Genomic DNA, 72,089 nt, shown 5'->3' with positions numbered 1-72,089 from the left:
ATGTTCCATACACACCCCATGCACAACTCCACCGGAGAAGGTTCCAGAAAGGAGTTCTGTTGGTAGTTCTTACACTACCCCGAAAGGCAGCTGAAGGACACCACAAAACTTGTTCTACCTGCTTTCTGCGCTGAGATGGGGAAGCGCTGAATTTTGGACTCGGGTGGTGACAAAATGTTCCAAACACACCCCATGCACAACTCCACCGGGGAAGGTGTCAGAAAGGACGTCTGTTGGTAGTTTTTACATTGCTCCGGTAGGCAGTTGAAAGTCACCACAAAACTTGTTCTACCTGCTTTCTGGGCTGAGATGGGGAAGCGCTGAATTTTGGACTCGGCTGGTGACAAAATGTTCCAAACACACCCCATGCACAACTCCACCGGGGAAGGTGCCAGAAAGGACGTCTGTTGGTAGTTTTTAAATTGCTCGGGTAGGATGCTCAATGGCCCCACAAAATTTGTTCTACCTGCTTTCTGGGCTGAGATGGGGAAGCGCTGAATTTTGGACTCGGCTGGTGACAAAATGTTCCAAACACACCCCATGCACAACTCCACCGGGGAAGGTGCCAGAAAGGACGTCTGTTGGTAGTTTTTACATTGCTCCGGTAGGCAGTTGAAGGACACCACAAAAGTTGTTCTACCTGCTTTCTGGGCTGAGATGGGGAAGTGCTGAATTTTGGAGTCGGCTGGTGACAAAATGTTCCAAACACACCCCATGCACAACTCCACCGGGGAAGGGGCCAGAAAGGAGTTCTGTTGCTAGTTCTTACACTACCCCGGTAGGAAGCTGAAGGACACCACAAAACTTGTTCTACCTGCTTTCTGGGCTGAGATGGGGAAGCGCTGAATTTTGGACTCGGCTGGTGACAAAATGTTCCACACCCCCGCCCCTTGCACAACTCCACCGGGGAAGGTGCTAGAAAGGAGTTCTGTTGGTAGTTCTTACACTACCCCGGTAGGCAGCTGAAGGACACCACAAAATTTGTTCTACCTGCTTTCTGGGCTGAGATGGGGAAGCGCTGAATTTTGGACTCGGCTGGTAACAAAACGTTCCATACACACCCCATGCACAATTCCACCGGAGAAGGTGCTAGAAAGGATGTCTGTTGGTAGTTTTTACATTGCTCCGGTAGGCAGTTGAAAAACACCACAAAACTTGTTCTACCTGCTTTCTGGGCTCGAGATGGGGAAGCACTGAATTTTGGACTCGGCTGGTGACAAAATGTTCCAAACACACCCCATGCACAACTCCACCGGGGAAGGTGCCAGAAAGGACGTCTGTTGGTACTTTTTACATTGCTCCGGTAGGCAGTTGAACGTCACCACGACAGTTCTTCTACCTGCTTTCTGGGCTGAGATGGGGAAGCGCTGAATTTTGGACTCGGCTGGTGACAAAATGTTCCAAACACACCCCATGCACAACTCCACCGGGGAAGGTGCCAGAAAGGACTACTCTTGGTACTTTTTACATTGCTCGGGAAGGAATCTGAATGGCCCCACAAAACCTGTTCTACCTGCTTTCTGGGCTGAGATGGGGAAGCGCTGAATTTTGGACTCGGCTGGTGACAAAATGTTCCATACACACCCCATGCACAACTCCACCGGAGAAGGTTCCAGAAAGGAGTTCTGTTGGTAGTTCTTACACTACCCCGAAAGGCAGCTGAAGGACACCACAAAACTTGTTCTACCTGCTTTCTGCGCTGAGATGGGGAAGCGCTGAATTTTGGACTCGGGTGGTGACAAAATGTTCCAAACACACCCCATGCACAACTCCACCGGGGAAGGTGTCAGAAAGGACGTCTGTTGGTAGTTTTTACATTGCTCCGGTAGGCAGTTGAAAGTCACCACAAAACTTGTTCTACCTGCTTTCTGGGCTGAGATGGGGAAGCGCTGAATTTTGGACTCGGCTGGTGACAAAATGTTCCAAACACACCCCATGCACAACTCCACCGGGGAAGGTGCCAGAAAGGACGTCTGTTGGTAGTTTTTAAATTGCTCGGGTAGGATGCTCAATGGCCCCACAAAATTTGTTCTACCTGCTTTCTGGGCTGAGATGGGGAAGCGCTGAATTTTGGACTCGGCTGGTGACAAAATGTTCCAAACACACCCCATGCACAACTCCACCGGGGAAGGTGCCAGAAAGGACGTCTGTTGGTAGTTTTTACATTGCTCCGGTAGGCAGTTGAAGGACACCACAAAAGTTGTTCTACCTGCTTTCTGGGCTGAGATGGGGAAGTGCTGAATTTTGGAGTCGGCTGGTGACAAAATGTTCCAAACACACCCCATGCACAACTCCACCGGGGAAGGGGCCAGAAAGGAGTTCTGTTGCTAGTTCTTACACTACCCCGGTAGGAAGCTGAAGGACACCACAAAACTTGTTCTACCTGCTTTCTGGGCTGAGATGGGGAAGCGCTGAATTTTGGACTCGGCTGGTGACAAAATGTTCCACACCCCCGCCCCTTGCACAACTCCACCGGGGAAGGTGCTAGAAAGGAGTTCTGTTGGTAGTTCTTACACTACCCCGGTAGGCAGCTGAAGGACACCACAAAATTTGTTCTACCTGCTTTCTGGGCTGAGATGGGGAAGCGCTGAATTTTGGACTCGGCTGGTAACAAAACGTTCCATACACACCCCATGCACAATTCCACCGGAGAAGGTGCTAGAAAGGATGTCTGTTGGTAGTTTTTACATTGCTCCGGTAGGCAGTTGAAAAACACCACAAAACTTGTTCTACCTGCTTTCTGGGCTCGAGATGGGGAAGCACTGAATTTTGGACTCGGCTGGTGACAAAATGTTCCAAACACACCCCATGCACAACTCCACCGGGGAAGGTGCCAGAAAGGACGTCTGTTGGTACTTTTTACATTGCTCCGGTAGGCAGTTGAAAGTCACCACAAAACTTGTTCTACCTGCTTTCTGGGCTGAGATGGGGAAGCGCTGAATTTTGGACTCGGCTGGTGACAAAATTTTCCAACCACACCCCATGCACAACTCCACCGGGGAAGGGGCCAGAAAGGACGTCTGTTGGTACTTTTTACATTGCTCCGTTAGGCAGTTGAAGGACACCACAAAACTTGTTCTACCTGCTTTCTGGGCTGAGATGGGGAAGCGCTGAATTTTGGACTCGGCTGGTGACAAAATGTTCCAAACACACCCCATGCACAACTCCACCGGGGAAGGTGCCAGAAAGGACGTCTGTTGGTAGTTTTTTCATTGCTCCGGTAGGCAGTTGAAGGACACCACAAAACTTGTTCTACCTGCTTTCTGGGCTGAGATGGGGAAGCGCTGAATTTTGGACTCGGCTGGTGACAAAATGTTCCAAACACACCCCATGCACAACTCCACTGGGGAAGGGGCCAGAAAGGACGTCTGTTAGTAGTTTTTACATTGCTCCGGTAGGCAGTTGAAAGTCACCACAAAACTTGTTCTACCTGCTTTCTGGGCTGAGATGGGGAAGCGCTGAATTTTGGACTCGGCTGGTGACAAAATGTTCCACACACACCCCATGCACAACTCCACCAAGGAAGGGGCCAGAAAGGACGTCTGTTAGTAGTTTTTACATTGCTCCGGTAGGCAGTTGAAAGTCACCACAAAACTTGTTCTACCTGCTTTCTGGGCTGAGATGGGGAAGCGCTGAATTTTGGACTCGGCTGGTGACAAAATGTTCCAAACACACCCCATGCACAACTCCACCGGGGAAGGGGCCAGAAAGGACGTCTGTTGTTAGTTTTTACATTGCTCGGGAAGGAATCTGAATGGCCCCACAAAACCTGTTCTACCTGCTTTCTGGGCTGAGATGGGGAAGCGCTGAATTTTGGACTCGGCTGGTGACAAAATGTTCCATACACACCCCATGCACAACTCCACCGGAGAAGGTTCCAGAAAGGAGTTCTGTTGGTAGTTCTTACACTACCCCGAAAGGCAGCTGAAGGACACCACAAAACTTGTTCTACCTCCTTTCTGCGCTGAGATGGGGAAGCGCTGAATTTTGGACTCGGGTGGTGACAAAATGTTCCAAACACACCCCATGCACAACTCCACCGGGGAAGGGGCCAGAAAGGACGTCTGTTGGTAGTTTTTACATTGCTCCGGTAGGCAGTTGAAAGTCACCACAAAACTTGTTCTACCTGCTTTCTGGGCTGAGATGGGGAAGCGCTGAATTTTGGACTCGGCTGGTGACAAAATGTTCCAAACACACCCCATGCACAACTCCACCGGGGAAGGTGCCAGAAAGGACGTCTGTTGGTAGTTTTTAAATTGCTCGGGTAGGATGCTCAATGGCCCCACAAAATTTGTTCTACCTGCTTTCTGGGCTGAGATGGGGAAGCGCTGAATTTTGGATTTGGCTGGCGACAAAATGTTCCAAACACACCCCATGCACAACTCCACCGGGAAAGGTGCCAGAAAGGACTTCTGTTGGTACTTTTTATACTACGTCGGTAGGCACCTGAATGGCCCCACAAAACTTGTTCTACCTGCTTTCTGGGCTGAGATGGGGAAGCGCTGACTTTTGGAGTCGGCTGGTGACAAAATGTTCCAAACACACCCCATGCACAACTCCACCGGATAAGGTGCCAGAAAGGACGTCTGTTGGAAGTTTTTACATTTCTCCGGTAGGCAGTTTAAGGACACCACAAAACTTGTTCTACCTGCTTTCTGGGCTGAGATGGGGAAGCGCTGAATTTTGGACTTGGGTGGTGACAAAATGTTCCAAACACACCCCATGCACAACTCCACCGGGGAAGGGGCCAGAAAGGACGTCTGTTGGTACTTTTTGCATTGCTCCGGTAGGCAGTTGAAAGTCACCACAAAACTTGTTCTACCTGCTTTCTGGGCTGAGATGGGGAAGCGCTGAATTTTGGACTCGGCTGGTGACAAAATGTTCCATACACACCCCATGCACAACTCCTCCGGGAAAGGTGCCAGAAAGGACTTCTGTTGGTACTTTTTATACTACATCGGTAGGCACCTGAATGGCCCCACAAAACTTGTTCTACCTGCTTTCTGGGTTGAGATGGGGAACAGCTGAATTTTGGATTCGGCTGGTGACAAAATGTTCCACACACACCCCATGCACAACCCCACCAGGGAAGGTGCCAGAAAGGACGTCTGTTGGTAGTTTTTTCATTGCTCCGGTAGGCAGTTGAAGGACACCACAAAACTTGTTCTACCTGCTTTCTGGGCTGAGATGGGGAAGCGCTGAATTTTGGACTCGGCTGGTGACAAAATGTTCCAAACACACCCCATGCACAACTCCACCGGGGAAGGTGCCAGAAAGGACGTCTGTTGTTAGTTTTTACATTGCTCGGGAAGGAATCTGAATGGCCCCACAAAACCTGTTCTACCTGCTTTCTGGGCTGAGATGGGGAAGCGCTGAATTTTGGACTCGGCTGGTGACAAAATGTTCCATACACACCCCATGCACAACTCCACCGGAGAAGGTTCCAGAAAGGAGTTCTGTTGGTAGTACTTACACTACCCCGAAAGGCAGCTGAAGGACACCACAAAACTTGTTCTACCTGCTTTCTGGGCTGAGATGGGGAAGCGCTGAATTTTGGACTCGGCTGGTGACAAAATGTTCCAAACACACCCCATGCACAACTCCACCGGAGAAGGTGCCAGAAAGGACGTCTGTTGGTAGTTTTTTCATTGCTCCGGTAGGCAGTTGAAAGTCACCACAAAACTTGTTCTACCTTCTTTCTGGGCTGAGATGGGGAAGCGCTGAATTTTGGAGTCGGCTGGTGACAAAATGTTCCAAACACACCCCATGCACAACTCCACCGGGGAAGGGGCCAGAAAGGACGTCTGTTAGTAGTTTTTACATTGCTCCGGTAGGCAGTTGAAAGTCACCACAAAACTTGTTCTACCTGCTTTCTGGGCTGAGATGGGGAAGCGCTGAATTTTGGACTCGGCTGGTGACAAAATGTTCCACACCCCCGCCCCTTGCACAACCCCACCGGGGAAGGTGCTAGAAAGGAGTTCTGTTGGTAGTTCTTACACTACCCCGGTAGGCAGCTGAAGGACACCACAAAATTTGTTCTACCTGCTTTCTGGGCTGAGATGGGGAAGCGCTGAATTTTGGACTCGGCTGGTAACAAAACGTTCCATACACACCCCATGCACAATTCCACCGGAGAAGGTGCTAGAAAGGATGTCTGTTGGTAGTTTTTACATTGCTCCGGTAGGCAGTTGAAAAACACCTCAAAACTTGTTCTACCTGCTTTCTGGGCTCGAGATGGGGAAGCACTGAATTTTGGACTCGGCTGGTGACAAAATGTTCCAAACACACCCCATGCACAACTCCACCGGGGAAGGTGCCAGAAAGGACGTCTGTTGGTACTTTTTACATTGCTCCGGTAGGCAGTTGAAAGTCACCACAAAACTTGTTCTACCTGCTTTCTGGGCTGAGATGGGGAAGCGCTGAATTTTGGACTCGGCTGGTGACAAAATTTTCCAACCACACCCCATGCACAACTCCACCGGGGAAGGGGCCAGAAAGGACGTCTGTTGGTACTTTTTACATTGCTCCGGTAGGCAGTTGAAGGACACCACAAAACTTGTTCTACCTGCTTTCTGGGCTGAGATGGGGAAGCGCTGAATTTTGGACTCGGCTGGTGACAAAATGTTCCAAACACACCCCATGCACAACTCCACCGGGGAAGGTGCCAGAAAGGACGTCTGTTGGTAGTTTTTTCATTGCTCCGGTAGGCAGTTGAAGGACACCACAAAACTTGTTCTACCTGCTTTCTGGGCTGAGATGGGGAAGCGCTGAATTTTGGACTCGGCTGGTGACAAAATGTTCCAAACACACCCCATGCACAACTCCACCGGGGAAGGGGCCAGAAAGGACGTCTGTTAGTAGTTTTTACATTGCTCCGGTAGGCAGTTGAAAGTCACCACAAAACTTGTTCTACCTGCTTTCTGGGCTGAGATGGGGAAGCGCTGAATTTTGGACTCGGCTGGTGACAAAATGTTCCAAACACACCCCATGCACAACTCCACCGGGAAAGGTGCCAGAAAGGAGTTCTGTTGGTAGTTCTTACACTACCCCGGTAGGAATCTGAAGGACACCACAAAATTTGTTCTACCTGCTTTCTGGGCTGAGATGGGGAAGCGCTGAATTTTGGACTCGGCTGGTGACAAAATGTTCCAAACACACCCCATGCACAACTCCACCGGAGAAGGTGCCAGAAAGGACGTCTGTTGGTAGTTTTTTCATTGCTCCGGTAGGCAGTTGAAAGTCACCACAAAACTTGTTCTACCTGCTTTCTGGGCTGAGATGGGGAAGCGCTGAATTTTGGACTCGGCTGGTGACAAAATGTTCCAAACACACCCCATGCACAACTCCACCGGGGAAGGTGCCAGAAAGGACGTCTGTTGGTATTTTTTACATTGCTCCGGTAGGCAGTTGAAGGACACCACAAAAGTTGTTCTACCTGCTTTCTGGGCTGAGATGGGGAAGTGCTGAATTTTGGAGTCGGCTGGTGACAAAATGTTCCAAACACACCCCATGCACAACTCCACCGGGGAAGGGGCCAGAAAGGAGTTCCGTTGCTAGTTCTTACACTACCCCGGTAGGAAGCTGAAGGACACCACAAAACTTGTTCTACCTGCTTTCTGGGCTGAGATGGGGAAGCGCTGAATTTTGGACTCGGCTGGTGACAAAACGTTCCAAACACACCCCATGCACAACTCCACCGGGGAAGGGGCCAGAAAGGACGTCTGTTGGTACTTTCTATACTACATCGGTAGGCACCTGAATGGCCCCACAGAACTTGTTCTACCTGCTTTCTGGGCTGAGATGGGGAAGCGCTGAATTTTGGACTCGGCTGGTGACAAAATAATCCACACACCCCCCATGCACAACTCCACCGGGGAAGGTGCCAGAAAGGAGTTCTCTTGGTACTTTTTACATTGCTCGGGTAGGAATCTGAATGGCCCCACAAAACCTGTTCTACCTGCTTTCTGGGCTGAGATGGGGAAGCGCTGAATTTTGGACTTGGCTGGTGACAAAATGTTCCAAACACACCCCATGCACAACTCCACCGGGGAAGGTGCCAGAAAGGACTTCTGTTGGTACTTTTTACAATACCCTGGTAGGCAGCTGAAAGGCACCACGACAGTTCTTCTACCTGCTTTCTGGGCTGAGATGGGGAAGCGCTGAATTTTGGACTCGGCTGGTGACAAAATGTTCCAAACACACCCCATGCACAACTCCACCGGGGAAGGTGCCAGAAAGGACTACTCTTGGTACTTTTTACATTGCTCGGGAAGGAATCTGAATGGCCCCACAAAACCTGTTCTACCTGCTTTCTGGGCTGAGATGGGGAAGCGCTGAATTTTGGACTCGGCTGGTGACAAAATGTTCCATACACACCCCATGCACAACTCCACCGGAGAAGGTTCCAGAAAGGAGTTCTGTTGGTAGTTCTTACACTACCCCGAAAGGCAGCTGAAGGACACCACAAAACTTGTTCTACCTGCTTTCTGCGCTGAGATGGGGAAGCGCTGAATTTTGGACTCGGGTGGTGACAAAATGTTCCAAACACACCCCATGCACAACTCCACCGGGGAAGGTGTCAGAAAGGACGTCTGTTGGTAGTTTTTACATTGCTCCGGTAGGCAGTTGAAAGTCACCACAAAACTTGTTCTACCTGCTTTCTGGGCTGAGATGGGGAAGCGCTGAATTTTGGACTCGGCTGGTGACAAAATGTTCCAAACACACCCCATGCACAACTCCACCGGGGAAGGTGCCAGAAAGGACGTCTGTTGGTAGTTTTTAAATTGCTCGGGTAGGATGCTCAATGGCCCCACAAAATTTGTTCTACCTGCTTTCTGGGCTGAGATGGGGAAGCGCTGAATTTTGGACTCGGCTGGTGACAAAATGTTCCAAACACACCCCATGCACAACTCCACCGGGGAAGGTGCCAGAAAGGACGTCTGTTGGTAGTTTTTACATTGCTCCGGTAGGCAGTTGAAGGACACCACAAAAGTTGTTCTACCTGCTTTCTGGGCTGAGATGGGGAAGTGCTGAATTTTGGAGTCGGCTGGTGACAAAATGTTCCAAACACACCCCATGCACAACTCCACCGGGGAAGGGGCCAGAAAGGAGTTCTGTTGCTAGTTCTTACACTACCCCGGTAGGAAGCTGAAGGACACCACAAAACTTGTTCTACCTGCTTTCTGGGCTGAGATGGGGAAGCGCTGAATTTTGGACTCGGCTGGTGACAAAATGTTCCACACCCCCGCCCCTTGCACAACTCCACCGGGGAAGGTGCTAGAAAGGAGTTCTGTTGGTAGTTCTTACACTACCCCGGTAGGCAGCTGAAGGACACCACAAAATTTGTTCTACCTGCTTTCTGGGCTGAGATGGGGAAGCGCTGAATTTTGGACTCGGCTGGTAACAAAACGTTCCATACACACCCCATGCACAATTCCACCGGAGAAGGTGCTAGAAAGGATGTCTGTTGGTAGTTTTTACATTGCTCCGGTAGGCAGTTGAAAAACACCACAAAACTTGTTCTACCTGCTTTCTGGGCTCGAGATGGGGAAGCACTGAATTTTGGACTCGGCTGGTGACAAAATGTTCCAAACACACCCCATGCACAACTCCACCGGGGAAGGTGCCAGAAAGGACGTCTGTTGGTACTTTTTACATTGCTCCGGTAGGCAGTTGAAAGTCACCACAAAACTTGTTCTACCTGCTTTCTGGGCTGAGATGGGGAAGCGCTGAATTTTGGACTCGGCTGGTGACAAAATTTTCCAACCACACCCCATGCACAACTCCACCGGGGAAGGGGCCAGAAAGGACGTCTGTTGGTACTTTTTACATTGCTCCGTTAGGCAGTTGAAGGACACCACAAAACTTGTTCTACCTGCTTTCTGGGCTGAGATGGGGAAGCGCTGAATTTTGGACTCGGCTGGTGACAAAATGTTCCAAACACACCCCATGCACAACTCCACCGGGGAAGGTGCCAGAAAGGACGTCTGTTGGTAGTTTTTTCATTGCTCCGGTAGGCAGTTGAAGGACACCACAAAACTTGTTCTACCTGCTTTCTGGGCTGAGATGGGGAAGCGCTGAATTTTGGACTCGGCTGGTGACAAAATGTTCCAAACACACCCCATGCACAACTCCACTGGGGAAGGGGCCAGAAAGGACGTCTGTTAGTAGTTTTTACATTGCTCCGGTAGGCAGTTGAAAGTCACCACAAAACTTGTTCTACCTGCTTTCTGGGCTGAGATGGGGAAGCGCTGAATTTTGGACTCGGCTGGTGACAAAATGTTCCAAACACACCCCATGCACAACTCCACCGGGAAAGGTGCCAGAAAGGAGTTCTGTTGGTAGTTCTTACACTACCCCGGTAGGAATCTGAAGGACACCACAAAATTTGTTCTACCTGCTTTCTGGGCTGAGATGGGGAAGCGCTGAATTTTGGACTCGGCTGGTGACAAAATGTTCCAAACACACCCCATGCACAACTCCACCGAGGAAGGTGCCAGAAAGGAGTTCTGTTGGTACTTTTTACAATACCCTGGTAGGCAGCTGAAAGGCACCACGACAGTTCTTCTACCTGCTTTCTGGGCTGAGATGGGGAAGCGCTGAATTTTGGACTCGGCTGGTGACAAAATGTTCCAAACACACCCCATGCACAACTCCACCGGGGAAGGTGCCAGAAAGGACGTCTGTTGGTAGTTTTTACATTGCTCCGGTAGGCACCTGAATGGCCCCACAAAACTTGTTCTACCTGCTTTCTGGGCTGAGATGGGGAAGCGCTGAATTTTGGACTCGGCTGGTGACAAAATGTTCCAAACACACCCCATGCACAACTCCACCGGGGAAGGTGCCAGAAAGGAGGTCTGTTGGTACTTTTTATACTACATCGGTAGGCACCTGAATGGCCCCACAGAACTTGTTCTACCTGCTTTCTGGGCTGAGATGGGGAAGCGCTGAATTTTGGACTCGGCTGGTGACAAAATAATCCACACACCCCCCATGCACAACTCCACCGGGGAAGGGGCCAGAAAGGAGTTCTCTTGGTACTTTTTACATTGCTCGGGTAGGAATCTGAATGGCCCCACAAAACCTGTTCTACCTGCTTTCTGGGCTGAGATGGGGAAGCGCTGAATTTTGGACTTGGCTGGTGACAAAATGTTCCAAACACACCCCATGCACAACTCCACCGGGGAAGGTGCCAGAAAGGAGTTCTGTTGGTACTTTTTACAATACCCTGGTAGGCAGCTGAAAGGCACCACGACAGTTCTTCTACCTGCTTTCTGGGCTGAGATGGGGAAGCGCTGAATTTTGGACTCGGCTGGTGACAAAATGTTCCAAACACACCCCATGCACAACTCCACCGGGAAAGGTGCCAGAAAGGACGTCTGTTGGTAGTTTTTACATTGCTCCGGTAGGCAGTTGAAAGTCACCACAAAACTTGTTCTGCCTGCTTTCTGGGCTGAGATGGGGAAGCGCTGAATTTTGGACTCGGCTGGTGACAAAATAATCCACACACCCCCCATGCACAACTCCACCGGGGAAGGTGCCAGAAAGGACGTCTGTTGGTACTTTTTATACTACATCGGTAGGCACCTGAATGGCCCCACAAAACCTGTTCTACCTGCTTTCTGGGTTGAGATGGGGAAGCGCTGAATTTTGGACTCGGCTGGTGACAAAATGTTCCACACACACCCCATGCACAACCCCACCGGGGAAGGTGCCAGAAAGGACGTCTGTTGGTAGTTTTTTCATTGCTCCGGTAGGCAGTTGAAGGACACCACAAAACTTGTTCTACCTGCTTTCTGGGCTGAGATGGGGAAGCGCTGAATTTTGGACTCTGCTGGTGACAAAATGTTCCAAACACACTCCATGCACAACTCCACCGGGGAAGGTGCCAGAAAGGACTACTCTTGGTACTTTTTACATTGCTCGGGAAGGAATCTGAATGGCCCCACAAAACCTGTTCTACCTGCTTTCTGGGCTGAGATGGGGAAGCGCTGAATTTTGGACTCGGCTGGTGACAAAATGTTCCATACACACCCCATGCACAACTCCACCGGAGAAGGTTCCAGAAAGGAGTTCTGTTGGTAGTTCTTACACTACCCCGAAAGGCAGCTGAAGGACACCACAAAACTTGTTCTACCTGCTTTCTGCGCTGAGATGGGGAAGCGCTGAATTTTGGACTCGGGTGGTGACAAAATGTTCCAAACACACCCCATGCACAACTCCACCGGGGAAGGTGTCAGAAAGGACGTCTGTTGGTAGTTTTTACATTGCTCCGGTAGGCAGTTGAAAGTCACCACAAAACTTGTTCTACCTGCTTTCTGGGCTAGAGATGGGGAAGCGCTGAAGTTTGGACTCGGCTGGTGACAAAATGTTCCAAACACACCCCATGCACAACTCCACCGGGGAAGGTGCCAGAAAGGACGTCTGTTGGTAGTTTTTAAATTGCTCGGGTAGGATGCTCAATGGCCCCACAAAATTTGTTCTACCTGCTTTCTGGGCTGAGATGGGGAAGCGCTGAATTTTGGATTCGGCTGGCGACAAAATGTTCCAAACACACCCCATGCACAACTCCACCGGGAAAGGTGCCAGAAAGGACTTCTGTTGGTACTTTTTATACTACGTCGGTAGGCACCTGAATGGCCCCACAAAACTTGTTCTACCTGCTTTCTGGGCTGAGATGGGGAAGCGCTGACTTTTGGAGTCGGCTGGTGACAAAATGTTCCAAACACACCCCATGCACAACTCCACCGGATAGGGTGCCAGAAAGGACGTCTGTTGGTAGTTTTTACGTTTCTCCGGTAGGATGCTCAATGGCCACACAAAACTTGTTCTACCTGCTTTCTGGGCTGAGATGGGGGAGCGCTGAATTTTGGACTTGGGTGGTGACAAAATGTTCCAAACACACCCCATGCACAACTCCACCGGGGAAGGGGCCAGAAAGGAGTTCTGTTGGTACTTTTTACAATACCCTGGTAGGCAGCTGAAAGGCACCACGACAGTTCTTCTACCTGCTTTCTGGGCTGAGATGGGGAAGCGCTGAATTTTGGACTCGGCTGGTGACAAAATGTTCCATACACACCCCATGCACAACTCCACCGGGAAAGGTGCCAGAAAGGACTTCTGTTGGTACTTTTTATACTACATCGGTAGGCACCTGAATGGCCCCACAAAACTTGTTCTACCTGCTTTCTGGGCTGAGATGGGGAAGCACTGAATTTTGGACTCGGCTGGTGACAAAATGTTCCACACACACCCCATGCACAACCCCACCGGGGAAGGTGCCAGAAAGGACTACTCTTGGTACTTTTTACATTGCTCGGGTAGGAAGCTGAATGGCCCCACAAAACCTGTTCTACCTGCTTTCTGGGCTGAGATGGGGAACAGCTGAATTTTGGACTCGGCTGGTGACAAAATGTTCCACACACACCCCATGCACAACTCCACCGGGGAAGGGGCCAGAAAGGAGTTCTGTTGGTAGTTTTTACATTGCTCCGGTAGGCACGTGAAAGACACCACAAAACTTGTTCTACCTGCTTTCTGGGCTGAGATGGGGAAGCGCTGAATTTTGGACTCGGCTGGCGACAAAATGTTCCAAACACACCCCATGCACAACTCCACCGGGGAAGGGGCCAGAAAGGACGTCTGTTGGTAGTTTTTACATTGCTCCGGTAGGCAGTTGAAAGTCACCACAAAACTTGTTCTACCTGCTTTCTGGGCTGAGATGGGGAAGCGCTGAATTTTGGACTCGGCTGGTGACACAATGTTCCACACCCCCGCCCCTTGCACAACTCCAACGGGGAAGGTGCCAGAAAGGACTTCTGTTGGTAGTTCTTACACTACCCCGGTAGGCAGCTGAAGGACACCACAAAATTTGTTCTACCTGCTTTCTGGGCTGAGATGGGGAAGCGCTGAATTTTGGACTCGGCTGGTAACAAAACGTTCCATACACACCCCATGCACAATTCCACCGGAGAAGGTGCTAGAAAGGATGTCTGTTGGTAGTTTTTACATTGCTCCGGTAGGCAGTTGAAAAACACCACAAAACTTGTTCTACCTGCTTTCTGGGCTGAGATGGGGAAGCGCTGAATTTTGGACTCGGCTGGTGACAAAATGTTCCACACACCCCCAATGCACAACTCCACCGGGGAAGGTGCCAGAAAGGACGTCTGTTGGTAGTTTTTACATTGCTCCGGTAGGCAGTTGAAAGTCACCACAAAACTTGTTCTACCTGCTTTCTGGGCTGAGATGGGGAAGTGCTGAATTTTGGACTCGGCTGGTGACAAAATTTTCCAACCACACCCCATGCACAACTCCACCGGGGAAGGGGCCAGAAAGGACGTCTGTTGGTAGTTTTTACACTACCCCAGTAGGCAGTTGAAGGACACCACAAAACTTGTTCTACCTGCTTTCTGGGCTGAGATGGGGAAGCGCTGAATTTTGGACTCAGCTGGTGACAAAATGTTCCAAAAACACCCCATGCACAACTCCACCGGGGAAGGTGCCAGAAAGGACGTCTGTTGGTATTTTTTACATTGCTCCGGTAGGCAGTTGAAGGACACCACAAAAGTTGTTCTACCTGCTTTCTGGGCTGAGATGGGGAAGCGCTGAATTTTGGGCTCGGCTGGTGACAAAACGTTCCAAACACACCCCATGCACAACTCCACCGGGGAAGGGGCCAGAAAGGAGTTCTGTTGGTAGTTTTTACAATACCCTGGTAGGCAGCTGAAAGGCACCACGACAGTCCTTCTACCTGCTTTCTGGGCTGAGATGGGGAAGCGCTGAATTTTGGACTCGGCTGGCGACAAAATGTTCCAAACACACCCCATGCACAACTCCACCGGGGAAGGTGCCAGAAAGGACTTCTGTTGGTACTTTTTACATTGCTCGGGTAGGATGCTGAATGGCCCCACAAAATTTGTTCTACCTGCTTTCTGGGCTGAGATGGGGAAGCGCTGAATTTTGGAATCGGCTGGTGACAAAATGTTCCAAACACACCCCATGCACAACTCCACCGGGGAAGGGGCCAGAAAGGACGTCTGTTGGTACTTTTTACAATACCCTCGTAGGCAGCTGAAAGGCACCACAAAACTTGTTCTACCTGCTTTCTGGGCTGAGATGGGGAAGCGCTGAATTTTGGATTCGGCTGGCGACAAAATGTTCCAAACACACCCCATGCACAACTCCACCGGGGAAGGTGCCAGAAAGGACTTCTGTTGGTACTTTTTACATTGCTCGGGTAGGATGCTGAATGGCCCCACAAAATTTGTTCTACCTGCTTTCTGGGCTGAGATGGGGAAGCGCTGAATTTTGGACTCGGCTGGTGACAAAATGTTCCAAACACACCCCATGCACAACTCCACCGGGGAAGGGGCCAGAAAGGACTTCTGTTGGTACTTTTTACATTGCTCGGGTAGGATGCTCAATGGCCCCACAAAATTTGTTCTACCTGCTTTCTGGGCTGAGATGGGGAAGCGCTGAATTTTGGATTCGGCTGGCGACAAAATGTTCCAAACACACCCCATGCACAACTCCATCGGGAAAGGTGCCAGAAAGGACTTCTGTTGGTACTTTTTATACTACGTCGGTAGGCACCTGAGTGGCCCCACAAAACTTGTTCTACCTGCTTTCTGGGCTGAGATGGGGAAGCGCTGAATTTTGGACTCGGCTGGTGACAAAATGTTCCAAACACACCCCATGCACAACTCCACCGGGGAAGGGGCCAGAAAGGACGTCTGTTGGTACTTTCTATACTACATCGGTAGGCACCTGAATGGCCCCACAGAACTTGTTCTACCTGCTTTCTGGGCTGAGATGGGGAAGCGCTGAATTTTGGACTCGGCTGGTGACAAAATAATCCACACACCCCCCATGCACAACTCCACCGGGGAAGGTGCCAGAAAGGAGTTGTCTTGGTACTTTTTACATTGCTCGGGTAGGAATCTGAATGGCCCCACAAAACCTGTTCTACCTGCTTTCTGGGCTGAGATGGGGAAGCGCTGAATTTTGGACTTGGCTGGTGACAAAATGTTCCAAACACACCCCATGCACAACTCCACCGGGGAAGGTGCCAGAAAGGAGTTCTGTTGGTACTTTTTACAATACCCTGGTAGGCAGTTGAAAGGCACCACGACAGTTCTTCTACCTGCTTTCTGGGCTGAGATGGGGAAGCGCTGAATTTTGGACTCGGCTGGTGACAAAATGTTCCAAACACACCCCATGCACAACCCCACCGGGGAAGGTGCCAGAAAGGAGTTCTCTTGGTAGTTTTTACATTGCTCCGGTAGGCACCTGAATGGCCCCACAAAACTTGTTCTACCTGCTTTCTGGGCTGAGATGGGGAAGCGCTGAATTTTGGACTCGGCTGGTGACAAAATGTTCCAAACACACCCCATGCACAACTCCACCGGGGAAGGTGCCAGAAAGGACGTCTGTTGCTACTTTTTATACTACATCGGTAGGCACCTGAATGGCCCCACAAAACTTGTTCTACCTGCTTTCTGGGTTGAGATGGGGAACAGCTGAATTTTGGACTCGGCTGGTGACAAAATGTTCCATACACACCCCATGCACAACTCCACCGGAGAAGGTGCCAGAAAGGAGTACTGTTGGTAGTTCTTACACTACACCGAAAGGCAGCTGAAGGACACCACAAAACTTGTTCTACCTGCTTTCTGGGCTGAGATGGGGAAGCGCTGAATTTTGGACTCGGCTGGTGACAAAATGTTCCAAACACACCCCATGCACAACTCCACCGGATAAGGTGCCAGAAAGGACGTCTGTTGGTAGTTTTTACATTGCTCCGGTAGGCAGTTGAAAGTCACCACAAAACTTTTTCTACCTGCTTTCTGGGCTGAGATGGGGAAGCGCTGAATTTTGGACTCGGCTGGCGACAAAATGTTCCAAACACACCCCATGCACAACTCCACCGGGGAAGGTGCCAGAAAGGACGTCTGTTGGTAGTTTTTACATTGCTCCGGTAGGCAGTTGAAGGACACCACAAAACTTGTTCTACCTGCTTTCTGGGCTGAGATGGGGAAGCGCTGAATTTTGGACTCGGCTGGTGACAAAATGTTCCAAACACACCCCATGCACAACTCCACCGGGGAAGGTGCCAGATAGGACGTCTGTTGGTACTTTTTACATTGCTCCAGTAGGGAGTTGAAGGACACCACAGAACTTGTTCTACCTGCTTTCTGGGCTGAGATGGGGAAGCGCTGAATTTTGGACTCGGCTGGTGACAAAATGTTCCAAACACACCCCATGCACAACTCCACCGGGGAAGGGGCCAGAAAGGACGTCTGTTAGTAGTTTTTACATTGCTCCGGTAGGCAGTTGAAAGTCACCACAAAACTTGTTCTACCTGCTTTCTGGGCTGAGATGGGGAAGCACTGAATTTTGGACTCGGCTGGTGACAATATGTTCCAAACACACCCCATGCACAACTCCACCGGGAAAGGTGCCAGAAAGGACTTCTGTTGGTACTTTCTATACTACATCGGTAGGCACCTGAATGGCCCCACAAATCTTGTTCTACCTGCTTTGTGGGCTGAGATGGGGAAGCGCTGACTTTTGGACTCGGCTGGTGACAAACTGTTCCACACCCCCCCCCATGCACAACTCCACCGGGGAAGGTGCTAGAAAGGAGTTCTGTTGGTAGTTCTTACACTACCCCGGTAGGAATCTGAAGGACACCACAAAATTTGTTCTACCTGCTTTCTGGGCTGAGATTGGGAAGCGCTGAATTTTGGACTCTGCTGGTGACAAAATGTTCCATACACACCCCATGCACAACTCCACCGGGGAAGGGGCCAGAAAGGACGTCTGTTGGTACTTTTTACATTGCTCCGGTAGGCAGTTGAAAGTCACCACAAAACTTGTTCTACCTGCTTTCTGGGCTGAGATGGGGAAGCGCTGAATTTTGGACTCGGCTGGTGACAAAATGTTCCATACACACCCCATGCACAACTCCACCGGAGAAGGTGCCAGAAAGGACGTCTGTTGGTAGTTTTTTCATTGCTCCGGTAGGCAGTTGAAAGTCACCACAAAACTTGTTCTACCTGCTTTCTGGGCTGAGATGGGGAAGCGCTGAATTTTGGACTCAGCTGGTGACAAAATGTTCCAAACACACCCCATGCACAACTCCACCGGGGAAGGGGCCAGAAAGGAGTTCTGTTGGTTGTTTTTACATTGCTCCGGTAGGCAGTTGAAGGACACCACAAAAGTTGTTCTACCTTCTTTCTGGGCTGATATGGGGAAGCGCTGAATTTTGGAGTCGGCTGGTGACAAAATGTTCCAAACACACCCCATGCACAACTCCACCGGGGAAGGGGCCAGAAAGGACGTCTGTTAGTAGTTTTTACATTGCTCCGGTAGGCAGTTGAAAGTCACCACAAAACTTGTTCTACCTGCTTTCTGGGCTGAGATGGGGAAGCGCTGAATTTTGGACTCGGCTGGTGACAATATGTTCCAAACACACCCCATGCACAACTCCACCGGGAAAGGTGCCAGAAAGGAGTTCTGTTGGTACTTTCTATACTACATCGGTAGGCACCTGAATGGCCCCAGAGAACTTGTTCTACCTGCTTTCTGGGCTGAGATGGGGAAGCGCTGAATTTTGGACTCGGCTGGTGACAAAATGTTCCATACGCACCCCATGCACAACTCCACCGGAGAAGGTTCCAGAAAGGAGTTCTGTTGGTAGTTCTTACACTACCCCGAAAGGCAGCTGAAGGACACCACAAAACTTGTTCTACCTGCTTTCTGCGCTGAGATGGGGAAGCGCTGAATTTTAGACTCGGGTGGTGACAAAATGTTCCAAACACACCCCATGCACAACTCCACCGGATAAGGTGCCAGAAAGGACGTCTGTTGGTAGTTTTTACATTACCCAGGTAGGCAGCTGAAAGGCACCACGACAGTCCTTCTACCTGCTTTCTGGGCTGAGATGGGGAAGCGCTGAATTTTGGACTCGGCTGGTGACAAAATGTTCCATACACCCCCCATTTACAACCCCACCGGGGAAGGTGCCAGAAAGGACGTCTGTTGGTAGTTTTTACATTGCTCCGGTAGGCAGTTGAAAGTCACCACAAAACGTGTTCTACCTGCTTTCTGGGCTGAGATGGGGAAGCGCTGACTTTTGGACTCGGCTGGTGACAAAATGTTCCACACCCCCGCCCCTTGCACAACTCCACCGGGGAAGGTGCTAGAAAGGAGTTCTGTTGGTAGTTCTTACACTACCCCGGTAGGCAGCTGAAGGACACCACAAAATTTGTTCTACCTGCTTTCTGGGCTGAGATGGGGAAGCGCTGAATTTTGGACTCGGCTGGTGACAAAATGTTCCAAACACACCCCATGCACAACTCCACCGGGGAAGGGGCCAGAAAGGACGTCTGTTGGTAGTTTTTACATTGCTCGGGTAGGATGCTCAATGGCCCCACAAAACTTGTTCTACCTGCTTTCTGGGCTGAGATGGGGAAGCGCTGAATTTTGGATTCGGCTGGCGACAAAATGTTCCAAACACACCCCATGCACAACTCCACCGGGAAAGGTGCCAGAAAGGAGTTCTTTTGGTACTTTTTATACTACGTCGGTAGGCACCTGAATGGCCCCACAAAACTTGTTCTACCTGCTTTCTGGGCTGAGATGGGGGAGCGCTGAATTTTGGACTTGGGTGGTGACAAAATGTTCCAAACACACCCCATGCACAACTCCACCGGGGAAGGGGCCAGAAAGGAGTTCTGTTGGTACTTTTTACAATACCCTGGTAGGCAGCTGAAAGGCACCACGACAGTTCTTCTACCTGCTTTCTGGGCTGAGATGGGGAAGCGCTGAATTTTGGACTCGGCTGGTGACAAAATGTTCCATACACACCCCATGCACAACTCCACCGGGAAAGGTGCCAGAAAGGACTTCTGTTGGTACTTTTTATACTACATCGGTAGGCACCTGAATGGCCCCACAAAACTTGTTCTACCTGCTTTCTGGGCTGAGATGGGGAAGCACTGAATTTTGGACTCGGCTGGTGACAAAATGTTCCACACACACCCCATGCACAACCCCACCGGGGAAGGTGCCAGAAAGGACTACTCTTGGTACTTTTTACATTGCTCGGGTAGGAAGCTGAATGGCCCCACAAAACCTGTTCTACCTGCTTTCTGGGCTGAGATGGGGAACAGCTGAATTTTGGACTCGGCTGGTGACAAAATGTTCCACACACACCCCATGCACAACTCCACCGGGGAAGGGGCCAGAAAGGAGTTCTGTTGGTAGTTTTTACATTGCTCCGGTAGGCACGTGAAAGACACCACAAAACTTGTTCTACCTGCTTTCTGGGCTGATATCGGGAAGCGCTGAATTTTGGACTCGGCTGGCGACAAAATGTTCCAAACACACCCCATGCACAACTCCACCGGGGAAGGGGCCAGAAAGGACGTCTGTTGGTAGTTTTTACATTGCTCCGGTAGGCAGTTGAAAGTCACCACAAAACTTGTTCTACCTGCTTTCTGGGCTGAGATGGGGAAGCGCTGAATTTTGGACTCGGCTGGTGACACAATGTTCCACACCCCCGCCCCTTGCACAACTCCAACGGGGAAGGTGCCAGAAAGGACTTCTGTTGGTAGTTCTTACACTACCCCGGTAGGCAGCTGAAGGACACCACAAAATTTGTTCTACCTGCTTTCTGGGCTGAGATGGGGAAGCGCTGAATTTTGGACTCGGCTGGTAACAAAACGTTCCATACACACCCCATGCACAATTCCACCGGAGAAGGTGCTAGAAAGGATGTCTGTTGGTAGTTTTTACATTGCTCCGGTAGGCAGTTGAAAAACACCACAAAACTTGTTCTACCTGCTTTCTGGGCTGAGATGGGGAAGCGCTGAATTTTGGACTCGGCTGGTGACAAAATGTTCCACACACCCCCAATGCACAACTCCACCGGGGAAGGTGCCAGAAAGGACGTCTGTTGGTAGTTTTTACATTGCTCCGGTAGGCAGTTGAAAGTCACCACAAAACTTGTTCTACCTGCTTTCTGGGCTGAGATGGGGAAGTGCTGAATTTTGGACTCGGCTGGTGACAAAATTTTCCAACCACACCCCATGCACAACTCCACCGGGGAAGGGGCCAGAAAGGACGTCTGTTGGTAGTTTTTACACTACCCCAGTAGGCAGTTGAAGGACACCACAAAACTTGTTCTACCTGCTTTCTGGGCTGAGATGGGGAAGCGCTGAATTTTGGACTCAGCTGGTGACAAAATGTTCCAAAAACACCCCATGCACAACTCCACCGGGGAAGGTGCCAGAAAGGACGTCTGTTGGTATTTTTTACATTGCTCCGGTAGGCAGTTGAAGGACACCACAAAAGTTGTTCTACCTGCTTTCTGGGCTGAGATGGGGAAGCGCTGAATTTTGGGCTCGGCTGGTGACAAAACGTTCCAAACACACCCCATGCACAACTCCACCGGGGAAGGGGCCAGAAAGGAGTTCTGTTGGTAGTTTTTACAATACCCTGGTAGGCAGCTGAAAGGCACCACGACAGTCCTTCTACCTGCTTTCTGGGCTGAGATGGGGAAGCGCTGAATTTTGGACTCGGCTGGCGACAAAATGTTCCAAACACACCCCATGCACAACTCCACCGGGGAAGGTGCCAGAAAGGGCTTCTGTTGGTACTTTTTACATTGCTCGGGTAGGAATCTGAATGGCCCCACAAAACCTGTTCTACCTGCTTTCTGGGCTGAGATGGGGAAGCGCTGAATTTTGGAATCGGCTGGTGACAAAATGTTCCAAACACACCCCATGCACAACTCCACCGGGGAAGGTGCCAGAAAGGACGTCTGTTGGTACTTTTTACAATACCCTCGTAGGCAGCTGAAAGGCACCACAAAACTTGTTCTACCTGCTTTCTGGGCTGAGATGGGGAAGCGCTGAATTTTGGATTCGGCTGGCGACAAAATGTTCCAAACACACCCCATGCACAACTCCACCGGGGAAGGTGCCAGAAAGGACTTCTGTTGGTACTTTTTACATTGCTCGGGTAGGATGCTGAATGGCCCCACAAAATTTGTTCTACCTGCTTTCTGGGCTGAGATGGGGAAGCGCTGAATTTTGGACTTGGCTGGTGACAAAATGTTCCAAACACACCCCATGCACAACTCCACCGGGGAAGGGGCCAGAAAGGACTTCTGTTGGTACTTTTTACATTGCTCGGGTAGGATGCTCAATGGCCCCACAAAATTTGTTCTACCTGCTTTCTGGGCTGAGATGGGGAAGCGCTGAATTTTGGATTCGGCTGGCGACAAAATGTTCCAAACACACCCCATGCACAACTCCATCGGGAAAGGTGCCAGAAAGGACTTCTGTTGGTACTTTTTATACTACGTCGGTAGGCACCTGAGTGGCCCCACAAAACTTGTTCTACCTGCTTTCTGGGCTGAGATGGGGAAGCGCTGAATTTTGGACTCGGCTGGTGACAAAATGTTCCAAACACACCCCATGCACAACTCCACCGGGGAAGGGGCCAGAAAGGACGTCTGTTGGTACTTTCTATACTACATCGGTAGGCACCTGAATGGCCCCACAGAACTTGTTCTACCTGCTTTCTGGGCTGAGATGGGGAAGCGCTGAATTTTGGACTCGGCTGGTGACAAAATAATCCACACACCCCCCATGCACAACTCCACCGGGGAAGGTGCCAGAAAGGAGTTGTCTTGGTACTTTTTACATTGCTCGGGTAGGAATCTGAATGGCCCCACAAAACCTGTTCTACCTGCTTTCTGGGCTGAGATGGGGAAGCGCTGAATTTTGGACTTGGCTGGTGACAAAATGTTCCAAACACACCCCATGCACAACTCCACCGGGGAAGGTGCCAGAAAGGAGTTCTGTTGGTACTTTTTACAATACCCTGGTAGGCAGTTGAAAGGCACCACGACAGTTCTTCTACCTGCTTTCTGGGCTGAGATGGGGAAGCGCTGAATTTTGGACTCGGCTGGTGACAAAATGTTCCAAACACACCCCATGCACAACTCCACCGGGGAAGGTGCCAGAAAGGACGTCTGTTGGTAGTTTTTACATTGCTCCGGTAGGCACCTGAATGGCCCCACAAAACTTGTTCTACCTGCTTTCTGGGCTGAGATGGGGAAGCGCTGAATTTTGGACTCGGCTGGTGACAAAATGTTCCAAACACACCCCATGCACAACTCCACCGGGGAAGGTGCCAGAAAGGACGTCTGTTGCTACTTTTTATACTACATCGGTAGGCACCTGAATGGCCCCACAAAACTTGTTCTACCTGCTTTCTGGGTTGAGATGGGGAACAGCTGAATTTTGGACTCGGCTGGTGACAAAATGTTCCATACACACCCCATGCACAACTCCACCGGAGAAGGTGCCAGAAAGGAGTACTGTTGGTAGTTCTTACACTACCCCGAAAGGCACCTGAATGGCCCCAGATAACTTGTTCTACCTGCTTTCTGGGCTGAGATGGGGAAGCGCTGAATTTTGGACTCGGCTGGTGACAAAATGTTCCAAACACACCCCATGCACAACTCCACCGGATAAGGTGCCAGAAAGGACGTCTGTTGGTAGTTTTTACATTGCTCCGGTAGGCAGTTGAAAGTCACCACAAAACTTTTTCTACCTGCTTTCTGGGCTGAGATGGGGAAGCGCTGAATTTTGGACTCGGCTGGCGACAAAATGTTCCAAACACACCCCATGCACAACTCCACCGGGGAAGGTGCCAGAAAGGACGTCTGTTGGTAGTTTTTACATTGCTCCGGTAGGCAGTTGAAGGACACCACAAAACTTGTTCTACCTGCTTTCTGGGCTGAGATGGGGAAGCGCTGAATTTTGGACTCGGCTGGTGACAAAATGTTCCAAACACACCCCATGCACAACTCCACCGGGGAAGGTGCCAGATAGGACGTCTGTTGGTAGTTTTTACATTGCTCCGGTAGGCAGTTGAAGGACACCACAAAACTTGTTCTACCTGCTTTCTGGGCTGAGATGGGGAAGCGCTGAATTTTGGACTCGGCTGGTGACAAAATGTTCCAAACACACCCCATGCACAACTCCACCGGGGAAGGGGCCAGAAAGGACGTCTGTTAGTAGTTTTTACATTGCTCCGGTAGGCAGTTGAAAGTCACCACAAAACTTGTTCTACCTGCTTTCTGGGCTGAGATGGGGAAGCACTGAATTTTGGACTCGGCTGGTGACAATATGTTCCAAACACACCCCATGCACAACTCCACCGGGAAAGGTGCCAGAAAGGACTTCTGTTGGTACTTTCTATACTACATCGGTAGGCACCTGAATGGCCCCACAAATCTTGTTCTACCTGCTTTGTGGGCTGTGATGGGGAAGCGCTGACTTTTGGACTCGGCTGGTGACAAACTGTTCCACACCCCCCCCCATGCACAACTCCACCGGGGAAGGTGCTAGAAAGGAGTTCTGTTGGTAGTTCTTACACTACCCCGGTAGGAATCTGAAGGACACCACAAAATTTGTTCTACCTGCTTTCTGGGCTGAGATTGGGAAGCGCTGAATTTTGGAGTCGGCTGGTGACAAAATGTTCCAAACACACCCCATGCACAACTCCACCGGATAAGGTGCCAGAAAGGACGTCTGTTGGTACTTTTTACATTGCTCCGGTAGGCAGTTGAAAGTCACCACAAAACTTGTTCTACCTGCTTTCTGGGCTGAGATGGGGAAGCGCTGAATTTTGGACTCGGCTGGTGACAAAATGTTCCATACACACCCCATGCACAACTCCACCGGAGAAGGTGCCAGAAAGGACGTCTGTTGGTAGTTTTTTCATTGCTCCGGTAGGCAGTTGAAAGTCACCACAAAACTTGTTCTACCTGCTTTCTGGGCTGAGATGGGGAAGCGCTGAATTTTGGACTCAGCTGGTGACAAAATGTTCCAAACACACCCCATGCACAACTCCACCGGGGAAGGGGCCAGAAAGGAGTTCTGTTGGTTGTTTTTACATTGCTCCGGTAGGCAGTTGAAGGACACCACAAAAGTTGTTCTACCTTCTTTCTGGGCTGATATGGGGAAGCGCTGAATTTTGGAGTCGGCTGGTGACAAAATGTTCCAAACACACCCCATGCACAACTCCACCGGGGAAGGGGCCAGAAAGGACGTCTGTTAGTAGTTTTTACATTGCTCCGGTAGGCAGTTGAAAGTCACCACAAAACTTGTTCTACCTGCTTTCTGGGCTGAGATGGGGAAGCGCTGAATTTTGGACTCGGCTGGTGACAATATGTTCCAAACACACCCCATGCACAACTCCACCGGGAAAGGTGCCAGAAAGGACTTCTGTTGGTACTTTCTATACTACATCGGTAGGCACCTGAATGGCCCCAGAGAACTTGTTCTACCTGCTTTCTGGGCTGAGATGGGGAAGCGCTGAATTTTGGACTCGGCTGGTGACAAAATGTTCCATACGCACCCCATGCACAACTCCACCGGAGAAGGTTCCAGAAAGGAGTTCTGTTGGTAGTTCTTACACTACCCCGAAAGGCAGCTGAAGGACACCACAAAACTTGTTCTACCTGCTTTCTGCGCTGAGATGGGGAAGCGCTGAATTTTGGACTCGGGTGGTGACAAAATGTTCCAAACACACCCCATGCACAACTCCACCGGGGAAGGGGCCAGAAAGGACGTCTGTTGGTAGTTTTTACATTACCCAGGTAGGCAGCTGAAAGGCACCACGACAGTCCTTCTACCTGCTTTCTGGGCTGAGATGGGGAAGCGCTGAATTTTGGACTCGGCTGGTGACAAAATGTTCCATACACCCCCCATTTACAACCCCACCGGGGAAGGTGCCAGAAAGGACGTCTGTTGGTAGTTTTTACATTGCTCCGGTAGGCAGTTGAAAGTCACCACAAAACTTGTTCTACCTGCTTTCTGGGCTGAGATGGGGAAGCGCTGACTTTTGGACTCGGCTGGTGACAAAATGTTCCACACCCCCGCCCCTTGCACAACTCCACCGGGGAAGGTGCTAGAAAGGAGTTCTGTTGGTAGTTCTTACACTACCCCGGTAGGCAGCTGAAGGACACCACAAAATTTGTTCTACCTGCTTTCTGGGCTGAGATGGGGAAGCGCTGAATTTTGGACTCGGCTGGTGACAAAATGTTCCAAACACACCCCATGCACAACTCCACCGGGGAAGGGGCCAGAAAGGACGTCTGTTGGTAGTTTTTACATTGCTCGGGTAGGATGCTCAATGGCCCCACAAAATTTGTTCTACCTGCTTTCTGGGCTGAGATGGGGAAGCGCTGAATTTTGGATTCGGCTGGCGACAAAATGTTCCAAACACACCCCATGCACAACTCCACCGGGAAAGGTGCCAGAAAGGAGTTCTTTTGGTACTTTTTATACTACGTCGGTAGGCACCTGAATGGCCCCACAAAACTTGTTCTACCTGCTTTCTGGGCTGAGATGGGGAAGCGCTGAATTTTGGACTCGGCTGGTGACAAAATGTTCCAAACACACCCCATGCACAACTCCACCGGATAAGGTGCCAGAAAGGACGTCTGTTGGTACTTTTTACATTGCTCCGGTAGGCAGTTGAAAGTCACCACAAAACTTGTTCTACCTGCTTACTGGGCTGAGATGGGGAAGCGCTGAATTTTGGACTCGGCTGGTGACAAAATGTTCCATACACACCCCATGTACAACTCCACCGGGAAAGGTGCCAGAAAGGACTTCTGTTGGTACTTTTTATACTACATCGGTAGGCACCTGAATGGCCCCACAAAACATGTTCTACCTGCTTTCTGGGCTGAGATGGGGAAGCGCTGAATTTTGGACTCGGCTGGTGACAAAATGTTCCACACACACCCCATGCACAACCCCACCGGGGAAGGTGCCAGAAAGGACGTCTGTTGGTAGTTTTTACATTGCTCCGGTAGGCAGTTGAAAAACACCACAAAACTTGTTCTACCTGCTTTCTGGGCTGAGATGGGGAAGCGCTGAATTTTGGACTCGGCTGGTGACAAAATGTTCCAAACACACCCCATGCACAACTCCACCGGGGAAGGGGCCAGAAAGGACGTCTGTTGGTAGTTTTTACATTGCTCCGGTAGGCAGTTGAAAGTCACCACAAAACTTGTTCTACCTGCTTTCTGGGCTGAGATCGGGAAGCGCTGAATTTTGGACTCGGCTGGCGACAAAATGTTCCAAACACACCCCTTGCACAACTCCACCGGGGAAGGTGCTAGAAAGGAGTTCTGTTGGTAGTTCTTACACTACCCCGGTAGGCAGCTGAAGGACACCACAAAATTTGTTCTACCTGCTTTCTGGGCTGAGATGGGGAAGCGCTGAATTTTGGACTCGGCTGGTAACAAAACGTTCCATACACACCCCATGCACAATTCCACCGGAGAAGGTGCTAGAAAGGATGTCTGTTGGTAGTTTTTACATTGCTCCGGTAGGCAGTTGAAAAACACCACAAAACTTGTTCTACCTGCTTTCTGGGCTGAGATGGGGAAGCGCTGAATTTTGGACTCGGCTGGTGACAAAATGTTCCAAACACACCCCATGCGCAACTCCACCGGGGAAGGGGCCAGAAAGGAGTTCTGTTGGTAGTTTTTACAATACCCTGGTAGGCAGCTGAAAGGCACCACGACAGTCCTTCTACCTGCTTTCTGGGCTGAGATGGGGAAGCGCTGAATTTTGGACTCGGCTGGCGACAAAATGTTCCAAACACACCCCATGCACAACTCCACCGGGGAAGGGGCCAGAAAGGACTTCTGTTGGTACTTTTTACATTGCTCGGGTAGGATGCTGAATGGCCCCACAAAATTTGTTCTACCTGCTTTCTGGGCTGAGATGGGGAAGCGCTGAATTTTGGAATCGGCTGGTGACAAAATGTTCCAAACACACCCCATGCACAACTCCACCGGGGAAGGGGCCAGAAAGGACGTCTGTTGGTACTTTTTACAATACCCTCGTAGGCAGCTGAAAGGCACCACAAAACTTGTTCTACCTGCTTTCTGGGCTGAGATGGGGAAGCGCTGAATTTTGGATTCGTCTGGCGACAAAATGTTCCAAACACACCCCATGCACAACTCCATCGGGAAAGGTGCCAGAAAGGACTTCTGTTGGTACTTTTTATACTACGTCGGTAGGCACCTGAATGGCCCCACAAAACTTGTTCTACCTGCTTTCTGGGCTGAGATGGGGAAGCGCTGAATTTTGGACTCGGCTGGTGACAAAATGTTCCAAACACACCCCATGCACAACTCCACCGGGGAAGGTGCCAGAAAGGACGTCTGTTGGTACTTTCTATACTACATCGGTAGGCACCTGAATGGCCCCACAGAACTTGTTCTACCTGCTTTCTGGGCTGAGATGGGGAAGCGCTGAATTTTGGACTCGGCTGGTGACAAAATAATCCACACACCCCCCATGCACAACTCCACCGGGGAAGGTGCCAGAAAGGAGTTCTCTTGGTACTTTTTACATTGCTCGGGTAGGAATCTGAATGGCCCCACAAAACCTGTTCTACCTGCTTTCTGGGCTGAGATGGGGAAGCGCTGAATTTTGGACTTGGCTGGTGACAAAATGTTCCAAACACACCCCATGCACAACTCCACCGAGGAAGGTGCCAGAAAGGAGTTCTGTTGGTACTTTTATACAATACCCTGGTAGGCAGCTGAAAGGCACCACGACAGTTCTTCTACCTGCTTTCTGGGCTGAGATGGGGAAGCGCTGAATTTTGGACTCGGCTGGTGACAAAATGTTCCAAACACACCCCATGCACAACTCCACCGGGGAAGGGGCCAGAAAGGACGTCTGTTGGTACTTTTTACATTGCTCCGGTAGGCACCTGAATGGCCCCACAAAACTTGTTCTACCTGCTTTCTGGGCTGAGATGGGGAAGCGCTGAATTTTGGACTCGGCTGGTGACAAAATGTTCCAAACACACCCCATGCACAACTCCACCGGGGAAGGTGCCAGAAAGGACGTCTGTTGGTACTTTTTATACTACATCGGTAGGCACCTGAATGGCCCCACAAAACTTGTTCTACCTGCTTTCTGGGCTGAGATGGGGAACAGCTGAATTTTGGACTCGGCTGGTGACAAAATGTTCCACACACACCCCATGCACAACCCCACCAGGGAAGGTGCCAGAAAGGACGTCTGTTGGTAGTTTTTTCATTGCTCCGGTAGGCAGTTGAAGGACACCACAAAACTTGTTCTACCTGCTTTCTGGGCTGAGATGGGGAAGCGCTGAATTTTGGACTCGGCTGGTGACAAAATGTTCCAAACACACCCCATGCACAACTCCACCGGGGAAGGTGCCAGAAAGGACGTCTGTTGTTAGTTTTTACATTGCTCGGGAAGGAATCTGAATGGCCCCACAAAACCTGTTCTACCTGCTTTCTGGGCTGAGATGGGGAAGCGCTGAATTTTGGACTCGGCTGGTGACAAAATGTTCCATACACACCCCATGCACAACTCCACCGGAGAAGGTTCCAGAAAGGAGTTCTGTTGGTAGTTCTTACACTACCCCGAAAGGCAGCTGAAGGACACCACAAAACTTGTTCTACCTCCTTTCTGCGCTGAGATGGGGAAGCGCTGAATTTTGGACTCGGCTGGTGACAAAATGTTCCAAACACACCCCATGCACAACTCCACCGGGGAAGGGGCCAGAAAGGACGTCTGTTGGTAGTTTTTACATTGCTCCGGTAGGCAGTTGAAAGTCACCACAAAACTTGTTCTACCTGCTTTCTGGGCTGAGATGGGGAAGCGCTGAATTTTGGACTCGGCTGGTGACAAAATGTTCCAAACACACCCCATGCACAACTCCACCGGGGAAGGGGCCAGAAAGGACGTCTGTTGGTAGTTTTTAAATTGCTCGGGTAGGATGCTCAATGGCCCCACAAAATTTGTTCTACCTGCTTTCTGGGCTGAGATGGGGAAGCGCTGAATTTTGGATTTGGCTGGTGACAAAATGTTCCAAACACACCCCATGCACAACTCCACCGGGAAAGGTGCCAGAAAGGACTTCTGTTGGTACTTTTTATACTACGTCGGTAGGCACCTGAATGGCCCCACAAAACTTGTTCTACCTGCTTTCTGGGCTGAGATGGGGAAGCGCTGACTTTTGGAGTCGGCTGGTGACAAAATGTTCCAAACACACCCCATGCACAACTCCACCGGATAAGGTGCCAGAAAGGACGTCTGTTGGAAGTTTTTACATTTCTCCGGTAGGCAGTTTAAGGACACCACAAAATTTGTTCTACCTGCTTTCTGGGCTGAGATGGGGAAGCGCTGAATTTTGGACTCGGCTGGTAACAAAACGTTCCATACACACCCCATGCACAATTCCACCGGAGAAGGTGCTAGAAAGGATGTCTGTTGGTAGTTTTTACATTGCTCCGGTAGGCAGTTGAAAAACACCTCAAAACTTGTTCTACCTGCTTTCTGGGCTCGAGATGGGGAAGCACTGAATTTTGGACTCGGCTGGTGACAAAATGTTCCAAACACACCCCATGCACAACTCCACCGGGGAAGGTGCCAGAAAGGACGTCTGTTGGTACTTTTTACATTGCTCCGGTAGGCAGTTGAAAGTCACCACAAAACTTGTTCTACCTGCTTTCTGGGCTGAGATGGGGAAGCGCTGAATTTTGGACTCGGCTGGTGACAAAATTTTCCAACCACACCCCATGCACAACTCCACCGGGGAAGGGGCCAGAAAGGACGTCTGTTGGTACTTTTTACATTGCTCCGGTAGGCACCTGAATGGCCCCACAAAACTTGTTCTACCTGCTTTCTGGGCTGAGATGGGGAAGCGCTGAATTTTGGACTCGGCTGGTGACAAAATGTTCCAAACACACCCCATGCACAACTCCACCGGGGAAGGTGCCAGAAAGGACGTCTGTTGGTAGTTTTTTCATTGCTCCGGTAGGCAGTTGAAGGACACCACAAAACTTGTTCTACCTGCTTTCTGGGCTGAGATGGGGAAGCGCTGAATTTTGGACTCGGCTGGTGACAAAATGTTCCAAACACACCCCATGCACAACTCCACCGGGGAAGGGGCCAGAAAGGACGTCTGTTAGTAGTTTTTACATTGCTCCGGTAGGCAGTTGAAAGTCACCACAAAACTTGTTCTACCTGCTTTCTGGGCTGAGATGGGGAAGCGCTGAATTTTGGACTCGGCTGGTGACAAAATGTTCCAAACACACCCCATGCACAACTCCACCGGGAAAGGTGCCAGAAAGGAGTTCTGTTGGTAGTTCTTACACTACCCCGGTAGGAATCTGAAGGACACCACAAAATTTGTTCTACCTGCTTTCTGGGCTGAGATGGGGAAGCGCTGAATTTTGGACTCGGCTGGTGACAAAATGTTCCAAACACACCCCATGCACAACTCCACCGGAGAAGGTGCCAGAAAGGACGTCTGTTGGTAGTTTTTTCATTGCTCCGGTAGGCAGTTGAAAGTCACCACAAAACTTGTTCTACCTGCTTTCTGGGCTGAGATGGGGAAGCGCTGAATTTTGGACTCGGCTGGTGACAAAATGTTCCAAACACACCCCATGCACAACTCCACCGGGGAAGGTGCCAGAAAGGACGTCTGTTGGTATTTTTTACATTGCTCCGGTAGGCAGTTGAAGGACACCACAAAAGTTGTTCTACCTGCTTTCTGGGCTGAGATGGGGAAGTGCTGAATTTTGGAGTCGGCTGGTGACAAAATGTTCCAAACACACCCCATGCACAACTCCACCGGGGAAGGGGCCAGAAAGGACGTCTGTTGGTACTTTCTATACTACATCGGTAGGCACCTGAATGGCCCCACAGAACTTGTTCTACCTGCTTTATGGGCTGAGATGGGGAAGCGCTGAATTTTGGACTCGGCTGGTGACAAAATAATCCACACACCCCCCATGCACAACTCCACCGGGGAAGGTGCCAGAAAGGAGTTCTCTTGGTACTTTTTACATTGCTCGGGTAGGAATCTGAATGGCCCCACAAAACCTGTTCTACCTGCTTTCTGGGCTGAGATGGGGAAGCGCTGAATTTTGGACTTGGCTGGTGACAAAATGTTCCAAACACACCCCATGCACAACTCCACCGGGGAAGGTGCCAGAAAGGACTTCTGTTGGTACTTTTTACAATACCCTGGTAGGCAGCTGAAAGGCACCACGACAGTTCTTCTACCTGCTTTCTGGGCTGAGATGGGGAAGCGCTGAATTTTGGACTCGGCTGGTGACAAAATGTTCCAAACACACCCCATGCACAACTCCACCGGGGAAGGTGCCAGAAAGGACTACTCTTGGTACTTTTTACATTGCTCGGGAAGGAATCTGAATGGCCCCACAAAACCTGTTCTACCTGCTTTCTGGGCTGAGATGGGGAAGCGCTGAATTTTGGACTCGGCTGGTGACAAAATGTTCCATACACACCCCATGCACAACTCCACCGGAGAAGGTTCCAGAAAGGAGTTCTGTTGGTAGTTCTTACACTACCCCGAAAGGCAGCTGAAGGACACCACAAAACTTGTTCTACCTGCTTTCTGCGCTGAGATGGGGAAGCGCTGAATTTTGGACTCGGGTGGTGACAAAATGTTCCAAACACACCCCATGCACAACTCCACCGGGGAAGGTGTCAGAAAGGACGTCTGTTGGTAGTTTTTACATTGCTCCGGTAGGCAGTTGAAAGTCACCACAAAACTTGTTCTACCTGCTTTCTGGGCTGAGATGGGGAAGCGCTGAATTTTGGACTCGGCTGGTGACAAAATGTTCCAAACACACCCCATGCACAACTCCACCGGGGAAGGTGCCAGAAAGGACGTCTGTTGGTAGTTTTTAAATTGCTCGGGTAGGATGCTCAATGGCCCCACAAAATTTGTTCTACCTGCTTTCTGGGCTGAGATGGGGAAGCGCTGAATTTTGGACTCGGCTGGTGACAAAATGTTCCAAACACACCCCATGCACAACTCCACCGGGGAAGGTGCCAGAAAGGACGTCTGTTGGTAGTTTTTACATTGCTCCGGTAGGCAGTTGAAGGACACCACAAAAGTTGTTCTACCTGCTTTCTGGGCTGAGATGGGGAAGTGCTGAATTTTGGAGTCGGCTGGTGACAAAATGTTCCAAACACACCCCATGCACAACTCCACCGGGGAAGGGGCCAGAAAGGAGTTCTGTTGCTAGTTCTTACACTACCCCGGTAGGAAGCTGAAGGACACCACAAAACTTGTTCTACCTGCTTTCTGGGCTGAGATGGGGAAGCGCTGAATTTTGGACTCGGCTGGTGACAAAATGTTCCACACCCCCGCCCCTTGCACAACTCCACCGGGGAAGGTGCTAGAAAGGAGTTCTGTTGGTAGTTCTTACACTACCCCGGTAGGCAGCTGAAGGACACCACAAAATTTGTTCTACCTGCTTTCTGGGCTGAGATGGGGAAGCGCTGAATTTTGGACTCGGCTGGTGACAAAATGTTCCAAACACACCCCATGCACAACTCCACCGGAGAAGGTGCCAGAAAGGACGTCTGTTGGTAGTTTTTTCATTGCTCCGGTAGGCAGTTGAAAGTCACCACAAAACTTGTTCTACCTGCTTTCTGGGCTGAGATGGGGAAGCGCTGACTTTTGGACTCGGCTGGTGACAAAATGTTCCAAACACACCCCATGCACAACTCCACCGGGGAAGGTGCCAGAAAGGACGTCTGTTGGTATTTTTTACATTGCTCCGGTAGGCAGTTGAAGGACACCACAAAAGTTGTTCTACCTGCTTTCTGGGCTGAGATGGGGAAGTGCTGAATTTTGGAGTCGGCTGGTGACAAAATGTTCCAAACACACCCCATGCACAACTCCACCGGGGAAGGGGCCAGAAAGGAGTTCCGTTGCTAGTTCTTACACTACCCCGGTAGGAAGCTGAAGGACACCACAAAACTTGTTCTACCTGCTTTCTGGGCTGAGATGGGGAAGCGCTGAATTTTGGACTCGGCTGGTGACAAAACGTTCCAAACACACCCCATGCACAACTCCACCGGGGAAGGGGCCAGAAAGGACGTCTGTTGGTACTTTCTATACTACATCGGTAGGCACCTGAATGGCCCCACAGAACTTGTTCTACCTGCTTTCTGGGCTGAGATGGGGAAGCGCTGAATTTTGGACTCGGCTGGTGACAAAATAATCCACACACCCCCCATGCACAACTCCACCGGGGAAGGTGCCAGAAAGGAGTTCTCTTGGTACTTTTTACATTGCTCGGGTAGGAATCTGAATGGCCCCACAAAACCTGTTCTACCTGCTTTCTGGGCTGAGATGGGGAAGCGCTGAATTTTGGACTTGGCTGGTGACAAAATGTTCCAAACACACCCCATGCACAACTCCACCGGGGAAGGTGCCAGAAAGGAGTTCTGTTGGTACTTTTTACAATACCCTGGTAGGCAGCTGAAAGGCACCACGACAGTTCTTCTACCTGCTTTCTGGGCTGAGATGGGGAAGCGCTGAATTTTGGACTCGGCTGGTGACAAAATGTTCCAAACACACCCCATGCACAACTCCACCGGGAAAGGTGCCAGAAAGGACGTCTGTTGGTAGTTTTTACATTGCTCCGGTAGGCAGTTGAAAGTCACCACAAAACCTGTTCTACCTGCTTTCTGGGTTGAGATGGGGAAGCGCTGAATTTTGGACTCGGCTGGTGACAAAATGTTCCACACACACCCCATGCACAACCCCACCGGGGAAGGTGCCAGAAAGGACGTCTGTTGGTAGTTTTTTCATTGCTCCGGTAGGCAGTTGAAGGACACCACAAAACTTGTTCTACCTGCTTTCTGGGCTGAGATGGGGAAGCGCTGAATTTTGGACTCTGCTGGTGACAAAATGTTCCAAACACACTCCATGCACAACTCCACCGGGGAAGGTGCCAGAAAGGACTACTCTTGGTACTTTTTACATTGCTCGGGAAGGAATCTGAATGGCCCCACAAAACCTGTTCTACCTGCTTTCTGGGCTGAGATGGGGAAGCGCTGAATTTTGGACTCGGCTGGTGACAAAATGTTCCATACACACCCCATGCACAACTCCACCGGAGAAGGTTCCAGAAAGGAGTTCTGTTGGTAGTTCTTACACTACCCCGAAAGGCAGCTGAAGGACACCACAAAACTTGTTCTACCTGCTTTCTGCGCTGAGATGGGGAAGCGCTGAATTTTGGACTCGGGTGGTGACAAAATGTTCCAAACACACCCCATGCACAACTCCACCGGGGAAGGTGTCAGAAAGGACGTCTGTTGGTAGTTTTTACATTGCTCCGGTAGGCAGTTGAAAGTCACCACAAAACTTGTTCTACCTGCTTTCTGGGCTAGAGATGGGGAAGCGCTGAAGTTTGGACTCGGCTGGTGACAAAATGTTCCAAACACACCCCATGCACAACTCCACCGGGGAAGGTGCCAGAAAGGACGTCTGTTGGTAGTTTTTAAATTGCTCGGGTAGGATGCTCAATGGCCCCACAAAATTTGTTCTACCTGCTTTCTGGGCTGAGATGGGGAAGCGCTGAATTTTGGATTCGGCTGGCGACAAAATGTTCCAAACACACCCCATGCACAACTCCACCGGGAAAGGTGCCAGAAAGGACTTCTGTTGGTACTTTTTATACTACGTCGGTAGGCACCTGAATGGCCCCACAAAACTTGTTCTACCTGCTTTCTGGGCTGAGATGGGGAAGCGCTGACTTTTGGAGTCGGCTGGTGACAAAATGTTCCAAACACACCCCATGCACAACTCCACCGGATAGGGTGCCAGAAAGGACGTCTGTTGGTAGTTTTTACATTTCTCCGGTAGGATGCTCAATGGCCACACAAAACTTGTTCTACCTGCTTTCTGGGCTGAGATGGGGGAGCGCTGAATTTTGGACTTGGCTGGTGACAAAATGTTCCAAACACACCCCATGCACAACTCCACCGGGGAAGGGGCCAGAAAGGAGTTCTGTTGGTACTTTTTACAATACCCTGGTAGGCAGCTGAAAGGCACCACGACAGTTCTTCTACCTGCTTTCTGGGCTGAGATGGGGAAGCGCTGAATTTTGGACTCGGCTGGTGACAAAATGTTCCATACACACCCCATGCACAACTCCACCGGGAAAGGTGCCAGAAAGGACTTCTGTTGGTACTTTTTATACTACATCGGTAGGCACCTGAATGGCCCCACAAAACTTGTTCTACCTGCTTTCTGGGCTGAGATGGGGAAGCACTGAATTTTGGACTCGGCTGGTGACAAAATGTTCCACACACACCCCATGCACAACCCCACCGGGGAAGGTGCCAGAAAGGACTACTCTTGGTACTTTTTACATTGCTCGGGTAGGAAGCTGAATGGCCCCACAAAACCTGTTCTACCTGCTTTCTGGGCTGAGATGGGGAACAGCTGAATTTTGGACTCGGCTGGTGACAAAATGTTCCACACACACCCCATGCACAACTCCACCGGGGAAGGGGCCAGAAAGGAGTTCTGTTGGTAGTTTTTACATTGCTCCGGTAGGCACGTGAAAGACACCACAAAACTTGTTCTACCTGCTTTCTGGGCTGATATCGGGAAGCGCTGAATTTTGGACTCGGCTGGCGACAAAATGTTCCAAACACACCCCATGCACAACTCCACCGGGGAAGGGGCCAGAAAGGACGTCTGTTGGTAGTTTTTACATTGCTCCGGTAGGCAGTTGAAAGTCACCACAAAACTTGTTCTACCTGCTTTCTGGGCTGAGATGGGGAAGCGCTGAATTTTGGACTCGGCTGGTGACACAATGTTCCACACCCCCGCCCCTTGCACAACTCCAACGGGGAAGGTGCCAGAAAGGACTTCTGTTGGTGGTTCTTACACTACCCCGGTAGGCAGCTGAAGGACACCACAAAATTTGTTCTACCTGCTTTCTGGGCTGAGATGGGGAAGCGCTGAATTTTGGACTCGGCTGGTAACAAAACGTTCCATACACACCCCATGCACAATTCCACCGGAGAAGGTGCTAGAAAGGATGTCTGTTGGTAGTTTTTACATTGCTCCGGTAGGCAGTTGAAAAACACCACAAAACTTGTTCTACCTGCTTTCTGGGCTGAGATGGGGAAGCGCTGAATTTTGGACTCGGCTGGTGACAAAATGTTCCACACACCCCCAATGCACAACTCCACCGGGGAAGGTGCCAGAAAGGACGTCTGTTGGTAGTTTTTACATTGCTCCGGTAGGCAGTTGAAAGTCACCACAAAACTTGTTCTACCTGCTTTCTGGGCTGAGATGGGGAAGTGCTGAATTTTGGACTCGGCTGGTGACAAAATGTTCCAAACACACCCCATGCACAACTCCACCGGGGAAGGGGCCAGAAAGGACGTCTGTTGGTAGTTTTTACACTACCCCAGTAGGCAGTTGAAGGACACCACAAAACTTGTTCTACCTGCTTTCTGGGCTGAGATGGGGAAGCGCTGAATTTTGGACTCGGCTGGTGACAAAATGTTCCAAACACACCCCATGCACAACTCCACCGGGAAAGGGGCCAGAAAGGACGTCTGTTGGTAGTTTTTACATTGCTCCGGTAGGAATCTGAATGGCCCCACAGGACTTGTTCTACCTGCTTTCTGGGCTGAGATGGGGAAGCGCTGAATTTTGGACTCGGCTGGTGACAATATGTTCCAAACACACCCCATGCACAACTCCACCGGGAAAGGTGCCAGAAAGGAGTTCTGTTGGTAGTTCTTACATTGCTCCGGTAGGCAGTTGAAAGTCACCACAAAATTTGTTCTACCTGCTTTCTGGGCTGAGATTGGGAAGCGCTGAATTTTGGACTCGGCTGGTGACAAAATGTTCCAAACACACCCCATGCACAACTCCACCGGAGAAGGTGCCAGAAAGGACTTCTGTTGGTAGTTTTTTCATTGCTCCGGTAGGCAGTTGAAAGTCACCACAAAACTTGTTCTACCTGCTTTCTGGGCTGAGATGGGGAAGCGCTGAATTTTGGACTCAGCTGGTGACAAAATGTTCCAAAAACACCCCATGCACAACTCCACCGGGGAAGGTGCCAGAAAGGACGTCTGTTGGTATTTTTTACATTGCTCCGGTAGGCAGTTGAAGGACACCACAAAAGTTGTTCTACCTGCTTTCTGGGCTGAGATGGGGAAGCGCTGAATTTTGGGCTCGGCTGGTGACAAAACGTTCCAAACACACCCCATGCACAACTCCACCGGGGAAGGGGCCAGAAAGGAGTTCTGTTGGTAGTTTTTACAATACCCTGGTAGGCAGATGAAAGGCACCACGACAGTCCTTCTACCTGCTTTCTGGGCTGAGATGGGGAAGCGCTGAATTTTGGACTCGGCTGGTGACAAAATGTTCCATACACACCCCATGCACAACTCCACCGGGAAAGGTGCCAGAAAGGACTTCTGTTGGTACTTTTTATACTACATCGGTAGGCACCTGAATGGCCCCACAAAACTTGTTCTACCTGCTTTCTGGGCTGAGATGGGGAAGCACTGAATTTTGGACTCGGCTGGTGACAAAATGTTCCACACACACCCCATGCACAACCCCACCGGGGAAGGTGCCAGAAAGGACTACTCTTGGTACTTTTTACATTGCTCGGGTAGGAAGCTGAATGGCCCCACAAAACCTGTTCTACCTGCTTTCTGGGCTGAGATGGGGAACAGCTGAATTTTGGACTCGGCTGGTGACAAAATGTTCCACACACACCCCATGCACAACTCCACCGGGGAAGGGGCCAGAAAGGAGTTCTGTTGGTAGTTTTTACATTGCTCCGGTAGGCACGTGAAAGACACCACAAAACTTGTTCTACCTGCTTTCTGGGCTGATATCGGGAAGCGCTGAATTTTGGACTCGGCTGGCGACAAAATGTTCCAAACACACCCCATGCACAACTCCACCGGGGAAGGGGCCAGAAAGGACGTCTGTTGGTAGTTTTTACATTGCTCCGGTAGGCAGTTGAAAGTCACCACAAAACTTGTTCTACCTGCTTTCTGGGCTGAGATGGGGAAGCGCTGAATTTTGGACTCGGCTGGTGACACAATGTTCCACACCCCCGCCCCTTGCACAACTCCAACGGGGAAGGTGCCAGAAAGGACTTCTGTTGGTAGTTCTTACACTACCCCGGTAGGCAGCTGAAGGACACCACAAAATTTGTTCTACCTGCTTTCTGGGCTGAGATGGGGAAGCGCTGAATTTTGGACTCGGCTGGTAACAAAACGTTCCATACACACCCCATGCACAATTCCACCGGAGAAGGTGCTAGAAAGGATGTCTGTTGGTAGTTTTTACATTGCTCCGGTAGGCAGTTGAAAAACACCACAAAACTTGTTCTACCTGCTTTCTGGGCTGAGATGGGGAAGCGCTGAATTTTGGACTCGGCTGGTGACAAAATGTTCCACACACCCCCAATGCACAACTCCACCGGGGAAGGTGCCAGAAAGGACGTCTGTTGGTAGTTTTTACATTGCTCCGGTAGGCAGTTGAAAGTCACCACAAAACTTGTTCTACCTGCTTTCTGGGCTGAGATGGGGAAGTGCTGAATTTTGGACTCGGCTGGTGACAAAATTTTCCAACCACACCCCATGCACAACTCCACCGGGGAAGGGGCCAGAAAGGACGTCTGTTGGTAGTTTTTACACTACCCCAGTAGGCAGTTGAAGGACACCACAAAACTTGTTCTACCTGCTTTCTGGGCTGAGATGGGGAAGCGCTGAATTTTGGACTCGGCTGGTGACAAAATGTTCCAAACACACCCCATGCACAACTCCACCGGGAAAGGGGCCAGAAAGGACGTCTGTTGGTAGTTTTTACATTGCTCCGGTAGGAATCTGAATGGCCCCACAGGACTTGTTCTACCTGCTTTCTGGGCTGAGATGGGGAAGCGCTGAATTTTGGACTCGGCTGGTGACAATATGTTCCAAACACACCCCATGCACAACTCCACCGGGAAAGGTGCCAGAAAGGACTTCTGTTGGTAGTTCTTACATTGCTCCGGTAGGCAGTTGAAAGTCACCACAAAATTTGTTCTACCTGCTTTCTGGGCTGAGATTGGGAAGCGCTGAATTTTGGACTCGGCTGGTGACAAAATGTTCCAAACACACCCCATGCACAACTCCACCGGAGAAGGTGCCAGAAAGGACTTCTGTTGGTAGTTTTTTCATTGCTCCGGTAGGCAGTTGAAAGTCACCACAAAACTTGTTCTACCTGCTTTCTGGGCTGAGATGGGGAAGCGCTGAATTTTGGACTCAGCTGGTGACAAAATGTTCCAAAAACACCCCATGCACAACTCCACCGGGGAAGGTGCCAGAAAGGACGTCTGTTGGTATTTTTTACATTGCTCCGGTAGGCAGTTGAAGGACACCACAAAAGTTGTTCTACCTGCTTTCTGGGCTGAGATGGGGAAGCGCTGAATTTTGGGCTCGGCTGGTGACAAAACGTTCCAAACACACCCCATGCACAACTCCACCGGGGAAGGGGCCAGAAAGGAGTTCTGTTGGTAGTTTTTACAATACCCTGGTAGGCAGCTGAAAGGCACCACGACAGTCCTTCTACCTGCTTTCTGGGCTGAGATGGGGAAGCGCTGAATTTTGGACTTGGCTGGCGACAAAATGTTCCAAACACACCCCATGCACAACTCCACCGGGGAAGGTGCCAGAAAGGACTTCTGTTGGTACTTTTTACATTGCTCGGGTAGGATGCTGAATGGCCCCACAAAATTTGTTCTACCTGTTTTCTGGGCTGAGATGGGGAAGCGCTGAATTTTGGAATCGGCTGGTGACAAAATGTTCCAAACACACCCCATGCACAACTCCACCGGGGAAGGGGCCAGAAAGGACGTCTGTTGGTACTTTTTACAATACCCTCGTAGGCAGCTGAAAGGCACCACAAAACTTGTTCTACCTGCTTTCTGGGCTGAGATGGGGAAGCGCTGAATTTTGGATTCGGCTGGCGACAAAATGTTCCAAACACACCCCATGCACAACTCCATCGGGAAAGGTGCCAGAAAGGACTTCTGTTGGTACTTTTTATACTACGTCGGTAGGCACCTGAATGGCCCCACAAAACTTGTTCTACCTGCTTTCTGGGCTGAGATGGGGAAGCGCTGAATTTTGGACTCGGCTGGTGACAAAATGTTCCAAACACACCCCATGCACAACTCCACCGGGGAAGGGGCCAGAAAGGACTTCTGTTGGTACTTTTTACATTGCTCGGGTAGGATGCTCAATGGCCCCACAAAATTTGTTCTACCTGCTTTCTGGGCTGAGATGGGGAAGCGCTGAATTTTGGATTCGGCTGGCGACAAAATGTTCCAAACACACCCCATGCACAACTCCATCGGGAAAGGTGCCAGAAAGGACTTCTGTTGGTACTTTTTATACTACGTCGGTAGGCACCTGAGTGGCCCCACAAAACTTGTTCTACCTGCTTTCTGGGCTGAGATGGGGAAGCGCTGAATTTTGGACTCGGCTGGTGACAAAATGTTCCAAACACACCCCATGCACAACTCCACCGGGGAAGGGGCCAGAAAGGACGTCTGTTGGTACTTTCTATACTACATCGGTAGGCACCTGAATGGCCCCACAGAACTTGTTCTACCTGCTTTCTGGGCTGAGATGGGGAAGCGCTGAATTTTGGACTCGGCTGGTGACAAAATAATCCACACACCCCCCATGCACAACTCCACCGGGGAAGGTGCCAGAAAGGAGTTGTCTTGGTACTTTTTACATTGCTCGGGTAGGAATCTGAATGGCCCCACAAAACCTGTTCTACCTGCTTTCTGGGCTGAGATGGGGAAGCGCTGAATTTTGGACTTGGCTGGTGACAAAATGTTCCAAACACACCCCATGCACAACTCCACCGGGGAAGGTGCCAGAAAGGAGTTCTGTTGGTACTTTTTACAATACCCTGGTAGGCAGTTGAAAGGCACCACGACAGTTCTTCTACCTGCTTTCTGGGCTGAGATGGGGAAGCGCTGAATTTTGGACTCGGCTGGTGACAAAATGTTCCAAACACCCCCCATGCACAACTCCACCGGGGAAGGTGCCAGAAAGGACGTCTGTTGGTAGTTTTTACATTGCTCCGGTAGGCACCTGAATGGCCCCACAAAACTTGTTCTACCTGCTTTCTGGGCTGAGATGGGGAAGCGCTGAATTTTGGACTCGGCTGGTGACAAAATGTTCCAAACACACCCCATGCACAACTCCACCGGGGAAGGTGCCAGAAAGGACGTCTGTTGCTACTTTTTATACTACATCGGTAGGCACCTGAATGGCCCCACAAAACTTGTTCTACCTGCTTTCTGGGTTGAGATGGGGAACAGCTGAATTTTGGACTCGGCTGGTGACAAAATGTTCCACACACACCCCATGCACAACCCCACCGGGGAAGGTGCCAGAAAGGACGTCTGTTGGTAGTTTTTTCATTGCTCCGGTAGGCAGTTGAAGGACACCACAAAACTTGTTCTACCTGCTTTCTGGGCTGAGATGGGGAAGCGCTGAATTTTGGACTCTGCTGGTGACAAAATGTTCCAAACACACCCCATGCACAACTCCACCGGGGAAGGTGCCAGAAAAGACTACTCTTGGTACTTTTTACATTGCTCGGGTAGGAATCTGAATGGCCCCACAAAACCTGTTCTACCTGCTTTCTGGGCTGAGATCGGGAAGCGCTGAATTTTGGACTCGACTGGTGACAAAATGTTCCAAACACACCCCATGCACAACTCCACCGGGGAAGGTGCCAGAAAGGACGTCTGTTGGTACTTTTTACATTGCTCCGGTAGGCAGTTGAAAGTCACCACAAAACTTGTTCTACCTGCTTTCTGGGCTGAGATGGGGAAGCGCTGAATTTTGGATTCGGCTGGCGACAAAATGTTCCAAACACACCCCATGCACAACTCCACCGGGAAAGGTGCCAGAAAGGACTTCTGTTGGTACTTTTTATACTACATCGGTAGGCACCTGAATGGCCCCACAAAACTTGTTCTACCTGCTTTCTGGGCTGAGATGGGGAAGCGCTGAATTTTGGACTCGGCTGGTGACAAAACGTTCCATACACACCCCATGCACAACTCCACCGGATAAGGTGCCAGAAAGGACGTCTGTTGGTAGTTTTTACATTGCTCCGGTAGGCAGTTTATGGACACCACAAAACTTGTTCTACCTGCTTTCTGGGCTGAGATGGGGAAGCGCTGAATTTTGGACTTGGCTGGTGACAAAATGTTCCAAACACACCCCATGCACAACTCCACCGGGGAAGGGGCCAGAAAGGACGTCTGTTGGTAGTTTTTACATTTCTCCGGTAGGCAGTTGAAAGTCACCACAAAACTAGTTCTACCTGCTTTCTGGGCTGAGATGGGGAAGCGCTGAATTTTGGACTCGGCTGGTGACAAAATGTTCCAAACACACCCCATGCACAACTCCACCGGGAAAGGTGCCAGAAAGGACTTCTGTTGGTACTTTTTATACTACATCGGTAGGCACCTGAATGGCCCCACAAAACTTGTTCTACCTGCTTTCTGGGCTGAGATGGGGAAGCGCTGAATTTTGGACTCGGCTGGTGACAAAATGTTCCACACACACCCCATGCACAACTCCACCGGGAAAGGTGCCAGAAAGGACTTCTGTTGGTACTTTTTATACTACATCGGTAGGCACCTGAATGGCCCCACAGAACTTGTTCTACCTGCTTTCTGGGCTGAGATCGGGAAGCGCTGAATTTTGGACTCTGCTGGTGACAAAATGTTCCACACCCCCCCCATGCACAACTCCACCGGGGAAGGTGCCAAAAAGTAGTTCTGTTGGTAGTTCTTACACTACCCCGGTAGGCAGCTGAAGGACACCACAAAATTTGTTCTACCTGCTTTCTGGGCTGAGATGGGGAACAGCTGAATTTTGGACTCGGCTGGTGACAAAACCTTCCATACACACCCCATGCACAACTCCACCGGATAAGGTGCCAGAAAGGACGTCTGTTGGTAGTTTTTACATTGCTCCGGTAGGCAGTTTAAGGACACCACAAAACTTGTTCTACCTGCTTTCTGGGCTGAGATGGGGAAGCGCTGAATTTTGGACTCGGCTGGTGACAAAATGTTCCAAACACACCCCATGCACAACTCCACCGGGGTAGGTGCCAGAAAGGACGTCTGTTGGTAGTTTTTACATTGCTCCGGTAGGCAGTTGAAAGTCACCACAAAACTTGTTCTACCTGCTTTCTGGGCTGAGATGGGGAAGCGCTGAATTTTGGACTCGGCTGGTGACAAAATGTTCCAAACACACCCCATGCACAACTCCACCGGGGAAGGGGCCAGAAAGGAGGTCTGTTGGTAGTTTTTACACTACCCCAGTAGGCACCTGAAAGACACCAGCAAACTTGTTCTACCTGCTTTCTGGGCTGAGATGGGGAAGCGCTGAAGTTTGGACTCTGCTGGTGACAAAATGTTCCAAACACCCCCCATGCAGAACCCTACCGGGGAAGGTGCCAGAAAGGAGTTCTCTTGGTACTTTTTACAATACCCTGGTAGGCAGCTGAAAGGCACCACGACAGTTCTTCTACCTGCTTTCTGGGCTGAAATGGGGAAGCGCTGAATTTTGGACTCGGCTGGTGACAAAATGTTCCAAACACACCCCATGCACAACTCCACCGGGGAAGGTGTCAGAAAGGACGTCTGTTGGTAGTTTTTACATTGCTCCGGTAGGCAGTTGAAAGTCACCACAAAACTTGTTCTACCTGCTTTCTGGGCTGAGATGGGGAAGCGCTGAATTTTGGACTCGGCTGGTGACAAAATGTTCCACACACACACCATGCACAACCCCACCGGGGAAGGTGCCAGAAAGGACTTCTGTTGGTACTTTTTAAATTGCTCGGGTAGGATGCTCAATGGCCCCACAAAACTTGTTCTACCTGCTTTCTGGGCTGAGATGGGGAAGCGCTGAATTTTGGACTTGGCTGGTGACAAAATGTTCCAAACACACCCCATGCGCAACTCCACCGGGGAAGGGGCCAGAAAGGAGTTCTGTTGGTACTTTTTACAATACCCTGGTAGGCAGCTGAAAGGCACCACGACAGTTCTTCTACCTGCTTTCTGGGCTGAAATGGGGAAGCGCTGAATTTTGGACTCGGCTGGTGACAAAATGTTCCAAACACCCGCCATGCACAACTCCACCGGGGAAGGTGTCAGAAAGGACGTCTGTTGGTAGTTTTTACATTGCTCCGGTAGGCAGTTGAAAGTCACCACAAAACTTGTTCTACCTGCTTTCTGGGCTGAGATGGGGAAGCGCTGAATTTTGGACTCGGCTGGTGACAATATGTTCCAAACACAGCCCATGCACAACTCCACCGGGAAAGGTGCCAGAAAGGAGGTCTGTTGGTAGTTTTTACACTACCCCGGTAGGCACCTGAAAGACACCAGCAAACTTGTTCTACCTGCTTTCTGGGCTGAGATGGGGAAGCGCTGAATTTTGGACTCGGCTGGTGACAATATGTTCCAAACACACCCCATGCACAACTCCACCGGGAAAGGTGCCAGAAAGGACTTCTGTTGGTACTTTCTATACTACATCGGTAGGCACCTGAATGGCCCCACAAAACCTGTTCTACCTGCTTTCTGGGCTGAGATGGGGAAGCGCTGAATTTTGGACTTGGCTGGTGACAAAATGTTCCAAACACACCCCATGCACAACTCCACCGGGGAAGGGGCCAGAAAGGAGTTCTGTTGGTACTTTTTACAATACCCTGGTAGGCAGCTGAAAGGCTCCACGACAGTTCTTCTACCTGCTTTCTGGGCTGAGATGGGGAAGCGCTGAATTTTGGACTCGGCTGGTGACAAAATCTTCCAAACACACCCCATGCACAACTCCACCGGGGAAGGTGTCAGAAAGGACGTCTGTTAGTAGTTTTTACATTGCTCCGGTAGGCAGTTGAAAGTCACCACAAAACTTGTTCTACCTGCTTTCTGGGCTGAGATGGGGAAGCGCTGAATTTTGGACTCGGCTGGTGACAAAATGTTCCAAACACACCCCATGCACAACTCCACCGGGGAAGGTGCCAGAAAGGAGGTCTGTTGGTAGTTTTTACACTACCCCGGTAGGCACCTGAAAGACACCAGCAAACTTGTTCTACCTGCTTTCTGGGCTGAGATGGGGAAGCGCTGAATTTTGGACTCGGCTGGTGACAATATGTTCCAAACACACCCCATGCACAACTCCACCGGGAAAGGTGCCAGAAAGGACTTCTGTTGGTACTTTCTATACTACATCGGTAGGCACCTGAATGGCCCCAGAGAACTTGTTCTACCTGCTTTCTGGTCTGAGATGGGGAAGCGCTGAATTTTGGACTCGGCTGGTGACAAAATGTTCCACACACACACCATGCACAACCCCACCGGGGAAGGTGCCAGAAAGGAGTTCTCTTGGTATATTTTACATTGCTCGGGTAGGAATCTCAATGGCCCCACAAAACCTGTTCTACCTGCTTTCTGGGCTGAGATGGGGAAGCGCTGAATTTTGGACTCGGCTGGTGACAAAATGTTCCACACACCCCCCATGCAACTCCACCGGGGAAGGTGTCAGAAACGAGTTCTGTTGGTAGTTCTTACACTACCCCGGTAGGCAGCTGAAGGACACCACAAAATTTGTTCTACCTGCTTTCTGGGCTGAGATGGGGAACAGCTGAATTTTGGACTCGGCTGGTGACAAAACGTTCCATACACACCCCATGCACAACTCCACCGGATAAGGTGCCAGAAAGGACGTCTGTTGGTAGTTTTTACATTGCTCCGGTAGGCAGTTTATGGACACCACAAAACTTGTTCTACCTGCTTTCTGGGCTGAGATGGGGAAGCGCTGAATTTTGGACTCGGCTGGTGACAATATGTTCCAAACACACCCCATGCACAACTCCACCGGGGAAGGGGCCAGAAAGGACGTCTGTTGGTAGTTTTTACATTTCTCCGGTAGGCAGTTGAAAGTCACCACAAAACTAGTTCTACCTGCTTTCTGGGCTGAGATGGGGAAGCGCTGAATTTTGGACTCGGCTGGTGACAAAATGTTCCAAACACACCCCATGCACAACTCCACCGGGAAAGGTGCCAGAAAGGACTTCTGTTGGTACTTTTTATACTACATCGGTAGGCACCTGAATGGCCCCACAAAACTTGTTCTACCTGCTTTCTGGGCTGAGATGGGGAAGCGCTGAATTTTGGACTCGGCTGGTGACAAAATGTTCCACACACATCCCATGCACAACTCCACCGGGAAAGGTGCCAGAAAGGACTTTTGTTGGTACTTTTTATACTACATCGGTAGGCACCTGAATGGCCCCAAAAAACCTGTTCTACCTGCTTTCTGGGCTGAGATGGGGAAGCGCTGAATTTTGGACTCTGCTGGTGACAAAATGTTCCACACACCCCCCATGCACAACTCCACCGGGGAAGGTGCCAAAAAGTAGTTCTGTTGGTAGTTCTTACACTACCCCGGTATGCAGCTGAAGGACACCACAAAATTTGTTCTACCTGCTTTCTGGGCTGAGATGGGGAACAGCTGAATTTTGGACTCGGCTGGTGACAAAACCTTCCATACACACCCCATGCACAACTCCACCGGATAAGGTGCCAGAAAGGACGTCTGTTGGTAGTTTTTACATTGCTCCGGTAGGCAGTTTAAGGACACCACAAAACTTGTTCTACCTGCTTTCTGGGCTGAGATGGGGAAGCGCTGAATTTTGGATTCGGCTGGCGACAAAATGTTCCAAACACACCCCATGCACAACTCCACCGGGGAAGGGGCCAGAAAGGAGTTCTGTTGGTACTTTTTACAATACCCTGGTAGGCAGCTGAAAGGCACCACGACAGTTCTTCTACCTGCTTTCTGGGCTGAGATGGGGAAGCGCTGACTTTTGGACTCGGCTGGTGACAAAATGTTCCAAACACACCCCATGCACAACTCCACCGGGGAAGGTGTCAGAAAGGACGTCTGTTGGTAGTTTTTACATTGCTCCGGTAGGCAGTTGAAAGTCACCACAAAACTTGTTCTACCTGCTTTCTGGGCTGAGATGGGGAAGCGCTGAATTTTGGATTCGGCTGGCGACAAAATGTTCCAAACACACCCCATGCACAACTCCACCGGGGAAGGTGTCAGAAACGAGTTCTGTTGGTAGTTCTTACACTACCCCGGTAGGCAGCTGAAGGACACCACAAAATTTGTTCTACCTGCTTTCTGGGCTGAGATGGGGAACAGCTGAATTTTGGACTCGGCTGGTGACAAAACGTTCCATACACACCCCATGCACAACTCCACCGGATAAGGTGCCAGAAAGGACGTCTGTTGGTAGTTTTTACATTGCTCCGGTAGGCAGTTTATGGACACCACAAAACTTGTTCTACCTGCTTTCTGGGCTGAGATGGGGAAGCGCTGAATTTTGGACTCGGCTGGTGACAAAATGTTCCAAACACACCCCATGCACAACTCCACCGGGAAAGGTGCCAGAAAGGACTTCTGTTGGTACTTTTTATACTACATCGGTAGGCACCTGAATGGCCCCAAAAAACCTGTTCTACCTGCTTTCTGGGCTGAGATGGGGAAGCGCTGAATTTTGGACTCTGCTGGTGACAAAATGTTCCACACACACCCCATGCATAACTCCACCGGGGAAGGTGCCAAAAAGTAGTTCTGTTGGTAGTTCTTACACTACCCCGGTAGGCAGCTGAAGGACACCACAAAATTTGTTCTACCTGCTTTCTGGGCTGAGATGGGGAACAGCTGAATTTTGGACTCGGCTGGTGACAAAACGTTCCATACACACCCCATGCACAACTCCACCGGATAAGGTGCCAGAAAGGACGTCTGTTGGTAGTTTTTACATTGCTCCGGTAGGCAGTTTAAGGACACCACAAAACTTGTTCTACCTGCTTTCTGGGCTGAGATGGGGAAGCGCTGAATTTTGGACTCGGCTGGTGACAAAATGTTCCAAACACACCCCATGCACAACTCCACCGGGGTAGGGGCCAGAAAGGACGTCTGTTGGTAGTTTTTACATTGCTCCGGTAGGCAGTTGAAAGTCACCACAAAACTTGTTCTACCTGCTTTCTGGGCTGAGATGGGGAAGCGCTGAATTTTGGACTCGGCTGGTGACAAAATGTTCCAAACACACCCCATGCACAACTCCACCGGGGAAGGGGCCAGAAAGGAGGTCTGTTGGTAGTTTTTACACTACCCCAGTAGGCACCTGAAAGACACCAGAAAACTTGTTCTACCTGCTTTCTGGGCTGAGATGGGGAAGCGCTGAATTTTGGACTCGGCTGGTGACAATATGTTCCAAACACCCCCCATGCACAACTCCACCGGGAAAGGTGCCAGAAAGGACTTCTCTTGGTACTTTCTATACTACATCGGTAGGCACCTGAATGGCCCCACAGAACTTGTTCTACCTGCTTTCTGGGCTGAGATGGGGAAGCGCTGAAGTTTGGACTCTGCTGGTGACAAAATGTTCCAAACACCCCCCATGCAGAACCCTACCGGGGAAGGTGCCAGAAAGGAGTTCTCTTGGTACTTTTTAGATTACTCGGGTAGGAAGCTGAATGGCCCCACAAAACCTGTTCTACCTGCTTTCTGGGCTGAGATGGGGAAGCGCTGAATTTTGGACTGGGCTGGGGACAAAATGTTCCAAACACACCCCATGCACAACTCCACCGGGAAAGGTGCCAGAAAGGACTTCTGTTGCTAGTTTTTACACTACCCCGGTAGGAAGCTGAAGGACACCACAAAACTTGTTCTACCTGCTTTCTGGGCTGAGATGGGGAAGCGCTGACTTTTGGACTCGGCTGGTGACAATATGTTCCAAACACACCCCATGCACAACTCCACCGGGAAAGGTGCCAGAAAGGACTTCTGTTGGTACTTTCTATACTACATCGGTAGGCACCTGAATGGCCCCAGAGAACTTGTTCTACCTGCTTTCTGGGCTGTGATGGGGAAGCGCTGAATTTTGGACTCGGCGGGTGACAAAATGTTCCACACACACACCATGCACAACCCCACCGGGGAAGGTGCCAGAAAGGAGTTCTCTTGGTACTTTTTACATTGCTCGGGTAGGAATCTGAATGGCCCCACAAAACCTGTTCTACCTGCTTTCTGGGCTGAGATGGGGAAGCGCTGAATTTTGGAGTCAGCTGGTGACAAAATGTTCCAAACACACCCCATGCACAACTCCACCGGGGAAGGGGCCAGAAAGGAGTTCTGTTGGTACTTTTTACAATACCCTGGTAGGCAGTTGAAAGGCACCACGACAGTTCTTCTACCTGCTTTCTGGGCTGAGATGGGGAAGCGCTGAATTTTGGACTCGGCTGGTGACAAAATGTTCCTAACACACCCCATGCACAACTCCACCGGGGAAGGGGCCAGAAAGGACGTCTGTTGGTACTTTTTACATTGCTCCGGTAGGCAGTTGAAGGACACCACAAAACTGGTTCTACCTGCTTTCTGGGCTGAGATGGGGAAGCGCTGAATTTTGGGCTGGGCTGGTGACAAAATGTTCCAAACACACCCCATGCACAACTCCACCGGGGAAGGGGCCAGAGAGGACGTCTGTTAGTAGTTTTTACATTGCTCCGGTAGGCAGTTGAAAGTCACCACAAAACTTGTTCTACCCGCTTTCTGGGCTGAGATGGGGAAGCGCTGAATTTTGGACTCGGCTGGTGACAAAATGTTCCAAACACACCCCATGCACAACTCCACCGGGGAAGGGGCCAGAAAGGACGTCTGTTGGTAGTTTTTACACTACCCCGGTAGGCACCTGAAAGTCACCACAAAACTTGTTCTACCTGCTTTCTGGGCTGAGATGGGGAAGCGCTGAATTTTGGACTCGGCTGGTGACAAAATGTTCCAAACACACCCCATGCACAACTCCACCGGGAAAGGTGCCAGAAAGGACTTCTGTTGGTACTTTCTATACTACATCGGTAGGCACCTGAATGGCCCCACAGAACTTGTTCTACCTGCTTTCTGGGCTGAGATGGGGAAGCGCTGAATTTTGGACTCGGCTGGTGACAAAATGTTCCACACACACCATGCACAACCCCACCGGGGAAGGTGCCAGAAAGGAGTTCTCTTGGTATATTTTACATTGCTCGGGTAGGAATCTGAATGGCCCCACAAAACCTGTTCTACCTGCTTTCTGGGCTGAGATGGGGAAGCGCTGAATTTTGGAGTCAGCTGGTGACAAAATGTTCCAAACACACCCCATGCACAACTCCACCGGGGAAGGGGCCAGAAAGGAGTTCTGTTGGTACTTTTTACAATACCCTGGTAGGCAGTTGAAAGGCACCACGACAGTTCTTCTACCTGCTTTCTGGGCTGAGATGGGGAAGCGCTGAATTTTGGACTCGGCTGGTGACAAAATGTTCCACACACACACCATGCACAACCCCACCGGGGAAGGTGCCAGAAAGGAGTTCTCTTGGTACTTTTTACATTGCTCGGGTAGGAATCTGAATGGCCCCACAAAACCTGTTCTACCTGCTTTCTGGGCTGAGATGGGGAAGCGCTGAATTTTGGAGTCAGCTGGTGACAAAATGTTCCAAACACACCCCATGCACAACTCCACCGGGGAAGGGGCCAGAGAGGACGTCTGTTAGTAGTTTTTACATTGCTCCGGTAGGCAGTTGAAAGTCACCACAAAACTTGTTCTACCCGCTTTCTGGGCTGAGATGGGGAAGCGCTGAATTTTGGACTCTGCTGGTGACAAAATGTTCCACACACACCCCATGCATAACTCCACCGGGGAAGGTGCCAAAAAGTAGTTCTGTTGGTAGTTCTTACACTACCCCGGTAGGCAGCTGAAGGACACCACAAAATTTGTTCTACCTGCTTTCTGGGCTGAGATGGGGAACAGCTGAATTTTGGACTCGGCTGGTGACAAAACGTTCCATACACACCCCATGCACAACTCCACCGGATAAGGTGCCAGAAAGGACGTCTGTTGGTAGTTTTTACATTGCTCCGGTAGGCAGTTTAAGGACACCACAAAACTTGTTCTACCTGCTTTCTGGGCTGAGATGGGGAAGCGCTGAATTTTGGACTCGGCTGGTGACAAAATGTTCCAAACACACCCCATGCACAACTCCACCGGGGTAGGGGCCAGAAAGGACGTCTGTTGGTAGTTTTTACATTGCTCCGGTAGGCAGTTGAAAGTCACCACAAAACTTGTTCTACCTGCTTTCTGGGCTGAGATGGGGAAGCGCTGAATTTTGGACTCGGCTGGTGACAAAATGTTCCAAACACACCCCATGCACAACTCCACCGGGGAAGGGGCCAGAAAGGACGTCTGTTGGTAGTTTTTACACTACCCCGGTAGGCACCTGAAAGTCACCACAAAACTTGTTCTACCTGCTTTCTGGGCTGAGATGGGGAAGCGCTGAATTTTGGACTCGGCTGGTGACAAAATGTTCCAAACACACCCCATGCACAACTCCACCGGGAAAGGTGCCAGAAAGGACTTCTGTTGGTACTTTCTATACTACATCGGTAGGCACCTGAATGGCCCCACAGAACTTGTTCTACCTGCTTTCTGGGCTGAGATGGGGAAGCGCTGAATTTTGGACTCGGCTGGTGACAAAATGTTCCACACACACCATGCACAACCCCACCGGGGAAGGTGCCAGAAAGGAGTTCTCTTGGTATATTTTACATTGCTCGGGTAGGAATCTGAATGGCCCCACAAAACCTGTTCTACCTGCTTTCTGGGCTGAGATGGGGAAGCGCTGAATTTTGGAGTCAGCTGGTGACAAAATGTTCCAAACACACCCCATGCACAACTCCACCGGGGAAGGGGCCAGAAAGGAGTTCTGTTGGTACTTTTTACAATACCCTGGTAGGCAGTTGAAAGGCACCACGACAGTTCTTCTACCTGCTTTCTGGGCTGAGATGGGGAAGCGCTGAATTTTGGACTCGGCTGGTGACAAAATGTTCCACACACACACCATGCACAACCCCACCGGGGAAGGTGCCAGAAAGGAGTTCTCTTGGTACTTTTTACATTGCTCGGGTAGGAATCTGAATGGCCCCACAAAACCTGTTCTACCTGCTTTCTGGGCTGAGATGGGGAAGCGCTGAATTTTGGAGTCAGCTGGTGACAAAATGTTCCAAACACACCCCATGCACAACTCCACCGGGGAAGGGGCCAGAGAGGACGTCTGTTAGTAGTTTTTACATTGCTCCGGTAGGCAGTTGAAAGTCACCACAAAACTTGTTCTACCCGCTTTCTGGGCTGAGATGGGGAAGCGCTGAATTTTGGACTCTGCTGGTGACAAAATGTTCCACACACACCCCATGCATAACTCCACCGGGGAAGGTGCCAAAAAGTAGTTCTGTTGGTAGTTCTTACACTACCCCGGTAGGCAGCTGAAGGACACCACAAAATTTGTTCTACCTGCTTTCTGGGCTGAGATGGGGAACAGCTGAATTTTGGACTCGGCTGGTGACAAAACGTTCCAAACACACCCCATGCACAACTCCACCGGATAAGGTGCCAGAAAGGACGTCTGTTGGTAGTTTTTACATTGCTCCGGTAGGCAGTTTAAGGACACCACAAAACTTGTTCTACCTGCTTTCTGGGCTGAGATGGGGAAGCGCTGAATTTTGGACTCGGCTGGTGACAAAATGTTCCAAACACACCCCATGCACAACTCCACCGGGGTAGGGGCCAGAAAGGACGTCTGTTGGTAGTTTTTACATTGCTCCGGTAGGCAGTTGAAAGTCACCACAAAACTTGTTCTACCTGCTTTCTGGGCTGAGATGGGGAAGCGCTGAATTTTGGACTCGGCTGGTGACAAAATGTTCCACACACACCCCATGCACAACTCCACCGGGGAAGGGGCCAGAAAGGAGGTCTGTTGGTAGTTTTTACACTACCCCAGTAGGCACCTGAAAGACACCAGAAAACTTGTTCTACCTGCTTTCTGGGCTGAGATGGGGAAGCGCTGAATTTTGGACTCGGCTGGTGACAATATGTTCCAAACACCCCCCATGCACAACTCCACCGGGAAAGGTGCCAGAAAGGACTTCTCTTGGTACTTTCTATACTACATCGGTAGGCACCTGAATGGCCCCAGATAACTTGTTCTACCTGCTTTCTGGGCTGAGATGGGGAAGCGCTGAAGTTTGGACTCTGCTGGTGACAAAATGTTCCAAACACCCCCCATGCAGAACCCTACCGGGGAAGGTGCCAGAAAGGAGTTCTCTTGGTACTTTTTAGATTACTCGGGTAGGAAGCTGAATGGCCCCACAAAACCTGTTCTACCTGCTTTCTGGGCTGAGATGGGGAAGCGCTGAATTTTGGACTGGGCTGGGGACAAAATGTTCCAAACACACCCCATGCACAACTCCACCGGGAAAGGTGCCAGAAAGGACTTCTGTTGCTAGTTTTTACACTACCCCGGTAGGAAGCTGAAGGACACCACAAAACTTGTTCTACCTGCTTTCTGGGCTGAGATGGGGAAGCGCTGACTTTTGGACTCGGCTGGTGACAATATGTTCCAAACACACCCCATGCACAACTCCACCGGGAAAGGTGCCAGAAAGGACTTCTGTTGGTACTTTCTATACTACATCGGTAGGCACCTGAATGGCCCCAGAGAACTTGTTCTACCTGCTTTCTGGGCTGTGATGGGGAAGCGCTGAATTTTGGACTCGGCTGGTGACAAAATGTTCCACACACACACCATGCACAACCCCACCGGGGAAGGTGCCAGAAAGGAGTTCTCTTGGTACTTTTTACATTGCTCGGGTAGGAATCTGAATGGCCCCACAAAACCTGTTCTACCTGCTTTCTGGGCTGAGATGGGGAAGCGCTGAATTTTGGAGTCAGCTGGTGACAAAATGTTCCAAACACACCCCATGCACAACTCCACCGGGGAAGGGGCCAGAAAGGAGTTCTGTTGGTACTTTTTACAATACCCTGGTAGGCAGTTGAAAGGCACCACGACAGTTCTTCTACCTGCTTTCTGGGCTGAGATGGGGAAGCGCTGAATTTTGGACTCGGCTGGTGACAAAATGTTCCTAACACACCCCATGCACAACTCCACCGGGGAAGGGGCCAGAAAGGACGTCTGTTGGTACTTTTTACATTGCTCCGGTAGGCAGTTGAAGGACACCACAAAACTGGTTCTACCTGCTTTCTGGGCTGAGATGGGGAAGCGCTGAATTTTGGGCTTGGCTGGTGACAAAATGTTCCAAACACACCCCATGCACAACTCCACCGGGGAAGGGGCCAGAGAGGACGTCTGTTAGTAGTTTTTACATTGCTCCGGTAGGCAGTTGAAAGTCACCACAAAACTTGTTCTACCCGCTTTCTGGGCTGAGATGGGGAAGCGCTGAATTTTGGACTCGGCTGGTGACAAAATGTTCCAAACACACCCCATGCACAACTCCACCGGGGAAGGTGCCAGAAAGGAGGTCTGTTGGTAGTTTTTACACTACCCCGGTAGGCACCTGAAAGTCACCACAAAACTTGTTCTACCTGCTTTCTGGGCTGAGATGGGGAAGCGCTGAATTTTGGACTCGGCTGGTGACAAAATGTTCCAAACACACCCCATGCACAACTCCTCCGGGAAAGGTGCCAGAAAGGACTTCTGTTGGTACTTTCTATACTACATCGGTAGGCACCTGAATGGCCCCACAGAACTTGTTCTACCTGCTTTCTGGGCTGAGATGGGGAAGCGCTGAATTTTGGACTCGGCTGGTGACAAAATGTTCCACACACACCATGCACAACCCCACCGGGGAAGGTGCCAGAAAGGAGTTCTCTTGGTATATTTTACATTGCTCGGGTAGGAATCTGAATGGCCCCACAAAACCTGTTCTACCTGCTTTCTGGGCTGAGATGGGGAAGCGCTGAATTTTGGATTCGGCTGGCGACAAAATGTTCCAAACACACCCCATGCACAACTCCACCGGGAAAGGTGCCAGAAAGGACTTCTGTTGGTACTTTCTATACTACATCGGTAGGCACCTGAATGGCCCCAGAGAACTTGTTCTACCTGCTTTCTGGGCTGAGATGGGGAAGCGCTGAATTTTGGACTCGGCTGGTGACAAAATGTTCCACACACACACCATGCACAACCCCACCGGGGAAGGTGCCAGAAAGGAGTTCTCTTGGTACTTTTTACATTGCTCGGGTAGGAATCTGAATGGCCCCACAAAACCTGTTCTACCTGCTTTCTGGGCTGAGATGGGGAAGCGCTGAATTTTGGAGTCAGCTGGTGACAAAATGTTCCAAACACACCCCATGCACAACTCCACCGGGGAAGGTGTCAGAAAGGACGTCTGTTGGTAGTTTTTACATTGCTCCGGTAGGCAGTTTATGGACACCACAAAACTTGTTCTACCTGCTTTCTGGGCTGAGATGGGGAAGCGCTGAATTTTGGACTTGGCTGGTGACAAAATGTTCCAAACACACCCCATGCACAACTCCACCGGGGAAGGGGCCAGAGAGGACGTCTGTTAGTAGTTTTTACATTTCTCCGGTAGGCAGTTGAAAGTCACCACAAAACTAGTTCTACCTGCTTTCTGGGCTGAGATGGGGAAGCGCTGAATTTTGGACTCGGCTGGTGACAAAATGTTCCAAACACACCCCATGCACAACTCCACCGGGAAAGGTGCCAGAAAGGACTTCTGTTGGTACTTTTTATACTACATCGGTAGGCACCTGAATGGCCCCACAAAACTTGTTCTACCTGCTTTCTGGGCTGAGATGGGGAAGCGCTGAATTTTGGACTCGGCTGGTGACAAAATGTTCCACACACACCCCATGCACAACTCCACCGGGAAAGGTGCCAGAAAGGACTTCTGTTGGTACTTTTTATACTACATCGGTAGGCACCTGAATGGCCCCAGAAACCTGTTCTACCTGCTTTCTGGGCTGAGATGGGGAAGCGCTGAAGTTTGGACTCTGCTGGTGACAAAATGTTCCAAACACACCCCATGCAGAACCCTACCGGGGAAGGTGCCAGAAAGGAGTTCTCTTGGTACTTTTTAGATTACTCGGGTAGGAAGCTGAATGGCCCCACAAAACCTGTTCTACCTGCTATCTGGGCTGAGATGGGGAAGCGCTGAATTTTGGACTAGGCTGGGGACAAAATGTTCCAAACACACCCCATGCACAACTCCACCGGGAAAGGTGCCAGAAAGGACTTCTGTTGCTAGTTTTTACACTACCCCGGTAGGAAGCTGAAGGACACCACAAAACTTGTTCTACCTGCTTTCTGGGCTGAGATGGGGAAGCGCTGACTTTTGGACTCGGCTGGTGACAAAATGTTCCAAACACACCCCATGCACAACTCCACCGGGAAAGGTGTCAGAAAGGACGTCTGTTGGTACTTTCTATACTACATCGGTAGTCACCTGAATGGCCCCACAGAACTTGTTCTACCTGCTTTCTGGGCTGAGATGGGGAAGCGCTGAATTTTGGACTCGGCTGGTGACAAAATGTTCCACACACACACCATGCACAACCCCACCGGGGAAGGTGCCAGAAAGGAGTTCTCTTGGTACTTTTTACATTGCTCGGGTAGGAATCTGAATGGCCCCACAAAACCTGTTCTACCTGCTTTCTGGGCTGAGATGGGGAAGCGCTGAATTTTGGACTCGGCTGGTGACAAAATGTTCCAAACACACCCCATGCACAACTCCACCGGGGAAGGGGCCAGAAAGGAGTTCTGTTGGTACTTTTTACAATACCCTGGTAGGCAGTTGAAAGTCACCACGACAGTTCTTCTACCTGCTTTCTGGGCTGAGATGGGGAAGCGCTGAATTTTGGACTCGGCTGGTGACAAAATGTTCCACACACACACCATGCACAACCCCACCGGGGAAGGTGCCAGAAAGGAGTTCTCTTGGTACTTTTTACATTGCTCGGGTAGGAATCTGAATGGCCCCACAAAACCTGTTCTACCTGCTTTCTGGGCTGAGATGGGGAAGCGCTGAATTTTGGACTCGGCTGGTGACAAAATGTTCCAAACACACCCCATGCACAACTCCACCGGGGAAGGGGCCAGAAAGGAGTTCTGTTGGTACTTTTTACAATACCCTGGTAGGCAGTTGAAAGTCACCACGACAGTTCTTCTACCTGCTTTCTGGGCTGAGATGGGGAAGCGCTGAATTTTGGACTCGGCTGGTGACAAAATGTTCCTAACACACCCCATGCACAACTCCACCGGGGAAGGTGCCAGAAAGGACGTCTGTTGGTAGTTTTTACATTGCTCCGGTAGGCAGTTAAAGGACACCACAAAACTTGTTCTACCTGCTTTCTGGGCTGAGATGGGGAAGCGCTGAATTTTGGACTCGGCTGGTGACAATGTTCCAAACACACCCCATGCACAACTCCACCGGGGAAGGGGCCAGAAAGGACGTCTGTTGGTAGTTTTTACATTGCTCCGGTAGGCAGTTGAAAGTCACCACAAAACTTGTTCTACCCGCTTTCTGGGCTGAGATGGGGAAGCGCTGAATTTTGGACTCGGCTGGTGACAAAATGTTCCAAACACACCCCATGCACAACTCCACCGGGGAAGGGGCCAGAAAGGAGGTCTGTTGGTAGTTTTTACACTACCCCGGTAGGCACCTGAAAGACACCAGAAAACTTGTTCTACCTGCTTTCTGGGCTGAGATGGGGAAGCGCTGAATTTTGGACTCGGCTGGTGACAAAATGTTCCAAACACCCCCCATGCACAACTCCACCGGGAAAGGTGCCAGAAAGGACTTCTGTTGCTAGTTTTTACACTACCCCGGTAGGAAGCTGAAGGACACCACAAAACTTGTTCTACCTGCTTTCTGGGCTGAGATGGGGAAGCGCTGACTTTTGGACTCGGCTGGTGACAATATGTTCCAAACACACCCCATGCACAACTCCACCGGGAAAGGTGCCAGAAAGGACTTCTGTTGGTACTTTCTATACTACATCGGTAGGCACCTGAATGGCCCCAGAGAACTTGTTCTACCTGCTTTCTGGGCTGTGATGGGGAAGCGCTGAATTTTGGACTCGGCTGGTGACAAAATGTTCCACACACACACCATGCACAACCCCACCGGGGAAGGTGCCAGAAAGGAGTTCTCTTGGTACTTTTTACATTGCTCGGGTAGGAATCTGAATGGCCCCACAAAACCTGTTCTACCTGCTTTCTGGGCTGAGATGGGGAAGCGCTGAATTTTGGACTCGGCTGGTGACAAAATGTTCCAAACACACCCCATGCACAACTCCACCGGGGAAGGGGCCAGAAAGGAGTTCTGTTGGTACTTTTTACAATACCCTGGTAGGCAGTTGAAAGGCACCACGACAGTTCTTCTACCTGCTTTCTGGGCTGAGATGGGGAAGCGCTGAATTTTGGACTCGGCTGGTGACAAAATGTTCCTAACACACCCCATGCACAACTCCACCGGGGAAGGGGCCAGAAAGGACGTCTGTTGGTACTTTTTACATTGCTCCGGTAGGCAGTTGAAGGACACCACAAAACTGGTTCTACCTGCTTTCTGGGCTGAGATGGGGAAGCGCTGAATTTTGGGCTTGGCTGGTGACAAAATGTTCCAAACACACCCCATGCACAACTCCACCGGGGAAGGGGCCAGAGAGGACGTCTGTTAGTAGTTTTTACATTGCTCCGGTAGGCAGTTGAAAGTCACCACAAAACTTGTTCTACCCGCTTTCTGGGCTGAGATGGGGAAGCGCTGAATTTTGGACTCGGCTGGTGACAAAATGTTCCAAACACACCCCATGCACAACTCCACCGGGGAAGGTGCCAGAAAGGAGGTCTGTTGGTAGTTTTTACACTACCCCGGTAGGCACCTGAAAGTCACCACAAAACTTGTTCTACCTGCTTTCTGGGCTGAGATGGGGAAGCGCTGAATTTTGGACTCAGCTGGTGACAAAATGTTCCAAACACACCCCATGCACAACTCCTCCGGGAAAGGTGCCAGAAAGGACTTCTGTTGGTACTTTCTATACTACATCGGTAGGCACCTGAATGGCCCCACAGAACTTGTTCTACCTGCTTTCTGGGCTGAGATGGGGAAGCGCTGAATTTTGGACTCGGCTGGTGACAAAATGTTCCACACACACCATGCACAACCCCACCGGGGAAGGTGCCAGAAAGGAGTTCTCTTGGTATATTTTACATTGCTCGGGTAGGAATCTGAATGGCCCCACAAAACCTGTTCTACCTGCTTTCTGGGCTGAGATGGGGAAGCGCTGAATTTTGGATTCGGCTGGCGACAAAATGTTCCAAACACACCCCATGCACAACTCCACCGGGAAAGGTGCCAGAAAGGACTTCTGTTGGTACTTTCTATACTACATCGGTAGGCACCTGAATGGCCCCACAGAACTTGTTCTACCTGCTTTCTGGGCTGAGATGGGGAAGCGCTGAATTTTGGACTCGGCTGGTGACAAAATGTTCCACACACACACCATGCACAACCCCACCGGGGAAGGTGCCAGAAAGGAGTTCTCTTGGTACTTTTTACATTGCTCGGGTAGGAATCTGAATGGCCCCACAAAACCTGTTCTACCTGCTTTCTGGGCTGAGATGGGGAAGCGCTGAATTTTGGAGTCAGCTGGTGACAAAATGTTCCAAACACACCCCATGCACAACTCCACCGGGGAAGGTGTCAGAAAGGACGTCTGTTGGTAGTTTTTACATTGCTCCGGTAGGCAGTTTATGGACACCACAAAACTTGTTCTACCTGCTTTCTGGGCTGAGATGGGGAAGCGCTGAATTTTGGACTTGGCTGGTGACAAAATGTTCCAAACACACCCCATGCACAACTCCACCGGGGAAGGTGCCAGAGAGGACGTCTGTTAGTAGTTTTTACATTTCTCCGGTAGGCAGTTGAAAGTCACCACAAAACTAGTTCTACCTGCTTTCTGGGCTGAGATGGGGAAGCGCTGAATTTTGGACTCGGCTGGTGACAAAATGTTCCAAACACACCCCATGCACAACTCCACCGGGAAAGGTGCCAGAAAGGACTTCTGTTGGTACTTTTTATACTACATCGGTAGGCACCTGAATGGCCCCACAAAACTTGTTCTACCTGCTTTCTGGGCTGAGATGGGGAAGCGCTGAATTTTGGACTCGGCTGGTGACAAAATGTTCCACACACACCCCATGCACAACTCCACCGGGAAAGGTGCCAGAAAGGACTTCTGTTGGTACTTTTTATACTACATCGGTAGGCACCTGAATGGCCCCAGAAACCTGTTCTACCTGCTTTCTGGGCTGAGATGGGGAAGCGCTGAAGTTTGGACTCTGCTGGTGACAAAATGTTCCAAACACACCCCATGCAGAACCCTACCGGGGAAGGTGCCAGAAAGGAGTTCTCTTGGTACTTTTTAGATTACTCGGGTAGGAAGCTGAATGGCCCCACAAAACCTGTTCTACCTGCTATCTGGGCTGAGATGGGGAAGCGCTGAATTTTGGACTAGGCTGGGGACAAAATGTTCCAAACACACCCCATGCACAACTCCACCGGGAAAGGTGCCAGAAAGGACTTCTGTTGCTAGTTTTTACACTACCCCGGTAGGAAGCTGAAGGACACCACAAAACTTGTTCTACCTGCTTTCTGGGCTGAGATGGGGAAGCGCTGACTTTTGGACTCGGCTGGTGACAAAATGTTCCAAACACACCCCATGCACAACTCCACCGGGAAAGGTGTCAGAAAGGACGTCTGTTGGTACTTTCTATACTACATCGGTAGTCACCTGAATGGCCCCACAGAACTTGTTCTACCTGCTTTCTGGGCTGAGATGGGGAAGCGCTGAATTTTGGACTCGGCTGGTGACAAAATGTTCCACACACACACCATGCACAACCCCACCGGGGAAGGTGCCAGAAAGGAGTTCTCTTGGTACTTTTTACATTGCTCGGGTAGGAATCTGAATGGCCCCACAAAACCTGTTCTACCTGCTTTCTGGGCTGAGATGGGGAAGCGCTGAATTTTGGACTCGGCTGGTGACAAAATGTTCCAAACACACCCCATGCACAACTCCACCGGGGAAGGGGCCAGAAAGGAGTTCTGTTGGTACTTTTTACAATACCCTGGTAGGCAGTTGAAAGTCACCACGACAGTTCTTCTACCTGCTTTCTGGGCTGAGATGGGGAAGCGCTGAATTTTGGACTCGGCTGGTGACAAAATGTTCCTAACACACCCCATGCACAACTCCACCGGGGAAGGTGCCAGAAAGGACGTCTGTTGGTACTTTTTACATTGCTCCGGTAGGCAGTTAAAGGACACCACAAAACTTGTTCTACCTGCTTTCTGGGCTGAGATGGGGAAGCGCTGAATTTTGGACTCGGCTGGTGACAATGTTCCAAACACACCCCATGCACAACTCCACCGGGGAAGGGGCCAGAAAGGACGTCTGTTGGTAGTTTTTACATTGCTCCGGTAGGCAGTTGAAAGTCACCACAAAACTTGTTCTACCCGCTTTCTGGGCTGAGATGGGGAAGCGCTGAATTTTGGACTCGGCTGGTGACAAAATGTTCCAAACACACCCCATGCACAACTCCACCGGGGAAGGGGCCAGAAAGGAGGTCTGTTGGTAGTTTTTACACTACCCCGGTAGGCACCTGAAAGACACCAGAAAACTTGTTCTACCTGCTTTCTGGGCTGAGATGGGGAAGCGCTGAATTTTGGACTCGGCTGGTGACAAAATGTTCCAAACACCCCCCATGCACAACTCCACCGGGAAAGGTGCCAGAAAGGACTTCTGTTGGTACTTTCTATACTACATCGGTAGGCACCTGAATGGCCCCAGAGAACTTGTTCTACCTGCTTTCTGGGCTGAGATGGGGAAGCGCTGAATTTTGGACTTGGCTGGTGACAAAATGTTCCAAACACACCCCATGCACAACTCCACCGTGGAAGGGGCCAGAAAGGAGTTCTGTTGGTACTTTTTACAATACCCTGGTAGGCAGCTGAAAGGCTCCACGACAGTTCTTCTACCTGCTTTCTGGGCTGAGATGGGGAAGCGCTGAATTTTGGACTCGGCTGGTGACAAAATGTTCCAAACACACCCCATGCACAACTCCACCGGGGAAGGTGTCAGAAAGGACGTCTGTTGGTAGTTTTTACATTGCTCCGGTAGGCAGTTGAAAGTCACCACAAAACTTGTTCTACCTGCTTTCTGGGCTGAGATGGGGAAGCGCTGAATTTTGGACTCGGCTGGTGACAAAATGTTCCAAACACACCCCATGCACAACTCCACCGGGGAAGGTGCCAGAAAGGAGGTCTGTTGGTAGTTTTTACACTACCCCGGTAGGCACCTGAAAGACACCAGCAAACTTGTTCTACCTGCTTTCTGGGCTGAGATGGGGAAGCGCTGAATTTTGGACTCGGCTGGTGACAATATGTTCCAAACACACCCCATGCACAACTCCACCGGGAAAGGTGCCAGAAAGGACTTCTGTTGGTACTTTCTATACTACATCGGTAGGCACCTGAATGGCCCCACAAATCTTGTTCTACCTGCTTTCTGGGCTGAGATGGGGAAGCGCTGAAGTTTGGACTCGGCTGGTGACAAAATGTTCCACACACCCCCCATGCACAACCCCACCGGGGAAGGTGCCAGAAAGGACTTCTCTTGGTACTTTTTACATTGCTCGGGTAGGAATCTGAATGGCCCCACAAAACCTGTTCTACCTGCTTTCTGGGCTGAGATGGGGAAGCGCTGAATTTTGGACTTGGCTGGTGACAAAATGTTCCAAACACACCCCATGCGCAACTCCACCGGGGAAGGGGCCAGAAAGGAGTTCTGTTGGTACTTTTTACAATACCCTGGTAGGCAGCTGAAAGGCACCACGACAGTTCTTCTACCTGCTTTCTGGGCTGAGATGGGGAAGCGCTGAATTTTGGATTCGGCTGGCGACAAAATGTTCCAAACACACCCCATGCACAACTCCAGCGGGGAAGGTGTCAGAAAGGACGTGTGTTGGTAGTTTTTACATTGCTCCGGTAGGCAGTTGAAAGTCACCACAAAACTTGTTCTACCTGCTTTCTGGGCTGAGATGGGGAAGCGCTGAATTTTGGACTCGGCTGGTGACAAAATGTTCCAAACACACCCCATGCACAACTCCACCGCGGAAGGTGCCAGAAAGGAGGTCTGTTGGTAGTTTTTACACTACCCCAGTAGGCACCTGAAAGACAACAGAAAACTTGTTCTACCTGCTTTCTGGGCTCGAGATGGGGAAGCGCTGAATTTTGGATTCGGCTGGCGACAAAATGTTCCAAACACACCCCATGCACAACTCCACCGGGGAAGGTGTCAGAAAGGACGTCTGTTGGTAGTTTTTACATTGCTCCGGTAGGCACCTGAATGGCCCCACAGAACTTGTTCTACCTGCTTTCTGGGCTGAGATGGGGAAGCGCTGAATTTTGGACTCGGCTGGTGACAAAATGTTCCAAACACACCCCATGCACAACTCCACCGGGGAAGGTGCCAGAAAGGAGGTCTGTTGGTAGTTTTTACACTACCCCGGTAGGCACCTGAAAGACACCAGCAAACTTGTTCTACCTGCTTTCTGGGCTGAGATGGGGAAACGCTGAATTTTGGACTCGGCTGGTGACAATATGTTCCAAACACACCCCATGCACAACTCCACCGGGAAAGGTGCCAGAAAGGACTTCTGTTGGTACTTTCTATACTACATCGGTAGGCACCTGAATGGCCCTAAAAATCTTGTTCTACCTGCTTTCTGGGCTGAGATGGGGAAGCGCTGAATTTTGGACTTGGCTGGTGACAAAATGTTCCAAACACACCCCATGCGCAACTCCACCGGGGAAGGGGCCAGAAAGGAGTTCTGTTGGTACTTTTTACAATACCCTGGTAGGCAGCTGAAAGGCACCACGACAGTTCTTCTACCTGCTTTCTGGGCTGAGATGGGGAAGCGCTGAATTTTGGATTCGGCTGGCGACAAAATGTTCCAAACACACCCCATGCACAACTCCACCGGGGAAGGTGTCAGAAAGGACGTCTGTTGGTAGTTTTTACATTGCTCCGGTAGGCACCTGAATGGCCCCACAGAACTTGTTCTACCTGCTTTCTGGGCTGAGATGGGGAAGCGCTGAATTTTGGACTCGGCTGGCGACAAAATGTTCCAAACACACCCCATGCACAACTCCACCGCGGAAGGTGCCAGAAAGGAGGTCTGTTGGTAGTTTTTACACTACCCCAGTAGGCACCTGAAAGACAACAGAAAACTTGTTCTACCTGCTTTCTGGGCTCGAGATGGGGAAGCGCTGAATTTTGGATTCGGCTGGCGACAAAATGTTCCAAACACACCCCATGCACAACTCCACCGGGAAAGGTGCCAGAAAGGACTTCTGTTGGTACTTTTTACATTGCTCCGGTAGGCACCTGAATGGCCCCACAGAACTTGTTCTACCTGCTTTCTGGGCTGAGATGGGGAAGCGCTGAATTTTGGACTCGGCTGGTGACAAAATGTTCCAAACACACCCCATGCACAACTCCACCGGGGAAGGGGCCAGAAAGGACGTCTGTTGGTAGTTTTTACATTGCTCCGGTAGGCAGTTGAAAGTCACCACAAAACTTGTTCTACCTGCTTTCTGGGCTGAGATGGGGAAGCGCTGAATTTTGGACTCGGCTGGTGACAAAATGTTCCACACACACCCCATGCACAACTCCACAAGGGAAGGTGCTAGAAAGGGGTTCTGTTGGTAGTTCTTACACTACCCCGGTAGGCAGCTGAAGGACACCACAAAATTTGTTCTACCTGCTTTCTGGGCTGAGATGGGGAAGCGCTGAATTTTGGACTCGGCTGGTGACAAAATGTTCCAAACACACCCCATGCACAACTCCACCGGGGAAGGGGCCAGAAAGGACGTCTGTTGGTAGTTTTTACATTGCTCCGGTAGGCAGTTGAAAGTCACCACAAAACTAGTTCTACCTGCTTTCTGGGCTGAGATGGGGAAGCGCTGAATTTTGGACTCGGCTGGTGACAATATGTTCCAAACACACCCCATGCACAACTCCACCGGGAAAGGTGCCAGAAAGGACTTCTGTTGGTACTTTCTATACTACATCGGTAGGCACCTGAATGGCCCCACAAAACTTGTTCTACCTGCTTTCTGGGCTGAGATGGGGAAGCGCTGAATTTTGGACTCGGCTGGTGACAAAATGTTCCAAACACACCCCATGCACAACTCCACCGGGAAAGGTGCCAGAAAGGACTTCTGTTGGTACTTTTTATACTACATCGGTAGGCACCTGAATGGCCCCAAAAAACCTGTTCTACCTGCTTTCTGGGCTGAGATGGGGAAGCGCTGAATTTTGGACTCTGCTGGTGACAAAATGTTCCACACACCCCCCATGCACAACTCCACCGGGGAAGGTGCCAAAAAGTAGTTCTCTTGGTAGTTCTTACACTACCCCGGTAGGCAGCTGAAGGACACCACAAAATTTGTTCTACCTGCTTTCTGGGCTGAGATGGGGAACAGCTGAATTTTGGACTCGGCTGGTGACAAAACGTTCCATACACACCCCATGCACAACTCCACCGGATAAGGTGCCAGAAAGGACGTCTGTTGGTAGTTTTTACATTGCTCCGGTAGGCAGTTTAAGGACACCACAAAACTTGTTCTACCTGCTTTCTGGGCTGAGATGGGGAAACGCTGAATTTTGGACTTGGCTGGTGACAAAATGTTCCAAACACACCCCATGCACAACTCCACCGGGGAAGGGGCCAGAAAGGAGTTCTGTTGGTACTTTTTACAATACCCTGGTAGGCAGCTGAAAGGCTCCACGACAGTTCTTCTACCTGCTTTCTGGGCTGAGATGGGGAAGCGCTGAATTTTGGACTCGGCTGGTGACAAAATCTTCCAAACACACCCCATGCACAACTCCACCGGGGAAGGTGTCAGAAAGGACGTCTGTTAGTAGTTTTTACATTGCTCCGGTAGGCAGTTGAAAGTCACCACAAAACTTGTTCTACCTGCTTTCTGGGCTGAGATGGGGAAGCGCTGAATTTTGGACTCGGCTGGTGACAAAATGTTCCAAACACACCCCATGCACAACTCCACCGGGGAAGGTGCCAGAAAGGAGGTCTGTTGGTAGTTTTTACACTACCCCCGGTAGGCACCTGAAAGACACCAGCAAACTTGTTCTACCTGCTTTCTGGGCTGAGATGGGGAAGCGCTGAATTTTGGACTCGGCTGGTGACAATATGTTCCAAACACACCCCATGCACAACTCCACCGGGAAAGGTGCCAGAAAGGACTTCTGTTGGTACTTTCTATACTACATCGGTAGGCACCTGAATGGCCCCAGAGAACTTGTTCTACCTGCTTTCTGGTCTGAGATGGGGAAGCGCTGAATTTTGGACTCGGCTGGGGACAAAATGTTCCAAACACACCCCATGCACAACTCCACCGGGAAAGGTGCCAGAAAGGACTTCTGTTGCTAGTTTTTACACTACCCCGTTAGGAAGCTGAAGGACACCACAGAACTTGTTCTACCTGCTTTCTGGGCTGAGATGGGGAAGCGCTGAATTTTGGACTCGGCTGGTGACAAAATGTTCCACACACACCCCATGCACAACCCCACCGGGGAAGGTGCCAGAAAGGAGTTCTCTTGGTACTTTTTACATTGCTCGGGTAGGAATCTGAATGGCCCCACAAAACCTGTTCTACCTGCTTTCTGGGCTGAGATGGGGAAGCGCTGAATTTTGGAGTCGGCTGGTGACAAAATGTTCCAAACACACCCCATGCACAACTCCACCGGGGAAGGGGCCAGAAAGGAGTTCTGTTGGTACTTTTTACAATACCCTGGTAGGCAGTTGAAAGGCACCACGACAGTTCTTCTACCTGCTTTCTGGGCTGAGATGGGGAAGCGCTGAATTTTGGACTCGGCTGGTGACAAAATGTTCCAAACACACCCCATGCACAACTCCACCGGGGAAGGTGCCAGAAAGGACGTCTGTTGGTAGTTTTTACATTGCTCCGGTAGGCAGTTGAAGGACACCACAAAACTTGTTCTACCTGCTTTCTGGGCTGAGATGGGGAAGCGCTGAATTTTGGACTCGGCTGGTGACAATGTTCCAAACACACCCCATGCACAACTCCACCGGGGAAGGGGCCAGAAAGGACGTCTGTTGGTACTTTTTACATTGCTCCGGTAGGCAGTTGAAGGACACCACAAAACTGGTTCTACCTGCTTTCTGGGCTGAGATGGGGAAGCGCTGAATTTTGGACTCGGCTGGTGACAAAATGTTCCAAACACACCCCATGCACAACTCCACCGGGGAAGGGGCCAGAAAGGACGTCTGTTGGTAGTTTTTACATTGCTCCGGTAGGCAGTTGAAAGTCACCACAAAACTTGTTCTACCCGCTTTCTGGGCTGAGATGGGGAAGCGCTGAATTTTGGACTCGGCTGGTGACAAAATGTTCCACACACACCCCATGCACAACTCCACCGGGGAAGGTGCCAGAAAGGAGGTCTGTTGGTAGTTTTTACACTACCCCGGTAGGCACCTGAAAGACACCAGAAAACTTGTTCTACCTGCTTTCTGGGCTGAGATGGGGAAGCGCTGAATTTTGGACTCGGCTGGTGACAAAATGTTCCAAACACACCCCATGCACAACTCCACCGGGTAAGGTGCCAGAAAGGACTTCTGTTGGTACTTTCTATACTACATCGGTAGGCACCTGAATGGCCCCAGAGAACTTGTTCTACCTGCTTTCTGGGCTGAGATGGGGAAGCGCTGAATTTTGGACTCGGCTGGTGACAAAATGTTCCAAACACACCCCATGCACAACTCCACCGGGGAAGGGGCCAGAAAGGACTTCTGTTGGTACTTTCTATACTACATCGGTAGGCACCTGAATGGCCCCACAGAACTTGTTCTACCGGCTTTCTGGGCTGAGATGGGGAAGCGCTGAAGTTTGGACTCGGCTGGTGACAAAATGTTCCACACACACACCATGCACAACCCCACCGGGGAAGGTGCCAGAAAGGAGTTCTCTTGGTACTTTTTACATTGCTCGGGTAAGAATCTGAATGGCCCCACAAAACCTGTTCTACCTGCTTTCTGGGCTGAGATGGGGAAGCGCTGAATTTTGGACTTGGCTGGTGACAAAATGTTCCAAACACACCCCATGCGCAACTCCACCGGGGAAGGGGCCAGAAAGGAGTTCTGTTGGTACTTTTCACAATACCCTGGTAGGCAGCTGAAAGGCACCACGACAGTTCTTCTACCTGCTTTCTGGGCTGAGATGGGGAAGCGCTGAATTTTGGATTCGGCTGGCGACAAAATGTTCCAAACACACCCCATGCACAACTCCACCGGGGAAGGTGTCAGAAAGGACGTCTGTTGGTAGTTTTTACATTGCTCCGGTAGGCAGTTGAAAGTCACCACAAAACTTGTTCTACCTGCTTTCTGGGCTGAGATGGGGAAGCGCTGAATTTTGGACTCGGCTGGTGACAAAATGTTCCAAACACACCCCATGCACAACTCCACCGGGAAAGGTGCCAGAAAGGACTTCTGTTGGTACTTTCTATACTACATCGGTAGGCACCTGAATGGCCCCAGATAACTTGTTCTACCTGCTTTCTGGGCTGAGATGGGGAAGCGCTGAATTTTGGACTCGGCTGGTGACAATATGTTCCAAACACACCCCATGCACAACCCCACCGGGGAAGGTGCCAGAAAGGAGTTCTCTTGGTATATTTTACATTGCTCGGGTAGGAATCTGAATGGCCCCACAAAACCTGTTCTACCTGCTTTCTGGGCTGAGATGGGGAAGCGCTGAATTTTGGACTCGGCTGGCGACAAAATGTTCCAAACACACCCCATGCACAACTCCTCCGGGGAAGGGGCCAGAAAGAAGTTCTGTTGGTACTTTTTACAATACCCTGGTAGGCAGCTGAAAGGCACCACGACAGTTCTTCTACCTGCTTTCTGGGCTGAGATGGGGAAGCGCTGAATTTTGGACTCGGCTGGTGACAAAATGTTCCAAACACACCCCATGCACAACTCCACCGGGGAAGGTGTCAGAAAGGACGTCTGTTGGTAGTTTTTACATTGCTCCGGTAGGCAGTTGAAAGTCACCACAAAACTTGTTCTACCTGCTTTCTGGGCTGAGATGGGGAAGCACTGAATTTTGGACTCGGCTGGTGACAAAATGTTCCAAACACACCCCATGCACAACTCCACCGCGGAAGGTGCCAGAAAGGAGGTCTGTTGGTAGTTTTTACACTACCCCAGTAGGCACCTGAAAGACAACAGAAAACTTGTTCTACCTGCTTTCTGGGCTCGAGATGGGGAAGCGCTGAATTTTGGATTCGGCTGGCGACAAAATGTTCCAAACACACCCCATGCACAACTCCACCGGGAAAGGTGCCAGAAAGGACTTCTGTTGGTACTTTTTACACTACGTCGGTAGGCACCTGAATGGCCCCACAGAACTTGTTCTACCTGCTTTCTGGGCTGAGATGGGGAACAGCTGAATTTTGGACTCGGCTGGTGACAAAATGTTCCAAACACACCCCATGCACAACTCCACCGGGGAAGGGGCCAGAAAGGACGTCTGTTGGTAGTTTTTACATTGCTCCGGTAGGCAGTTGAAAGTCACCACAAAACTTGTTCTACCTGCTTTCTGGGCTGAGATGGGGAAGCGCTGAATTTTGGACTCGGCTGGTGACAATATGTTCCAAACACACCCCATGCACAACTCCACCGGGAAAGGTGCCAGAAAGGAGGTCTGTTGGTACTTTCTATACTACATCGGTAGGCACCTGAATGGCCCCAGATAACTTGTTCTACCTGCTTTCTGGGCTGAGATGGGGAAGCGCTGACTTTTGGACTTGGCTGGTGACAAAATGTTCCACACACACACCATGCACAACCCCACCGGGGAACGTGCCAGAAAGGAGTTCTCTTGGTATATTTTACATTGCTCGGGTAGGAATCTGAATGGCCCCACAAAACCTGTTCTACCTGCTTTCTGGGCTGAGATGGGGAAGCGCTGAATTTTGGACTTGGCTGGTGACAAAATGTTCCAAACACACCCCATGCACAACTCCTCCGGGGAAGGGGCCAGAAAGGAGTTCTGTTGGTACTTTTTACAATACCCTGGTAGGCAGCTGAAAGGCACCACGACAGTTCTTCTACCTGCTTTCTGGGCTGAGATGGGGAAGCGCTGATTTTTGGACTCGGCTGGTGACAAAATGTTCCAAACACACCCCATGCACAACTCCACCGGGGAAGGTGTCAGAAAGGACGTGTGTTGGTAGTTTTTACATTGCTCCGGTAGGCAGTTGAAAGTCACCACAAAACTTGTTCTACCTGCTTTCTGGGCTGAGATGGGGAAGCGCTGAATTTTGGACTCGGCTGGTGACAAAATGTTCCAAACACACCCCATGCACAACTCCACCGCGGAAGGTGCCAGAAAGGAGGTCTGTTGGTAGTTTTTACACTACCCCAGTAGGCACCTGAAAGACAACAGAAAACTTGTTCTACCTGCTTTCTGGGCTCGAGATGGGGAAGCGCTGAATTTTGGATTCGGCTGGCGACAAAATGTTCCAAACACACCCCATGCACAACTCCACCGGGGAAGGTGTCAGAAAGGACGTCTGTTGGTAGTTTTTACATTGCTCCGGTAGGCACCTGAATGGCCCCACAGGACTTGTTCTACCTGCTTTCTGGGCTGAGATGGGGAAGCGCTGAATTTTGGACTCGGCTGGTGACAAAATGTTCCAAACACACCCCATGCACAACTCCACCAGGGAAGGTGCCAGAAAGGAGGTCTGTTGGTAGTTTTTACACTACCCCGGTAGGCACCTGAAAGACACCAGCAAACTTGTTCTACCTGCTTTCTGGGCTGAGATGGGGAAACGCTGAATTTTGGACTCGGCTGGTGACAATATGTTCCAAACACACCCCATGTACAACTCCACCGGGAAAGGTGCCAGAAAGGACTTCTGTTGGTACTTTCTATACTACATCGGTAGGCACCTGAATGGCCCCACAAATCTTGTTCTACCTGCTTTCTGGGCTGAGATGGGGAAGCGCTGAATTTTGGACTTGGCTGGTGACAAAATGTTCCAAACACACCCCATGCGCAACTCCACCG

This window comes from Falco cherrug, chromosome 9 (assembly GCF_023634085.1).
Source record: "Falco cherrug isolate bFalChe1 chromosome 9, bFalChe1.pri, whole genome shotgun sequence".
NCBI lineage: Eukaryota > Metazoa > Chordata > Aves > Falconiformes > Falconidae > Falco > Falco cherrug.
This window is presented reverse-complemented; position numbering follows the sequence as displayed.